Here is a 62,160-nt window from a genome sequence, read left to right on the forward strand (position 1 = left end):
CTATAATTGATAATGAAATTAGAATGTCATAATAAAACTGAAATGTAGCTTATAATTTCCCACAGAATATTGTGCAGCTTAATAAGCAACATAAATTAGTATGATAAACTTCAGTAATTAAAATAACCCCTAAGTATATGTTTATAAATCAAAAATAAGATAAATGAACGTTGCTTTAATGTGGCTCAAAATCATAAGTTTCTCATTAAAATAATGTTTTTGTGAAAGTGTTTTAAATTAAATTTCTGTTTTGCTTTTCTTTCATTCTTCAGTTCCTCCAAAACAAATGATTACTCATAATCACTCATGTAGTGTACAAAGACCTAACAAACAAATCTGGTTCCAACTGACACTGGTTATACTGGATGTATTATTCAACACTGGCTTGCTGCCTTTTTGTTGCTGCAGGCAAGATTGATTTTCCCAACGAGACACCAACGTGATATCGGGAGTAAAAGTCACCTGTGACAAAAGACAGAGAAAAAAAACCCTGAATCGCACCGTGGGAAAGCATCAATAATTGTCTGGGAGTCTGAATATCACCGCAAATAGTGAATCAGTGAATATACAGGTTTTACGGGTCCCATGGGAAAGATCGTGCTGTTTTTATGGCTCTTTATTTTTTACGCCCTTATGAAAGTGCAGGACTGGTTGTGTTAGGTTGAAAATATTTCATGCTTCAGGAACTGAATTTATCTGCTTCTACTGAAAGTTTTGAAAGGGTTTTAACTCATTTTGTTGGTTTACATGAACAGTTCAATTACGTTCTTGACGGCCTCTTGAAGTTTCCCCAACATACTGTCAGTTAAAATAGTGGTTTCTCTATAGGGAGGTTATGAACAATGTCAAGTTGCTGGGCAGTTTAGTGCATAGGCTGTAAATTATCACCTCTCAGACACTGCACCGGACACTGGTAGTTTTGACTCATCTGGATTTCCCCTGCATTAGTCACCAACTGGAATATACACACAGACGCACACAAGTATGCCCACATAACCCCCTCGCAGTGTGAGAGTGATTGGCCGCAGTGTGCTGGTGTGTGTGTGTATGTGTGTGACTGACACTGATAATACTTCTCTCCATAGTGTGGTGAACGTCGGGGCTACTTCATCAGCTGCTCCGCCAACTGCTCTTTGGCATCCCGTATGTAAACTCTTGACATTATTAAGGCTGTGTGAACGGGGCCTCACAATGCCTCCAGGACAATGAACACACCAAAATGAATAGAGGAGACACTGGGCTGTACAGCAACACAGGCTGGTTGCCATCTATGGTTTTGACTGCAGATACAACTGCAGATTAAAGCGGGCTTAGCGCTCTCAAATCAGGATAATAACCACATTAGACATATGTGCACTCCTACTGATGACAGTACCGGAGATGTCACTGACGTAGCTGCCAACTCATAAACACACACATACATGTCAAATGAAGTAATAGGGGTTTGGTGACTGGTTCCCAACGCCTGAGCCTCAGAGTAATTAATGATGTAAGGGTTTCAGATGGCATTGTAAATATCAGATTTAATGACATCTTGAGGTCAGTTTGTCCTTGTTATCTTGAGAGCGGAACATGGTCACAGCTACAGTGCGCTTTTAAAATGTTTATTAGCAAGATTTTTTGTATTAATAACATAATAATCACCTTGAACTTTTACAAGTAAGTTTTTACTGTTGTAGTTGGGATTATGTGAGCAGGGATTGAACTTTATTTCCCGACCGTAGGACGTTATTGAGAGCAAACTGATTAACAACAACTGATATTTGCTGCAGTGACATTGGGGAATAGTTGCTCAGACAGTCAGTCACAGTTCAGTGGCACTCGTTGCGATTCAGTGCACATGATAACAGCCAGTGTAACTTTTTCACCGTCTGGCATCCACCTATTTTATATATTTTTTTCCATGTACTAACTTTCTATGTCAGAAAAAAAGTAACAGAAGATTTTTTTTTTCACTAATTAACAAAACAAGTGTGTTTCATGTACTCTTATCGCATCTCTGTGTACACTGCCTGGCCAAAAGAAAAGTCACACACTCTAATATTTCATTGAGCTGCCTTTAGCTTTGATTATGGCATGCATTCGCCAAGGCATCATGTCACAACATTTTTTTCTGTCCAGAGTTGCATTCATTTTTTTTGCCAAGATCTTATAGTGATGATGGGAGAGTCTGGCCGCTGTGTAAAGTCTTCTTCAGCACATCCCAAAGATTCTCAGTGTGGTTAAGGTCTGTGTGAAAATGATGTCTCATGCTCCCAGAAACACTCTTTCACAATTTGAGCCTGATAAATCCTAGCATTTCATCTTGGAATACACCTTTGCCATCAAGGAAGAAAAAATCCATTGATGTAAAAACCTGCTCATTCAGTATATTCAGGTAGTGAGCTGACTTCATTTTTTTGGGCACATAACGTTGCTGAACCTCGACCTGAGCAACTGAAGCAACCCCAGATCATAACACTGCCCCACAGGCTTGTATGGTAGGCACTAGGCATGATGGGAGCATCACTTCATCCGCCTCTCTTCTTACCCTGATGCCCCCATCATTCTGAAACAGGGTAAACCTGGACTTGTCAGATCAGAGTCCAACGTTTCCGCTCCCTGGCAAATTGAGGGCTTTTTTCCCCAATTAGCTTCAGTGATAAGTGGTTTTCTTGAGGGTAAACAGCTATTTAGTCCCAATCCCTTGAGTTCTCTTCATATTGTGTGTGTGGAAATGCTCTTACTTTCACTATTAAACATAGCTGTGAGTTCTACTGCTGAGTTTTTACGATATGATTTCACCAAACTGACCACGTTTCCTCCTCAAAGATGATGGTTCTCCACTATCCTTCCAGGTTTTAATAATGTGTTGGACAGTTCTTAACCCAGTTAGTAGTTTCATCAATCTCTTTAGTTGTTTTCTTTGCTTGATGCAAGAAACTGCTCTTGTTGTAACAATACAGGCTACTCTTTATCTATAATGTCTATAATGTTAAAAATTTAACTTTATACTTTGCATAAGTGATAATGTGATTATTGTTCTGACACAAAACATTTCACGTTATAATGTGATAACATCTTTTTTAGAATAGTAAACTTTTACAATCTGTTTTTTTTTGTAGCAATATGCTGCTGTATTATTGCAAGTTTGATATTTGTTAGTACTTTTCTCAGCACTTATCTTAGGTCTAAAGGTTGCAACAACAGTGTGGACAATAAAAAACAATAATAACTGCATAACTGTAGATTCTTAGTCTTGTGTAAATCAAACCAGCAATACGTTATTCTGCCTGCATCAGCATGGCCACACCCCTTTCCAGAGAAAAACTCATGGTTTCATATAATGGTAGAGATAGGAAAATGCTGAAAACTTCTGTGTAGCAGGTTGCAAAACAAATAAACATGTGAAACCATGACAGTCTGGTTCCACATCCTTACTGGAAAGGAAAGGGACTAAAGGAGAGCAGTAAGGGGCTGTGCACCTGCAGAGAGCAGTTAATGTTACTACTGATGGAGATCTAACGTTAGCCTGAGTGTGAGTCATAATGTTGAAGATCAGTCATATTGTTTCAGGACAGCGGCGTCAGACTGTCATCTCTGACTAAATCTCCAACTAGCTTAGATCAACAGTTGTCTACTGACAAGTTTTTATTAAGCCTGGTACTTCAATATCAGCAGTGTCTGGCTACTGTGTCGTCTCATTGATCCACTCAGAAGAGGAACGACTGAAGAAGCATGACAGTGGAGTGATCAACATTAATTTAGTAAGCTATCGCGGACGCTCAAGGTCAAGGAAGGTCACATGAAGGTTTGTTTGACGCAACATGAATTCATACAAACTTAAACTGAAATTGCAATTCAAAAAACGTGTAAAACTCCATTATTGTCTATGTGATCCCTGGTTTTGTATCCCCCCAAAAGGAGGCGTGGCCTGATGTTTTGGTTATAAACAGTATGGATTCATATAGTCGTATGGGTTTACTTGACAGTTAAGGTCAACATATTTTATTCGTGGTGAAAAAAAAATTGAAGACAGTGGTTAGACATCTGTGTGTGGTCATTTTAGCCCTGTTTATTGAGTCACTGGCTGAGTGCAACAATTTTCATATTTAAATCCTGTTCAATAGCAAACACTTGTGCTTCAGTAGATCTGAAATAACAGCTGTGTGACCGCAGAGTCACGTCACCAGGTCGGCCCACTGTATATCTGCTGTCTGTCACAGGTGCACAGCAGGCAGTCAGAGGGGAGAGAGAGAGAGAGAGAGAGAGAGAGAGAGAGAGAGAGAGAGAGAGAGAGAGAGAGAGAGAGAGAGAGAGAGACTGTATGTCTTTATTAAAAGTACAAGAGAGCAGCTTAGAGGTTTGTGTTCCCTGGATACACCACATCTATTTATTATCATTCCCCCCGCTGTGACCCTTCCTTTTATTTTAGCCTGCTGATTCATCTGCAGTTCATCTCTGAAAACCACACAAGACCTCTAGGTTTACAGTGTCATACTGCTTGGGCAAGAGGGAGAGTCTGATGTTGAATTGGAGGAATGTGCCAAGATGTGGCACGATACGTGTGCGCTTAAATAGGAGTTTATGGAGGCTACTGTCAAGGAGGCTCAAACCACAATATTTTTATCTGGTGTCTCTTTATCTCCGCTCAAACTTAAAGAAGATATAGGAGGCCATTTTTAACTCATTTTCTGTTTATGACCAAATTTTCACCAATTACCTTCCACTAACATCTCATTAGACACCTGAGATCTTGGCCAAAGAATGTTTCACTTCCTTAAAATCAAATATTTGGGGATTTTTGTTGTGAGTCTTTTGCTGAATCGGCACAGAATCAACCATCTCTGGCGTTCAGGTTGTATTTATGGAAATATTCAGCATGCTCCAAGCTCCCTGGGCCCTGGTGAGAAGCGTGACGCAACAGACGTGCCCTCGACCCACAAAACCACTCGGGAATCTGGTTGGAAATGTCAGAAGTGGCCAGAGAAACACATGGAGGAGTGGGGAAGGGGTTAGCTTTTCAGGATAGTGGCTGGCTGTGTTTGTTGGGTGGGGAGGCGCAGGGTCAAATGTAGTTGCTTGATATGTATATCCTAGCAACTGAGAGTGAGTGATATCTTGTACAACTGTAGCTAGGGATTGGTCAGAGAGCTGGCACAAGCTCCTCCTATTTGTAGGGTAGCCGAAGAAAAAATACCTAAATTCAAAACATCTCTCAAACTTTCTCCACTCTGCACTGTACCCTCCGGCACTTTAATCCAGGCCTCTTTGTTTATTTATTTGTATTTATATATTTTTTTTCATTATTAATTGTATTTATTCTTGTAGCTCATGCACAGCCGTTGATCCATGTGCATTTATGACAAGCTGATAATTTTGAAGTTCGCAGCAAAGTGAAGTTTGGCATGACAACATGAATTCACCTTACACAGCTGTGCAGTATTACCCAGAGTTTCCCTTCCATCGGTAAGTACATACATATTGTATAAATGGATAATTTACAGATGATAGTTTTCCTTGATATAACAGTGTTGAAGCCATGTGATGTTTTTTTTAAATAGATTAAATCCTGAAGCAGCACACTTAGCTAAACTGACATTTTGCATAAGATGTGGTACATATTTGGGAGATGTGTTTTCAGATATAATCTTTCACATGTATTTAAATTCTGAATTGAGCAAATAGAGAATATTAGACTTATTGAAGAGGCTGGGAACTTCCCCGCTCTGTGTTTGACCCAGACCGCCAGTCAGACTGAAACCGTCTGGAGGTCCAAAGTGACCTGAGAGCAGTTGTGTCTGCCTGGATCCTCAGCTGCTGCTCTGTCCTGATATATTTATAAGTGTGGCATGCTTATGGCAACAATGCATGTGTAAAGGGCCATCAGGGCCATCAGTGGCAGACAGATTACATGACATCGTGGGTGCTTGGTCTTCTTTACTGTTGCCATTTTAATGCTAATGCATGTTGTGATTTAAAAGATGTCAGATGTTTTGCAGATGCTTTAATCCAGAATGACAGACAACAGAAATGCATTTCATTTGGTTGCAGCGTACTGTAATACTGTGTCTCGTATATCTTGGCGCGTAAATGTTTTCTACCAAAGTCATGATGATAATGTTAGAACATTATGTTGCTCATTTGTCATCTGAGAACATATATTTAATTAAGACTTACTGTTTTTATTAGCAAGTAATACAACATAAACACGGGATACATTAAAACAGGATTGTGCTGCTCAGATAAAAAAAAAATCCAATTGGATTGATAGAGGCAGCTCACCAAAAAAGAAATGACAAATAAAATTATATAAGAAAAAATACCAATAAAGTAATTATGACACATTGGTTCAGTAAATAGAAGATAATAGAAAAAAAAACACAATAATTATACGTACCAACAATCAATAGTTGGTAACACGCACAAGTACACATAACAATACTGTGATTTTTAAAACAGCATATCCAAATGATCCAATCAAAAAGATTAATTTATCAAAATAATGTAGGTATTTTGTTACTTAAAGCAGTGTTTCCCAAACAGTTTTTTTTCTGGGGACCCACTTTTTTCAAAATGAAAAAACAAACAAACAAACAACAAAAACACAATAGGTTTTATCAATAAATCTTGGGAAGAGTACATACAGTACATACTGTATGCACATGTTAAATACCTTATAAATGAGCGATCACTGATTTAGGCTGAGTTAACAAGACATGTTATTGTTTTTATTTCCTCTCATCAAGGAAACAGTAGAGGATAGTTTAGCCCACTTAACAAATAAAAAAAGTGCATTACGTACTGCAGACATAAATCTTAAATTTGATTCCTATCTGTCTGTCTGTCTGTCTGTCTGTCTATGTATGTATCTGTCTATCTGAGATGTCACTGATTCTATGCAGTTGTATAGTATATATAGATATACTCTATATATCAGTATGTAACTCATCCATGTTAGGTTACTAACTTTAAACACAGATATACTGTTAAATTAACACAGCAGATCAGGTCACTTCACTACATCATCACTGAATGTCTAAATTATCATTAATAAGTATTTTGTTCACTCATGCTTTGACATACATTCATATAGTCTTAATATTTTTCAAATGTGTATAATAATGTAATAGAATTTTTTTTAATCTGCCTGCTTATTTGTCCTGTATTGTACTAATTGCTGTCCAGTTGATATGGGCTCATTAAATATTTTCATGTGTTTGAGGTTACAGTATGTCATTTTATATGTTCACTTTAACAAAAATTTATATTATTCAGTATTTGATGCATTTTCTTGCACCTTGTACATGTATTTTAATTTCTGTGCAGAGCCACAACTACTGAATTCTCTATTTTCCCAGAGACTTCTCTTTCTTTTTGGATTTGGCATTTTCGCAATTTAGAGGAAAAGGTGCTGAGCCGTAGACATAAGCTATGATACACATTTTAGTTGCCAAAATATTAAAACTTCACTGTATAGGCTACAATTTTTACAGTTGGAGAAAGAGTCACTTTAGGCCTACAGCAATGATAAATACAAATTCAGGTGTTAAGAAAAGAACAGTTATTTATTTCCAGTCAAGTTTTTGTCAAAACCAGAGGGAGTCACTGGTGAGGGGTATGCAGCTCCAGAGCCACAGGTTACAGACCCCTGATTTAGTCTCTGTGGCTTCAAATAATTCACTTGCAGTTTTTCTTATTCGCTTTGGCTCAGTTCTCCAATGGAAAGTTTTCAAAACATTAAGTTAAAATCTCTGAACAATCTGTTGTTCTCAGCAGACTGAAATGTCTCATTCATGCAAACAAATTGCAAGTGTAAGTATAATTGTCTACTTGTTAGTTGATTCTCAATAAAATTGTCAAACTCTTCACAGCTTCTAAACATCTGTTCATTGTTGAGCCATCACATGCAAAATGATCCATTCAACTATCAAAATCTGGCAGATATACATGTATAGTCCATAAATCTATGACATATAACATGTTTGAGATGTATGATAACTTGGCAAATCACCTGCCAGATGACAGTAACAAACTACCAATCACATGTGTGACAATCTGTGTCAAATGTTCTGCATATGACTTCACATGAAAGATCAAAGGTGAATTTTCTGTTTACAGTACATGCATATGGACAAAAATGACACTGCTGTATATTTCAGTAAACAGTCCATGTCAACAGAGAGGTAGAATAAAACAGAGATTTGTATGAAGAACATTTCCATGGTTGACTGCCATGGTGAAAAAACATTTTGACCAGTACAACTTACCTGATGACAAAAGCACTGGCCAATTTACTGGCACAATAACTGGGTTTTGAAGTATGAATAAAACGTTTTGGGTGAGTTATACCTTTAGCAAACATGCAATAAATTTTTGATGTTCCATCAAACAGTTGTGACATTTTCATTTAAAGTTTAGAGAATGTTAAGACTATTTCAAAAAATGATTTTGACAATCAATTGAGAAAAACTATACTGGACGTTGATAACTACACTTCTACAGGGTTAAAATAAATAAATAAATAAATAAAATCGTGTTTTTGAGTAAGGAAAATGAGGTGGCATTCATTACCTGGAATGTTGCTTTTAAGATCTTATTCATCTTCCAAGAATCAAGGTATCCTTTTGGTCCACTAATTTTCTCTTCCTGTCTTTTATTATTATTATTTTTTTGCATTCCAAACTTTCAAAGAATTTGTGTCCTTTCACCCCAAAGGATATGACCTCAGACTGTTTCACTTCTATAAAAGTAATCGGATAAGAGGAGGAGAAACTTTGGGCCTTTCTATTGTTTTGCAGTCATGTCCCTCTTCCAGCAGGGGCTGACAGATGAGGGGGAGAGGGTCTTAGGCCTTTGAACAAGTGATTAATAAAGACACTGGAGAAGGGCCCCAATTGGCTGGGCTGTTTGTTTTGATTGCATTTTCATCGGTCGGTGTGCCCAACCTGCCAAGAGACAATGGCCATCCCTGTTTAGTGCTGACCTCTGCCCCAGTCTCGTCTGGAGGCGCTGCACCGTCTTTAAGTGGATGCTGAACAGCCTTTGCCTCAGGCTCACTGAAAAACTCAGAGTAACTTGACACCCAAAAGCAGACAAACAACAGCCAGAACGGGGATAAACCCATCTATCCGAACAGTCTCTTAAAATAACACTGCTAAATATAATAATAAAAAAAAAGAGTTTAATCAAAAAGAAGATTGTCAAAATTGATTTGTAAAAATGTGACCAAAATTAACTATATGGTGTCAATGTGTGCAATAAATTATACATATATATATACACATTATTATAAAGATTTATAAATTAAGATTTTCTTTCTCACCAAGTAAAATAGTCCATAGAAAAATACCTGCAGGTGCAAGTGGACATATTTCCCTTATAGTGAAACACTGTGATCTCCTTCTTGGTTTGAGGACAATCTATCTTACTGTCCAATAAGTTTTAATAAAAAGTTTTACAGTTTCAGGGTCTTATATAGGACTATGCACATGCTGTATGTAATTGCACGTAATTTGTGCTAAAACTGGATTAAGCACAAATGTTTAAGAGTGCAGTAGGTGTATGCTTATTATGATAATACTGAAATTAATTTATGGGCTTACATGGCTATACATGTTGAACCTGATACACAACTTTTGTGATTCTGATTGGTCAATGGACAATGCGGACAAGTAAAGCTCCTAATGAGGTGACTGTTGAATGAGCTCTGCCAAACACCCTGTTTCAAAGGGAAATTAAAGGCAAAATCAAATGGTGATTAACTGAGGCAAAGGTCAGTAGTGAAGGACTACACCCAAATACACCCTGTCCATGAACAGTGATGACACCACACCTGCAACCTACTCTTTTTTTTTTTTGTCCAGCTTGTTTTGTTGATTTTTTTTCCAGTGACTGCAATCCATTCTTATAAACCCATGATGGACGTACTGCTAGGAAACCCATACTCTCTTTTATTTGATGAGGATGTCTTTCTCTTGCAATTGTCCTCTCTTATGTTAGGGAAAAACTTGAATTAGTGAAGTTAAAATGATCTTAAAAAGTCTAATATACAGTTATGTCAGTTATATATTATATTATATTATATTATATTATATTATATTATATTATATTATAGATTATAGATTTTATTACAGAAATTATAGGCCTTCATTCTAAACATTTGGGTTTGTTGGCAATTTCATTTTAAGGGCAAGCTGCTGAAACAAGACTATCTAAATGGGTCTAATAATTCCAATAAATTCTAATTATTCTTAAGTACATCACTAATATACAGCCAAAATACATTGCCTCTGAGTGGTGAATAGCACATTTTAATAACCAACATTTGCTTTTGAAACTTAAGAAACATAAAAACAGTCGCCTTTTTTTCTGCCATGTGCTACCGCGAGACTCTGGTTGCCATGACAATTAACAAGGGCCGGGAAGGTAACCGCAGCCAAATCAGAGAGGTGAGATTCGTCAAACACAGAAGGTAATAATGTTTTCACCGCTTGAATTTCTTAGATTATTTATTGGTTAAATAAACACCAGCAGGCACAGCTGTCTAGGAGAGACTCATGGTCGAGCCAGAAATGAATTTAAATGACTAAAAGCTAAAGGGAAGGCAGCTAGGTTAAATTACCAGTAGTTTAGCTAGTTAGCTCGTAGCGTAATGATATTAGGCTACCCCTTGCTAAATAGGCTAACAAGAGTTAACTAACGTACTGGATAAAATATATTAGGGCTGCGCAATGCAGTTTACTTTGGCTCAGAAATTCATTCACAGTGAAAATATAAAAGCAGTTTGCCTGAAATATTATTTGTTTTTAATAGCTCACAAAACAGTTTTGGCTGCAGGGATAATTTGTTGTCGAATTAAAATCAGGGTTTTGTTTGTCTGTCATGGTTTAATTTTGTAATCAGAGAGGCGTATTGGCTACAAATATTATAATTATTAGTTAAAATTGTAGGCTTACTCAGTGCTTAAATATGATATTAAAAGTTACTAAATAGATAACATAGTGCAATTCCAATATTGCAGAAGCTTCTTAACTGACTATTAATTGGTCCAAACTGAACCAGATCCACATCTTGCTGGCATCATGTATTTTGAGCTTTCCAAACTCATTTAATCTTTATTCTTAACACAACACTCCCTCATATGTAAAGTTACCTCCTGCACAAGTGAAATTATTTGCTTCATTAGATATGCCTGTTATTCTAAGTCAGGTATTAATATCATTCATCACGCAGTGTTGGGGAATTCCAAAACCTAAAATAGTGCCAGCTTCAGATTATGCCCCCCCCATCTCCTCCCTCCTTTCCCCCACCCAAGCCCGTCCAGCTGTACACATACCAGAAGTTGCAGCAGTGCTATCATATAGACTGTGGGGGGAATTCCGCCTGTCTCAGACTGCAGCGTGCGCCACTTCAGCAGGAACAATGGCAGGCTGAGCTCTGAAGCAGGTGTAATGTTTCAGGGGAGCAGGTCAAAGTGCCTCTGTCTGAATGGTGCATAATCACCATTATGTGTAGTACAAATATTCAGTATTATGCAGGCTGACTTCTGCACAATGGAAGTGCCCTTCATGAATGGCTGCCAGCAGGACTCCTCCTCCTCCTTCTTTCCTCCACTGGCTGGGTGGCCAAATCTCAGCCCGGCACATCAACATTTATGTAGAATGTTTGCTGACATTGCAACTTTGAAAACTACTAATTAACATTTTGCCTTTTTCCCAAAATGTCAATAGCAATCTAAGGATTGTTTATTGAGTTATAAAATGAATACGATCATGGTTTCTCCTGTCTCCTTGCAGACTCAGGGACCCTTCGTCTCGTTTGTCCTGGAGAGAGAGCTCATTCCTCACCACCATGTCCCAGAATCAGTCAGCACAAACAACTGACTCCTTCAGCCAAGATGTATTCAACCAACTGTTTGATATGCTGGACCAGTAAGTGAATACTGTAAAAATAGACATTTAGCTGTAAAGGCAAAAACAAACTTCAGTGACTTAGCAAAACAAAAAAAAAGCGTCAATCAGTGCTGTCTCTTGTGTTTCAGATCTGCCATTCATTCAGTCCAGCCCATCGAGTTGAACTTCACAGACAGTCCAACTGATGGGTCTGCAGGAAACACCATTCAGATCAGTATGGACTGCATAACCATGCATGAGCCAGATGAGACGCTTGCTGTAAGTACGTAGGTTTGCTGTTTAAAGAAAACAGTTTCGCTTTTTATAATTTTCACTAGCAGTTCCTGCTGCCTCACGACCACCACAACCACAGATGAAAAAATGTCAAATTAATCACTGTTGTAAAGCACACCTAAAAATCAAGGAGTAAAAGTAAAGATATCGCGCTTAATATTAATTGAGTAAAACTGAAAGTCACTCATATGAATTGCACATAAGTAAAAGAGTAAAAGTTTCTGATCTTAAATGTACACAAGTATTTTTTTAATCACAACTTACAAATGCTGCCACCAAGCCACACAGAGTGGTGTTACTGCCCTCTGAGCGATTTTATACCCCAGCCACCCACCCCCCCAAAAAACATGGTCTCTTTATAACACCTAGTAGCTTGACATTGTACAGAATTTTGATATCCTGTGCAATAAGTCGTGGTTTATAAATACAAATACCATCTGAGATTACTTTCATTCTGAGTTCATGGGAATTCCAGTATGGTAAATCCCATAGGTTGTACAATACAGACTGTACTTTCAATTTTCATATTAACAATGGAATTTCCCCTGGACAGATGTGACAGTTTGGTGAATGTGGTGCACAGTAGTTCAGTGGTGAAGCAAGCTGGGTTATCTGTTTTTGTCTTGAGATGTTGTCTGTAAGTTGGTGGTATCATCTCATCTAACCAGAGTTGTGCTTGACCTGGATAGACCACCTGAGACAAGTAACTCTCAGAGTCTGTTGATGGTGGTTTGTGCATTTAAACACTCACATGCCTGATGATATGCTTCAGGTACTAAAAAATATTATTATTATTTATTTATTTTTGGTGGCAAAAATGAGTTGAAGCATAAAGTAAGATTGTGAGCTTAATTTTTGTGCTAACACACATTCATGTGCTGTGCTGTCAAGTAAAGCAGTGTGATAAAAACATTTTGCTATGAGTTGTGTATAAATGCACTGTATGAACCCCTCTGTGTGACCTGTGGTGAGACGCGAACATATCTTTGCCAGTCCTGCTGCTGACAGATGATGTGCATGTTCCCCTCCCAGTTTAGGAATGCTGTTGTCCAGCCAGGGTGGAAAGAAATAGCAAATAAAAATTTTGTTCAAGGAGCTGAGTAATGTTACCCTGCGCATCCCCCAAGGGGGCCTGTGCTCTCTTGAACTGGTGATTAATGGCCCCACCCCCACCACCCACTTTCCTCTACACCAAAGAGGGGCGTGGTGCAGTGATTGGCACGCCAGCAACTTGGGCAGCATCCGTGTCATTCACCAAGCCCCGATCATTCTTACCCAGTCACGTGTCTGTTTTGATGAAAAGAGATGGTGGGCAACACCACCACCACCCCCCACCACCCTCCCACTCATGTGGAGGTGTGTCTCTTTCATGAGTCATTAGAATGCAGCTCAGTGTTTAGTGCCCTGGGGGACTTAATTGTATTGTGTAGGGTTTATGTTTAATCTGAAATTCCTTTTTCTTCTGGATTTTTTTTCTGTGGCTGCAGGGCAACAATTTAGCGCAGCACCTGCCTCTCTTGCAGAGGTCCCAGCTCTCATCTATCAGTTTGTGTCTTCTCTATGTTAAGGTGGGGGGTGGCAACAAGGGGGGAGGAGGGAAGCAAGCAGAGGGTAGAATAACATGAAGGAATGTAGCAGAAATAGTGGCAGGAGAAACGCTATATCCTACCCTAAACAGCTGATTTTACACCCAGATAAAGCTCTGATCAGCTGTGCGTGGAAGACGCACTATTGAGCAAAGGGACAGAGGTCCTTTTCAGAGACAGGATAGAGAGCAGAGTAACTCAGTCAACACGCGGCTTCTCTGAGTATCTAATTACATGTTTGTGTTTGGATTTTTTCACTGCACCTTGTGTGTGTGTGAGTGCTGTTTCCCCCGAGTTCAATGTCTAAGCAGGTGATTAGTTTTCTCTACTGTTTCCAAAGTTTTGCAGTACTTAAATCTCATGTTTAAGGATGAGATTTAAATTTAGTTGAAAGCAAAAGCGGTCATCTTGCAAATTGCAAACACTTCATATCACTTGCCTGTTCTAAGCATATAGAAGAACCTACAGTGGCTGCAAAATTCACAGAAAACATTCCAGGCTGTTTCTAGTTGTCTAGTTTTCTTGGTTTGTCTACTCTGAGCTACTGTAGAAACATGGCAGCCTCTGTGGAGAAGGACATGTGCCTTCTGTAGATATAAACAACTCATTCTGTGGTAATGACAACATAACAATTCTTATTTTCAGGTCATTATACACTAATGAAAGCATAATTATAAACATCAAATGCCATTTCTGCAGTTAATTGAAATGTTACCAACGTCACAATATGGTCAAGAGAAATATCTTGTTTGCAGAAGCTTTTCGTTAGAGGAAATATGTGAGACAAAGCAGCTTTATAAGGAAGTACTGTATTGCTGTGGAGATGCCCTGGCTTACAAATCTTGTTCTCCAGTTGAAAGAAAACATTGCTTGGTACAGACCCCAACAAATATCAATGATTTTTTTTCCAGCAAAAGTGAAAATTGGAATGCATAAATGGTTATTCCCACTAATCACTGATCATAAATAATCGCAATATGTTTTTTTTTTTTTGTTTTTTTTTTACCATATCATACAGTCACAATTCTGCCATATTGTGCCAATAAATCTTAGTTACTGGACCGTTAATGCTGTCATCTGTAAAGAATTTGGTAGATGTGGTGCAATCATTTCCGTTATCATGTCCTCACTGGATGTTTCTTCACTGTCAATTTCAAAGCAGTCTTAATGAGTCATTACATCCACCTTACCTGACAGTAGTATAGTAAAAGCTAGTCCATCTTGCCCTTTATTTGTCTGAATGTGCAGTGGGTTGTTGTAGCTCCCAAACTACAACACTAGTTTTACTATTTTTTTAAAGTTGTGTAACAAGAAGCACAGCTTAAAGCCTAACTTGGATTATTCATTAGGGACTTTTATTGTATTAAATCCAAAGTAAGCCTGCACACTGAATACCCAACCATAATAAGCTCTCCTTTTATTTTTTCATGCTCCACCAGTTTGCCTCCAGCATATTAAGAAGTGTTTTTTAAGGCGTAGCACCAAGGAACAAATGCTTGCCACGGTCCACTTGAATGACTGTAGAGTCTGCGAGTCAGTATGAAACCTCGCCTGACTGAGAATGTGCCCCTATTGTCCTTATCTCAAGAAATTTTACATTTTCTCACATTTCCTCTTACAGCTTAGACCAAACTTAATTCTGTTTTCATACAGCAGTATTCATGCCAGGTTCAACTGCAAAAAAAAAACAAAAAAAACTTGGAGGTCACAGCATTTAAGAGAGAGCGTGCATAAATAAATCTGTCAGCAGTAATCCCGTGAATTTCTTCTATAAAACTCCAGTTATCCATATGGATTATTTTTAAATATCAAATTTTAATTCCATACTGTTCACCATGCATGAGAGTTAAACTAAGGTTAAACTGTTACATAATGGTATAGCTTTTCATTTATATTTAGTATTATTTCAAGTGAACAGGACACGGGGCATCATTAGATCAATATTAGAGATAAATGGTTTTGTCTGATATCAGAAATAATGTTAAAGTAAAAAAATAATTCCATGCTTGGACATGCTTTGGTTAGAATATTCATTATGGTTTATTTGTTTCTGAGCCCTTTTTGACAAAAATAAATAAATAAGAGGAACAAACCCCGGTAACTAAATGCATTAAGTAAATGAGGAACTAAAAGAACCTTTTGTATGTCACTTTTTGCATTTTCACTGTCCCTAACGATCCATGGTGATTATGAAAATTAGACCAGGCTTTGTGTGAGATGGAATTTTTGCATGCAGCAAGACAAAAACACAGACATCTATGAAATGTACTGTTGTGCATCTGATGTTTGGAAAGCAGAAATGCAGAGGGATTGAAAACATCAGAGGCAAGGCAAGACACCTGTTTCCAAAGAAGTGGTGCTCTGCATTTAAATTTACTTAAATATGTAAATACAGAAAAGCAAAACAGCAAATGCATTTATTTTATTCCTTCTTTTAGATTCATAGGGATAACATCTTTATAGCTGTCTTTATAGTATAAATGTTATCATCCCATCACTAGTCCTAATTATTGATTGTTGTTTTTTTTTTTGGCATCATGTAGTGAAAATCTGGTATTTTAACAGCTCTAGTTTGTAAATGAAACTGAACGCATGGCATTGTTATCACATTAGAATAATCAAAATACAGTATGTATCTGTATTCTTCTGATCCTCACTGGATATAGTGACTAGGTTGAATTATATAATTTTCCTTTAATACGGTTGAACAGCTTCTTGCCCTCAGCTGCAAAGAAGTAAAAGCATATTGGATATTTTTTGTCAAGTTGAAGGTTAAAATAAAAATCCAGTGAATTGTTGTAGAGCACTTCAAGTTGACACACTAATATTTCACTGTGCTGTTGCGCTGTATATATTTTTTTATATTAAAAGCTTCTATTGATGTTGAAGCGTTGAATTTCTGTCATCTGTTATATTTTATGACATCACACTAAAAAATGCTCAAACAAAATTCTCAATTTGAATAAAGTGATTTGTCAGATTAAATTACCTTTTTAAATTAAATCAGCTTTCTTTAATGAGTCTAACTCATCAGTTTTGTCAACATAATTATAGTCTGTGGTGCTGTTAGATTGCTGCTAGACTGCCTTGTTAATACAGGTGTGTGCCTCCCTTTGTGCACAGCAAGCAAGAGAAAAAAAGGTGTTTTTGACAGGCAAAAAACACCAAATATGACAAGTCTATAACATGATATTGAGAATGAGACAAGTGACGTGTCAACTCACTGTCCGAGAGTAGAGAGCAAGAAAGTGAAACTACACACTGCAGGTATGTTCTTGTCACGCACATATAATTAAAGTGTCATCTCATCAGCCTGTCATATTGGCAGATATGTTCATTTATCCTCCTCCCCCTTCAAATGACAGATTTTTTTTGGCTTTTGCCTTTATTTATGATAATGACAGCTGAAAGTATGACAGGAAAGGGGGGAGAGCGAGAGAGGGGAGGACACTCAGCAAATGGGCCCCAGGTGGGAATCGAACCAGCAGCCGCTGCAGAGGACTAACAGCTTCAGTACGTGGGTCACACACTCTACCAACTGAATTATAGGGGTGCCCCCAAATGTCTGGGGAAAAAAAACAACAACAAAAAAAGAGTGTTGTGAATTTTGGAAATGATTGCATTTATCTTTTTCAGACAAATTTGAATTTTGGACTTTACAATACACTGAAGTAATTGGAAATCACATGAATCACAAAGACCAGGCAAGATAAAAGCTTTAAAATGAAATATCTTATATTTGACTATATATGACTGGCCGATGAGATGATGCCGTAATTATACGCATAATTATATGCGACCAGAGTATATCTGGGGTGTGGAGTTTTTCTGAGGTGTCTGAAATTGACAGCAAAGTTGCTATTTGCGATGATTGCGCAGCGTCTGTCATGTTAGGAGGAGCCAAATCATACTCCTTCAACACAGCAAATTTAATTGCACATCTTAAGAGCTGCCATCTTGATCCTTTCAACAAATTTATGAAGAACAAAGAATTAAAAAGTATTGTATTTTATGTCCGCATCTGTCATTGGGCCATCACAATAAGAGTAGCCATAATAATCTGTTAATTCCACTACAGGACAGATTTAATCCAATATTGCAAAAATCCAATATTGCATCCTTGAATATTACTGTAGCCTAATCTTTATTTGCAACTGTGCAGATACCAGCAATTCCCAGGTTTAAACAGAATGAACAAATATACTAAAAGTTCAAATGCAGTAGCATATCGTGGGGTTTCAGTCAGGGCCTTCAGTAATGAACTGAACAGCCGACCCCTGCACACACACTCATGTGCACATGAACGCACAAAGTTGTCGTATGGGTGCTGATACAGCCAAATCAGCCACTACTGCATGAACACCATCAAGACAGTCAATCTTTAAAAACCACAGCACAGACACACACCACAGTGCATTATAGCAGTTACTGCAGCATCACCATCAGATCTTCATTTATGTCGCTCTGCATCCAGGTGGCACACGCACACTACATGGCACAAAAACATGCTTCCAACTTCAACTGATGAAGTGTAGGTGCATCATCATCAGTTCACTTCAGTAACAAAAATGAAACGTGAGTTAGGCCTATATGCCAAATATTTTACCACAGCTTTTCCTGCCAGAAAATTAAGCCAGGTGTATTTGAGAGAGTTCGCTTAATATGCTTAATATACATTAAGTGGCATCAGACACTGTCAACGTGCATCATCAACACTGAAACACAGCATCACCATCTACTGCCCAAACTCCAGCAGTAAACAATACTGAATAAACTAAAACACCAAAACTGTAATTGAATTCAGACACATTCAGACACACATTAATGAAAATATATGATTTTGATTTTAACAGGGCCAGCAGAGACGCCCTGACAGCCCTGACAGCCCACCACTGTTCACATATTGATTTAGAATTCAAATGTTAACATTATGAATGAAGCTTCAAACTATTTGGTGCAGCTCTTTATGTTTATTTAGTAAATACAGTTCACTGTGTCGATCAGTCATCAAAGTAAACCTGGTACTGAATAATGACTCTCTGGCCGGTCTAAGTAGAGCTTGAATTTAGAACAACCTAATGTACATAACCAAATACTGGTCAAATTATGGCTGATAAATCAATCAGTTCTGTGTATCAGCCTTTTCCCTTTAAAATGTTTCTGACATCTTTTGAAATCAGTTTGTCCAGTGTGTAAATTAATTTAACCAAAAGCAGCTTAAGTTTATTTCTGTTAAACAGAAGCATTTTAGGATTTGGTGGCAGTTGATTGTGAGGGTTTTAGGAAATGCCACCCAAGTGATGCTTTCTCTGTCTTTCTCTTGCGTCTGTCAGTGTGGATGGGGGCTTATACTGTTTTCAGGGCAGGTGTCTGTGCCTTCGCAGCCACTGCAGCCTGACACTTGATACTAAACTAATCTAGCTGACTTAAGGAACAGACAATTTAAAGGGCAAATCTTAAGTAAAGCCTCTTTTCTCTGAGCCCCTGGATCTGCAGATCTTTAGCTACTGCCTGGTCCCACTCTTTTCTCATTTCTCACCATTGTAGCATCTGAGGTGATGCAACTCATAGAGATGTGGCTGCACTTACTCTTTGGATGGGCAGGCAATATGTTTCCAGTGAACTGGTTCTAAAGGTTTTAAATTATAGTCTGCAGTGTAGAATGCATTTGTGTCACTAACAGGCATCATGTTAGGATTGGATTCATTACTGTTTCCTGTCTTCTCTGTTAAATTACGTGAAGAGGTGTGTACTTTGTGTGAACTCAGCTGCATTATACAGCCAATATACAATCACAGCTACTGGTCTATATTTTACTGCAGCTTCACCCTAACACTCGGTACTCTAACTTCTTTTCAGATGCCAATGTTGTTTTAACATAATTAGAAGTTTGTTTAGCTAAACTAATTATCACACTCAGAAGGTTTGACCAGGTCTTCATTGACGCTCGCGTCCCATGGGAGGCTATTGAATTGGGCCCTTTAAAGTGTTGATTTGCATTTGTGACAGGCTGACCTGTGGGCTCATAGCCCCGGGGGCCTGACCAGGGTGTGGCAGCTGATTTGAGACACTGGCTGCAGGTCATAGTTGTGGTTAGGTTTTCAGACAGCTTTCAAATCATTGTGACCACAGGGCAAGAGTTTTAGCTCCCTGGCTCTGTAGTGACCAGTCTCCTGCCTTGTCATTTACTAGTGCAGCATTATACACTCATGTTTACATGTCCATATTTGTCATACAGTAAATCAGGCCTATTCAATTATCCTTGTTAGAAGGGTCAGATTTATAAAAAAAGTAAAATGGCAAGGGGTCAGACATTCACATTTCCTATGTCTGACTTGTAGTCAGAAACAGTCCACCTTGTTATTTTTTCGTGACTTAATTAGTTTTTTAAATTGGAAAAGAAATTATGCACAAAAGTACAGGGAAAAAACAATGCACCTTTGTAATCCTAGATTAGAAGTAGCTTGTTTTAATGAGCACATGTTGCATCTAACATATTTTTTTCATTCAGTTTGACATAAAATTCCCTCTCCTTTAAACAGCATTAGTTTTTAAAATAAGTGTCTAGGTGTCTCAGTACATAACAACACATGTAACCAATGAATTAGCTAATTAGCCTACCAATAAAATGATAATCTTATAATAAACAATGTAAACAGACAAACGAAAGCAGGTATTTATTATTAGAGCTTTTATGCAAAATCCACTCAAATCTAAATGCAGCAATTTCAGCTTGCTAGTTGAAATATATGTTTCAACTCAAGTGGTGTAGTTTTATTGAAACTGTCACATTTCTCGGGAATCAGCTGGTCAGTGCTTGTGACCATTACAGTATCTGAGCCACAATGCATGTTTCCAAAACAGATCTACATCAGTCATCTCTGATAAATACAAGCAATCTACAGGAGTCACATTGTTTTTTCTGGGGGGCTCTGCATTGGAATAGCTTAAGGGATGCAAAGCGGAACAGTTCTTATGCTAACTAGCTACAGTAGGTATAGTGTACTCTCAACCACTTCTGCACCTCTCACTCTGTGACTTGCTGGCCTAATGGATTTTTCTCTGTATGTATTCATTTGTTAGTTTTTCTTATTATCTACATTGATATAATTTGTATATTTGGAGTTTTTGTACGATCTAACCATGTGAATGAAATCAAAAGTACACGTGATTTCTTTTGAATGGCATGTTTTAAATAAGTGCACAGATAGAAAGTCAGAACTATTAAGATAAAACTGTTCCTAAGTGAAAATTGATGAAGTCTTAATTTTCTGTATTTTTATCTGGATTGCCATATTTGATTATTTTTAGGATAAATAAGGGAAATTTAAAAAAAAAAAGTAAAATGCAAGCATAATATGGAGGCATTTATAATTTTTGTTGCGGTTGATATGAACCACTTCTAAAATGACCAAATAGTAATTCGCTACTCAGCTTTTAGCTGTGAGGAGGCCTGCAGAGTCTCAAAGGAAGGGTAAGGAGACGCTGCTTCTCCTGAAGATGGGTGTGGACTAGAGATTGGGACAGGTAGCTCCTTAGACCCCTCCCCTCTGTTCCTTCGTATATATCACCTTCCCATAGATTCCTATAGAGCTTCTGCTTGTCCACTTGCATCTGTAGTCCACATCACTCCTTCAGAGTGAGGAAAAGAGATTTGTGGAATCCTGGAGCCAGTGGAGCAAACAGCAGCAGCTCTGCTCAATCTCAGCGCCAACATGTTGTACCTGGAGACGGGGACCACCACATCTTACAACGAGGTAAGACCAAACGGAGGAACTGGTGAACAGTGGGCATCAGCCATCGCAACCATTCCTTTAGATGGTTCCCCAGAGCTCCAAGGGGGCTAATGAAATATCACGTAGGAGTAAAAGGCCTTGTACTGCAGAATTTCACTTTTATGTCAGTGTTATAATCTAATAAGCTCAAATCTTGGAATTATGTGTCATATTTTGCTGGATACGTTTTGTGTAACTTTGACATTTAATGCACATTAAGTAGAAGAAAATTCAGGCTAAATGGCCTGTTTTAGTCAAGTAACAATTTCCGTAGAAAGACTTAACGCGGGGAAGATGTTTTTTCATTTGGTTGTGTGTTTGCGTGCACATCTTTGTGCGTGTGGCTGAGAGCAGGGGAATGTAAACACCTGGAGAATCTCTTTGAATACTGTATGTTTGTCTTGTAAAATGGCTGCTGTCTAGCAGGGTATGAATTTAGTCACTTGGTGTGATTTACTTCAAGTCTGATGGTGGTTGTTGAATTATTGTTTTTCATGTTAGAAAATCTGACTTCCTAAAGACTTTGGAGGGTTTTGACTTTTCTGCTGTGAGACGGTCCTATTTCTTTCATGGAAAAGCTCAAGAACAGATAAAGAATGAAAAAGACAATATGAAAACACAATATTGTAGATTATTTTAATGATTAGAAACAATTCTGGTGTTTTTTTGTTTTTTTGCTTTACTTAATTAGAATTTAAGAGGATACTCATGGGACCAAGAGTTTTCATTTTCTTTTTGTGAAGCGAGTGTCTTTCTCCAAGATGTCTGCTGTTAAATGTTCCTCTGTTCTGTCACAGACGAAACAAAACCATGAATGGCAAGCAAAATTTTGAATCCATAAATGTACATTCAATTTCTTAGTTTGGAAACAAGGAAACACAAAAAACAAAACAATCAGATTCTATTCCCATTTGTCACTTTAAAAGTACAAGCATCATGATTTAATGGATCTGTGTTTGAAAGGATGTTTTTTAAAGTGAATTAATTATGTTTGTATTAGGTATCTATCAGCTTCTTTTTTGAATCAGACAACATGGCATTCTGATTATGGAAACTCTATGGTGTTGCATCAGTTCAGTTGAATCATAATGGCAACAATAGAAAGATGGAAAAATTGGCCCTGCCAGACATACAGTATTTTAAAATAGAGTTGTTTGTTAAAAAACAAAAACTAAACTGTTTTTGTTAGCAAGCCTTATCGGTGAAAAATCCATTCTTTAGTTTCAGACTTTTCACTATGCCTAAGCTCCCATTTTTCTTTGTCACTAGCTGCTTTTATTATGTATTGCTTCTCTTGCTGACCATTTACCAGCCAAATCATGCATCCAAACTAAATGCCGAGCAAGTGAGCGGTGATAGATTCTCAGATTGCAGGTTGCAGATAGCAGGTGTGTCAGGTCACTGTCTTTTAAGTTGTCGAGCAGGGGGTCTTTAAGTGGTGTCCGGCTCAATCCCTCCAGTGTGTGAGGTATCAGGTTCCCCCGTCCCCAGCCTCCTGGGAGCCGCTGCAGCCATTAGAATGTGGCTGGCCAGGCGCTGCTGTTTAGTCCGGGATCGTAATTGCTTTAATGGTGTGTTGATGTAGATACAATCACCTGCTCTGCCCACCCCAGCAGGTATAAAGTGTAGATAGAACCCCACCCAACCCTACCTCGACCCCCAACCTTGTTTGAGCCTTTAATGCCTCCTTCCCCTGTGGTCACTCATCACAGTCCCTTAAATGCTCTTATATGCTGGCCCAAGGTACATGGAGCAGGTCAGCAGAGAGCCTGGAATGGCAGCTATTCCCGCCTCAGGCCAGGTCTGCTCTGGTTCCTGTCATCTACTGGTCATCCAAGCTCCGGCTTTATCAGTGCTTACATTTTGTGACCACTAGCAGCAACAGGAGAATTTGACTGTGTTTAACTATGGAGTTGTATGTGTCACAGTCTTTTAAAGTTTGTGCAACAGTGTGGCATTTATGGTGTGCATGAAGTGACAGTGGGGCTGAATTGTACTAGTAGATGTACATCTTGTACAATTTTTAAAGAAATCTCAAACTGTTTGGTACATTGTGACACTGTTGCTAATAACTCTCAAAAGTAACACATTAATCAAAAATCATAACCTCTGCACTGACAGAGACCTCGCAGACATTCAGACATTGACAGGAGTGTAGGGAATCTTCTCAAAACACACTGTGCATGATTGTCACAATAATGTATGAATATACTCAGATTTGTTGAACCTCAGAGTAAGACATGTGTAGGATTGCAACCAAAGATTATTTTCATTGTACTATCTTGATTAATCAATCAGCTGTTTGGTCTATAAGATGTCAGAAAATCGTAAAAAATGTTGATCAGTGTTTCCCAAAGCCCAAGATGACATCCTCAAATGTTTTGGTTTTTTGCCACAACCCCAAAGATATTCAGTTTACTGCGATAGAGGTTTTGACTTTTATTCTTAAACTATTTTCTTAAATTACTTAAACCAATTAATTCATTATCAAAATAGTTGCAAATTAATCTAATAGTTGACAACTAATTGATTAATTGTTGCATCTTTAGATGTGTTCAAAATAAGATATTCATTTGTCTTTTGGCCTCACAATAACTACAACGCCAGAAGTAATTTAAATGTGTCAATATGTCATACCAAATGCCACTGTGTTGGCATTGGCTACAACTTCTGAATTATTGCTGCCATGTGTATTTGAAAACTCTTTGATATGTGTTCTGGATAATTCAGATTCCTACATTGTAATCAACAGGCCATTACTCTGAAGGTCAACAGTCTCGTTTTCCTGTTGGCCTGAAATGCTTACTCCAGCATTTATCTCAGACAAAGAAATGAGCTTGAAGGCCTCAGACAGAGAGCAAAAACCTTTCGGAAACTTTATTAGAGGCTGTTGAGGATGTCAAAGCTGCTGATTTACCGTGTTCCTGCTTAGCAGCCTGACATCCCAAAGGCCTAAACACAGCTTCGGCTATAAACAGAAGGAATTTTTAAGAGCAGCTAAAGTGGTTATTAAGTGGTTGGTGTATTATAGTGGAATAAGATCTGATGAAAGGAAATGAAGAGAAGGCCTGAAAGTCCCTTGCACAACCTTTTTTAAAGGCTGATATCTCACTTCCAGTCAATTAAACATTAAAACATGATGAGTTCAGGTGAGACTATACTGCTGGGTCTCACTATCTGGTCAATTATGGCTTCATCCTCATCTTTGATCCTTAAATTCATTTGGAGCACGAGAAGCATTATCCTGGGCCCTGTATTTAATGTTCAGTATTCGATGTCAGGCACTCTGCTTTATGTTCCTGCTCTTATCTGAGGCCATCTTGGTCTGTGGCCAGCATCAAGCTTTTCTTTAGAATAATAATTTGACATTGATAATTGGTGCCTGTCACGTCCACCTTTGCAGCTGCCTGCATCAGGTACTGGGGGAGGCTGTGTCATCTCTTAATGGCTGAGCGCCTCGCTGCCATTGCACTGAATTACGCCACAGTTCAAAAGAAATCCTTCTGATATCATTATCACTGACTCCTCACATACGGGAAAACACTGTCCAAACAAGGAATTGTGGCACACTGTTTGTTCCCATGAAAACAAAGACTGTTTCCTTCTTTTCATTCACAAAGGCTAAAATAGTTTTAGTTCTTGAGTAACTGATAAGTAGAGCTGACTCGATTAGTTGACAGAAAGAAAATAAGTTACCAACTATTGTGAGAATTGATTGTTTCAGTCAGTTTACAAGCAACAAATGTCAAACTTTGCTGGATCCAGCTTCTTCATTGTAAGAATTTGCTGCCTTTTTTAAGGTGATTTAATAGGCATGTCATGATTTAAATTCTAAATTGAAAATTAATCAAAATTAGCTAAATCAATAATTGACCGAAATCAAAACCATTTTTTTCTCTCAGTTTGGACTGTTGGTTGGACAAAAGAAGCTATTTGAAGACATCACTTTGGTCTCTAAGAAACTGTGATGTGGACTTTTCCAAATTTTTCAACATTTTATAGACAAAGCAATTGATCAATTAATCGTGAAAATAATCAGCAAATTAATCGATAATGAAAATAATCGTGAGTTTCAGCCTTACTGATAAGCTTTTATTTTAGACACACTAGTTTGAAACTTTGAGATCAGATGCACAGCTTTTTAGCCAGTTGACTTTAAACCTTTATAATACATGTGTAATTAGCCCATTGTCAGGGAGTGTGTGTTTGGGGAAGCCTCTCACTGCTAAAGGGTGATGGGTCTGCACTAAAGTGGAGTTTTCTTTCTTTCTGATTGTGTGTGCGTGTGTTCCATTCACAAAACACTTGTCTCCTAACACCTGCATGCCCAGTGTGATTGTTCTCCAGACAAGCTCTTATAAGCCGTGGTGTCATTGTTTCCGGGGGGTTAAGCAGCCTTGTGCTGCACACACAGTGACCCTCATCCTAACTGCTAGCTACCCTGTGGCACTATTGCACAAGTATGCTGAGGTTGACTCAGATGACCTCTCTCAGGTGTGTCTGTCTGACTGTGTGAGTGTGTCTGTTCCTCTCTGTGTATGTGTGTGTGTATGTGTGAATCTGTATGTAATAAAGCAGCAGCATTGCTTAATAAGTTTCTACTGTTGATTAATAGTCATATAGCCTACCTAGTCTGTGTTTTGTCGGTCATCTGGCACAACACTAACACCTGGCAGTGCAATGGGTGTGAGCTGGACAGCTGTGGTCAGCCGTGCTTGAAATAAACAAGAGGCCCTGGCGAGATTAATGGCTGTCTAAAGAGCGAGAGCCATGGCACCTCGTCCAGGAATGTGCCATTTATAAATGGAAAGGAATGGGGTGAATGGCAAGCGGAGCAAGCAGGAAGGGGCTGGCTGCGACCCAGGTGTATTCTCCATACTGTTTAAAGGCAGACATTTCAATTCCATTCCTCCTGTCTGAATACTTGTGGCAGTGGAAAAGGGGATCAGAAGCATTAAACTTTTATGTGAGGCTAGGCTGGTAAATTGAATGATTGAATTATAAAATCCGATTTTGTATTTCTATTTTATAGACATTTCATAGGCAAGTGGTCTCAGGTTGGTCCAGAAAGGAGAATAAAACACAAGGGAAGATGGTTTATATTACTCTACTACACCATAGATGTGTTTTTTTAATGGAAACAAGATCTCCACTTCTGTAGAATGCTTTCTTTTAGAGTTGTGAGCCTTTACCACCTTTGGTCCTCATTTGGCATTCAATAATCTATTATTAGTTTAATGTGGTCCTATGGTAAATTTATTTTAAACACACTTTCAAGGCTCAGTGGAGTGATTTTTAACTATAAACCTTGAACATACATGTTTTTTTTAAGGCCAGTCATCATTTTAGCTGAAACTTAGCAATATTATGAACTGTATCTTGGTGTAATTTAAATATTTAATCACATTCTCTATTTAATCAGACAGATAACAGACAACCCCTCTTGTTCTTTTATAATTTGTCTCTTTTCATGGTCAAGAGTCTTCTTTCCTCTCTGTCTGATTGAAGCTTGTGAAGTTCTCCTACAATGACTGAAGACATTCCTCTGTTCTTCCTCCCCTCTCCCCCACCCCCTCCATTGTGTCTCCAGTCGCAGTACACAAACCTGGGGCTCCTGAACAGCATGGATCAGAACATTCAGAATGGCGGCTCGACCTCCACCAGCCCCTATAACAACGACCATGCACAGAACAACGTGACAGCCCCGTCACCCTATGCTCAGCCCAGCTCCACCTTTGATGCCCTTTCTCCCTCACCGGCCATCCCATCCAACACAGATTATGCAGGGCCCCACACCTTTGATGTGTCTTTCCAGCAGTCTAGTACAGCCAAGTCTGCCACCTGGACGGTAAGACATTTTCTCATCAGAGGAGTTTGTGCTGTCTGCTTCAAGTGTGTATTTGGAAAAAAAAATACTAGTTTGCCTTTGTAACACCAGCACCTTCAATCCATTGGATTTTTTAAATCGAGGATCTTGTGTTCCTGAAAAACTGAAACATGTTCTAGGAGTTTTCTGCACATACACATAAATGGCTACCCTTTACTGACCTGGATATTAAAGACACAGTTTAAAGAGATAGATCAACATTTTGGGAAATACATTAATTCGCTTATTTAAATCAACGACCATCCCCATTCTGTCCATTAAATATAAGGCTACAGCCAGTAGCCAGTCAGCTAAGCATAATGACTGTAATCTAATCTGTAATCTATATCCGTCCAAAGTAGAGTGACATTGATTAATCGATTAGTTGATAGAAAAAAAAGTACTATTTTGATTATTGATTTGTCTTTTCAGTCATTTTTCAAGCAAAGATATCAAACATTAGCTGGTTCCAGATTATTAAATTGAAGGATTTGCTGTTTTTTTAAAAAGTTAATTTATGATAGTAAATGAAGAGACATCGGATTTTGTTCTGTTGGTTGGACAAAAGAAACAATTTAAAGAGGAGTCTTTGGGCTCTGGAAAATTGTGATGAGCATATTTCATAATTTTTGGACATTTCATAGACTAAATGATTAATCAGATAATGTTGACAATAATCATCAGGTTAATCAGTAATGAAAATAATTGTTAGTTTCAGCCATAAACTCTTAGCAATATGGCAAGTAATTGTATAAAAGAGTAAAATGTTGCACTGTTCCTTTAACAAAAATTTTAAAAGTTAACATCTTATCCATTGGCACACTGTCATGCTCCTATAGGACAATTTCAGACAGAGCCAGGTAAGTTGTCACTCACAATACGCAGTGAGTGGACCTTCTGTTTTCTTTACAGTTTTATTTGTGTCATATGAGCAGGTGTATGCTTGCCATCATGATAAATATCGACCCACAGAGAGTGACATTTATACTGTAACTGTCATCATAACAGGTCATCATATGAGGCAGTGATTTGTCATTATAGAGGTTAGGGAGATGCTTGTAACTATGAACTTCTTATCTGATGATCTGTGCTCCGGGCAGATTTAGTTGCACATCATTTGAAAGTCCTGCGTTGCACAATCACATCTGGCAAGGAAGAATTTCACTGGAGATCTATAGCTTGAAATCATGACTAATCCCCAGGCATTTTCTTGCTAATACTGAGACATTACACTTCACTGCACTTCATGAGAAAAGAAAAGCATGATCTTATACAATGACTGTCATTATAAGAGACATTCTCATGTGCTAAAGTCTCATGTATCTTTCAAATATAATCCTAGATCTATAATTCATATCTGTATTCCTCAAATATACCTTCACTTAATCATGTTGTAGTCATGTTCAAGCTAGAGTTGTTACAAAACAAAAAATAAAAATATTGATGCAATAGTAGTTTTGATAACATGGCAAAAAGAAAAAGTCATAGGCACACAAAATAAGAATTTTTGTCTTTCAACCTGCACAGAGTGCTGGTACAGAAAGTCAGGGTGTACAGTAAAGACTGAACTCAACTGTGGTCCTGAATAAACTCTAAATATTTTTTCTTTCAACACTATAATTAATAAGTATTGTATCATTTTAAACAAGTGGAATTGAAAAAGTATTGAGTCATCGATGCATGTGACAACTTCAAACTCCACTCCAGTCGAAACTTGGGCAAAGTTCACTAGTATTTTGTTGATGATAGAGGTAAACAGACTCAACAGTTGGTTCAGGTGTGGTGATGTCCTGTGCAGCTAGATGTCACCATGTTACGCTTCGTAAACCTACACAACCAGCTCCTCCTGCTCTGTCATTATGCATGACAGTGCTAAAGGGACAGCTGTTCTATCAGAGCCCCACCTGCTCTGTTGTTTATGTGTCTGATCTGCACTGCTGTGTGCTGACATTGTGACAGTCACACAAGTTCAGTGTATTAATGCACCCTAGCGGACATTTTAGGTGACAGAGGTGTCACCCTCAGACAAGGTATTGTCCCTGTATGCAGCGATCAAAATTGGCGCCAGCCAAGTGCTTGTAAAATATGTGGCTGATAGGTTTGCTTCACCCACCAGCAAAAAGATTCAACGTTAGTTTATTGAGTGGCAAGTAAAAATTGAACATTCACTAGACATTTGGCCAATAGACAAATAGGGTTAATTTGGCATGCTGCTTGTGTGTAAATTTTGGAGGGTCCCTGAGTGACACTCAGATATCACAGTTATCTGGCTTCCTCCTTAGACTATGTGTGACATGTTGCCGATTTACATAATGGAGCTTGGTGACAATTAAATGTTTAGAGATGGTAAATTTGAATGATATTTGAAATGGAAATGGTTGTTAAAATGATAGTAAAAGTTTGATCAATTACAGTCATCCCTGTCAAATTTGTTCAAAGGGACTGTTGTTAAACCTGCTGAGCTCAATGCAGTGATTTTAATGTACTGTGCCTTCCAAGTAAACAGGCTGAACTCAGGGAGTGCTGGGCCATTCTCACCTTATTCCTTGGCCACGCCAAGTGTGGGACTGTGACATTTACCCAATTCCCACAGTGCCTCACTCATCCCTCTCATTTTCACAGTCCAAAAACAAAAGTGTTTGTCTGCTGTGCAACTGTGAGGAGGTTAGGAGTGTGGTTTGTGAGCGGCACGCCCCATAGCCTGAGCCACACTGGTTTAGGACACATCCTCATCGTAGACATATGTAGTGCAACAGACTGTGTGTGTGTCCCACAGTCATAACATATGATGCAAGACTGGTTTGATTGGTCTGGCTTAACGTGGAAAAGTAGTGGCTTGTGACTTAATATCATTGTACTGAGTAAAGTGTATGTCCTTGACACCTTAACTTTATATTTACTTAAGTAATAAAAACCTAAAAATTAAGAAAAAAGATGAGATTTTCCTTTTTAGATTTTTCTTTTTTGAAATTCTCTTTTAATTAGATTATGTAAAAGTCCATATAAACAATGTAAACTTTCTCATAGGACTTACAATAAAAGCTGTATAATAACAGAAGGCAGTACAAAATTAATTAATTAAAATAAAGAACACCAAGCAAGTAAGGACCAACAAAGTAAACAAAACACAGAAATAAAAATAAAAAATAAAATGCAAAATATAGTAGAAAACAAATTCTACTAAATCTTTACAAAAACAAAGGGTGTCAGAAAAAAAGATGAAAAAACAAATGATGGTCATACATGTGTCAAAACATTCCACAACTGTAGGTACTTTTGATTTTTATTGTAAACCCAGCAGGGTCAAACATAATTAATAGTTCATAATTATTTCTTATTTATTACCAGTGGAATACACAGTTAAATATATCTTTGAAGATGGAAAAAACAAAAAATGAGAGCTAAAAATGTAGTAATATAATAAAATTGAATAAAAATATCTGTTAAAGATGATGAATGAAGTGACACTTTTCTGACCTTTGTTCAACATTTCTGACACAGTTGACTCATCTAGGAGGAGTTAATTGTTTTTGCACATAAAGCTAAAACGATTAGTCAATTAATTGATTAGTCTCTTGAAAAACGTGGTAACTGTTTTGATTGATTTTTTATTAACCATTTCAGTCATTTTTAAACTAAAAATGTCAAACATTTGCTGGTTCCAGCTTCTTAAATGTAACGGTTTGCTTAAATGTGTAAATGAAGGGTTTTTGGGTTTTGGATTGTTGGTTGGACAAAAAAAAGCAATCTGAAGAAGTCGCTCTGGGCTGTGGGAAATTGTGATGAGCATTTCTTACAATTTTTTAACATTTTATTGACTAAACGATTAATTGTAAAAAATAATGGACAGATGAACTGATAAAATGAAAATAATCACTGACACTACTTGAATGATTATGAAATTCATTCAGGTCTGAAGAATAGAGCATTTACAACAAAGGTGTGTTAATGGATGAGCTACAGAGAGGATTTCTTAGTGATTTTACACCTCAGACCCTTTGTTTACTATTTTCTATCTTTCAGGTGAACAAAAGTTCATCTTGAGTGAAAACAATCTATCGGTAGTGTAAAAGTTGTTGATTTTTCTTTTTTTTTTTTTCCATTTAATGCCCAGCTTTAACAAAGTTGTGCATCATTCACTAAAGATGTCTTGCGTAACTACAAAATGCAGTCATCTAATCCTGGAGTCGAGTATTTGTTACAGCTCTGCCTGACTGAACATTGTTTTGATTGTCCATAATGGCTCATAGAGAGGGTCATTTTCTCCTCTCGTGGTCCCCAGTAGCAGTCAACCCATTTCTAAAGAATTGTGATTATAGTGTTGGTTCCCATCCCGACGGAGGCTCCCTCACCTGATCTCAGGAGATCTTTCGCAAAGCTCCCATAATCTCAACCCAATAGCTCAACTGCTGGACTGATGGACTGATGGCAGAGAGCCACTGAAGATGTCACCGCTGCAGCTTTGCTCTGTGCATAGATCTGCTAATGCCCCCCTTTTTGAAGGCCTGCGGGATCTTCCACGGGACTTAGTGGACTGTGTACTGTGCTTTTTGATGACTGTTCTTATGGAGACACGCCTAATCCCTAACCCACACCTTAACCTCTTCCTGTCTAGAATGACTGTGACACACACATACGCAGAGAGGTGCAACACGTCAACATTTCCCAGAACTGCTCCCACACAGTTTCCTTGTTGGCAGTATCCATGGAGGCCCCTCTTTTATCGTTTAGTCAAAAAAAAACACACCTTAGAGATATTTTATATTCTTTGCTTTACTAAACTAATGGAGTGTCACAAATGAGGCAGCCATTGTTGGCTCTTGATGCAACCAGTGTGAGGCTGAAGATTGGTTGTGTTTGCTGTGTGTATTAACTGCCACCACACAGCAGTCAAAGAAGAAGAATGTCATGGTTTGGGCTGTCACTGGGACGCTGTAGAGCTCGGGGGATTACAGTAATGGATTGAGGGCCCGTAGATAATACTTGTGTAAATACTGCGTGCCTCTTTCCTGAACCCTGTGCTCTTGGAGTGGGCTCTGTCTTTTTGAGAGAGTTAAGCTTGATGGTTGCATCTCACATTGCGCCGGAGGAGGAGGAGGAGGAGGAGGAGAGAGCCCTTGAATGCTCAAAGAGAAGAGTGTTCTAGCGAAAGGCAGCAAGACACAGCTTGCCCCTGGAACATCTGCGGGCCCGTCCCACGCCTCACGAGATGGGGCTGAGACTTGTTTGTGTCAAAAAGCTTGTCACGACTCGCCCATCACAGGGAGACAAGCCCTAAAAGCTACAGATGGGAAAAGGTAGAGGGGAAATTTTTAAACAGGCAACGTTGAAAAGGTTTTTATGATATGGGCTATGAGATTTCTCCATAATCGGTGTGGAAAAGCCCATTCTCTTGCAGTTTAGATTACAAGGTTCTTTTTTACGCCTAACAAACAAACCCGTACAGATACCTGTAGCAATGATTTACCTCAACAGAAAACAGGATGATGCTGTAGTTGTATAAATACAAAAAAAGATATTAGTCTGTCATCAGGAGAATATAATATAAGGTTGTGGGATTTCTTAACACAAAACCCACTGTTGTGTGAACTTTAGAACGATACAAACATGATTGCAGTTTTAATACTTCCTTGAGAAGAAACAGGTTTTAGAAATAATTTGAGGGATATAAAAGAAAGTTTAAGCAATGAAAAGAATAGAGGGACAAATCTAGATTCTCCTCTTTCCTCTTTCTCCTCATGTGTCCCCACTTGTTGGCTTTCGTTTTCAAATGCAATGAACTCAGTTGTAGTTTTAGTCCTTTTCTGGTGAGGACAAGGATTCGATTGGCTAATCTCAAGAGTGATAGATGCGTATTGGACTCTTTCAGCAGTGGCTACATAAACGTGATGCTACATGTCAGTGTACAGGTTTGCCTCAGGACAGGTGTCATCACTGAGATTGTGTGCTCAAGATTAGTGCTGATGACTACAACATAACATTCATTTTTCAAAGAATAAAGAGAGCTAATTATCCTACATTTTACCCCATATTAATTTTTCCATGAAGCAGGTGTTTTACTTCTGTTCCAGAGAAAAGAGGAGAGTAGAAAAAAACTCCTTTGCATTATTGTTGAATTAAACAGGTTTGGGAGAAGCTTTAGGCATGACATGACATGTCAGGTATGAAGAAGACAAGACCAGAGGCGCCAAACAGTGCTTGTTTAAGGCCTGATGTTTGTCAGGACTTGACTTCTGCATGCGCCCGCAGCGCCTGTCAGGGAGAAAAGAACGCTACAGCTGTGGGCCTGCCTAAACCTGCACTGAACGGGAAGTGTGTGTGTGTGTGTGTGTGTGTGTGTGTGTGTGTGTGTGTGTGTGTGTGTGTGTGTGTGCGCTTGCGTGCATGGGCGTGTGTGTGTGTGTTTTCATGTGTTAGAAAGTAATTGCACAAATGCAGCACTGTACAAGCATCAGAGCAAATTGTACGTTGCATGCAGTCAGATTATCTTAAGAACATATTTTCATTATTCCACCCGATTACAAGCTGCAGAAGGCTGGGTGAGCGTCATCTGATTTGTGCAGCAGCATTGCACAGCAGCAATCAGAGCAGGTTGTGTTTGTACATACAGCCACTTCAGGTCATTCATTCTTTTCCTCCACCTCGCTGCCACATGTGCCAGCTGAAAGCAAATGTGTCACGTGTAGCTCCTGCAAACACTCACAGAAGTTTTCTTTCAAATGATTGTGATTAAGCAGCTCCATATTGTGTGCTGTGTTCCTTGGCTGCGCAATTCACATTGTGACCAATGAAAGGCTCATAATTACATGTTAACACCTGAGCACCGCACCCTGTGTGAGCCACTGAATCCCATCAGTCAACCAGCTGTCCTCCACCCTGAACAGTGTTAGCTTTAGCTAGGTGCTGCTTTCAGCCATCAGCAGCAGCTCCTGCTCTCACTGCTGAGCAAACACACAGCACCAGCAGCACATAGTTGTGTGCTTAAAATTTGTAGCTGCAGGGCTGGGATGGTTCTCTGGTTTGTGTGTTTGTGTGTGTGTGTGTGTGTGTGTGTGTGTGTGTGTGTGTGTGTGTGTGTGTGTGTGTGTGTGTGTGTGTGTGAGACAGTAGGATATGATCTAAACAAACTTTGGTTTTCTGCCTCCAACATCTTTGATTAGATCTCTGCTCTGAGTTGTTGCTGTTTGCGCCTTCAGCAACACAAAACCAGCACCCTGTAGTTATTCAAAACACTACGCACTGACCCTTTGCATATCTCTCTTTCTCTTAAACTCATAATCTCCCGCTCCTTCTCTTTTGCTCTTTCTGCTGTCTCTCTGCTCTGCTTCTCCACCTCATTTAGCTGATTGACAGAGGCGTACGGGGAGTATCAGGTTAGGAGCGAGGGGACAACTACAACCATTCATCTTTGACCTTTTTTTGGAGAGCTGCTGCTTTGATTTTAAGGAAGCATCAGTTCAGTCATTGTCTTGACATATATGTCCCAGATCTTGAAATGTGCTCAACAGTCATTAGATCATGTTAGCTGATGTATTTATGGCAACAGTGATTTTATTTTTATAACCTTAACATTTAGCATTTTAATTTTCTAGCAGTGTATATTAGCAGTACTGTCTGTAATGCTGTGACAGTTGATCCTGTTCATGTACAGTGTGCAATGAGGTCACTTGAGGAAAGGAGCATAGCTGAGAATTTGGGTTATTATTAACTTGCCTTTATTAAAGGATCCCATCTCTGGGTGAAATGCACAGCAGTATGTGTGAGCAGTTTGCGAGCAGGTTTATGGGAACGAGGGGTGCTGTTTTGGGTTTGTCTTGATGAAAGGAAAGGTTGTGCCTGGGGAGCAGAGAAGAAAATGTCCGTGCCAAGCTTGTGTAATATTTAAAGTCAGCACAGACGGGTACTGGGATGAGCTCCTTTTCTTCGGAGCCGCGCTTAATAGAGGTGGAATTTTATGTTGCATTGTTCTCCAACGCAGCCCCAAGCGGTTTTCACAATGTTCACTTTTCTTCACTCAGAAATGAACCTGACGGAAAATTTCCCCTTCCACCCGCCACCCGGTGTCTCCTGCACAGAGAGGATTTAAAGCTGTGCTTACACAGTGATTTGAATGGTTTGTTTACACAGTTAGGTTATGCCTATTAGTAACAATTCAGTGTTTCTGATAGCTTACTGGTTATCAATTCTACCAGTGCCAGGGATCAAGCTACATCCATTACTCATGACTCCTGACTTACAGAACCTAAATGTGAGCAAGTTAGTGTGAGCAGCCATTACATTTTGGCACCAGTCATCCATGGATCTTCTACAACTCTTAAAAACCGAGTCATTTTCATCCAAGCCCCACAAGGAAAACTGCACTCCACCTTGTGTAGCGTTGGCTTGCCAGTCTCTTCAGAAGCATCAGTCCGTATGATGAGTGGCCATCAGACGCTTTAGCAGAATACTCCTCCCTTGAAGATGAAAGCCAGGCCCAGTTTAATTGCTGCTGGAGGGGTTCATTTTATGGCGCTCCTCGGAAGTCCCAGAGGCTCTCTGTGAGACATCTTTGAGGTTGCCCAATACACACCCGTAGCACCAAAACTAGTGTGTGTGTGTTTATTTAAGTAGGTCATAATCACAGTCTTGTCTTGAACCCTTTTTGCTTCAGGGGAAACCAGAAGTGCAGAGTCCACGCAACAGGTGTTACAGAGATCGATCTGTGCTTTTAAAATTTAGGCAAAAATGTTTTGAAGCCTCAAAACAGTTTGTTTATGAACTTTTCTCAGCAAATATTGTTACCTTTAGAGTTATCACAATACCAGAATTTTAACTTTGATACAGTACTATTCTAAAGAAATAATACTCCAGGTCTTCGTCTTGTGCACACAGAGTGAATTGATTAATTAACAATCTGCACACAGTGCTGGCACAGAAAAAGACACTGAACACTGTCTGCTTTTGCTGCAAACCAAATTTCAGGCAGGACAATAAAGACCGAACTGAACTGAGGTCTTAAATGAGCACCTCTCTTGATCTCTTTTTATAGCTTCAGTACTTTCAATACCATAATTAACAGATATTGTGTCATTATAAACACTTGGTATTGAAAAAAGTATTGAAGTATCAAAACTCTTGACAACCTCATTACTTCTCTGATTTATGTGCAGAGTTTTATTTAATCTTTTTGTCTTGTATTTTCTCTTTTGCAGTACTCAACAGACCTTAAGAAGTTATACTGCCAAATTGCCAAGACGTGTCCCATCCAGATCAAAGTCCTGACCACCCCACCTCAGGGTGCTGTTATTAGAGCCATGCCTGTTTACAAGAAAGCCGAACATGTGACTGAGGTGGTGAAACGCTGCCCGAATCATGAGCTCAGCCGCGAGTTCAATGACGGTCAGTTCTTTTGATTTATTAAAAAACAACCTGTCTCCCATGTTTTCACCTCAGTGATCGCTATTTGCTGTCGACATTTAAAGACATGACTCGTGTTGCTTCCAGGCCAGATAGCTCCTCCGAGCCACCTGATCCGTGTGGAGGGAAACAACCACGCCCAGTACGTGGAGGACACCATCACTGGAAGACAGAGCGTACTAGTGCCTTACGAACCTCCACAGGTGAGCTGTCTGTCATCGTTGAGCGAGGCCATCTGAATGCCCTGTCAGTGACGCCTCACCACCTCAGCCTGCACTGACAGATAGAGCAATGACAGAATCCAAGCCTTCTGAGAACAAGTCAGTCATGACACCCCTAAAGCCCCTCAGTATGAGCACTATTTCATTTTAATGCAGGCCTCAGAAGAACCCACATGGGTTGACATGAGGTCATATTGCAAGTTATCATAACAGTACACTAAACAAGACAAATTTCTTCTCCTTTGAGAAAAACTTTTTAGTTGAATTAATGGAGCAATATGGCCAAATATAGAAGATAAAAACTGTGACAGCACAGTAAGGAAAAATGAAAGAAGGAAGAGAGGCATCATAAAATTCAGTGGAGTGATTTTTTTTCCCCATAACAGTCTTTGAAGAGCTATTTTTCTCAAGCCAGCACACAAAAGGCAGCCATTTAAACAAAAAAGTTATACCTCCTCAAGTTTAAGTTTAAAGTTAAGATGGACAGAACAGAAGTTTTAGAGAGTCTGGTTTCTCACTGTGCTAAATGCTCAAAGATTAAATAAATAAAATAAAGCAGAGTTGTTTCATAAATATTGAAGTGAAGTAGGTGGAGAGAATTGTGAGTGGCTGCTTTTAAATGCAGGTTTGATGGTAACCAGGTTATGGCTGTGTGTGCAACGTGATTTCAAGAAGACACCAGTGGTGCTGTTTCTGTTTTTCTTTTGTGTCACCCAGTGATGTCACTCACTGTCAGTGTCATTTTCCTTCCTCAGGTGGGGACAGAATTTACCACAATCTTGTACAACTTCATGTGCAACTCGAGCTGCGTGGGTGGAATGAACAGACGCCCAATTCTCATCATCGTCACTCTGGAAACTAGAGAGTAAGAGACACGCTCACTCCCAGTGATTGCCTGTCGTGCCTACAGTTCAGCATCGGATTGTTTCTGACCAACTCTGTGCGTTCGCTGTTGTCTCCTAGTGGTCAGGTATTAGGCCGCCGGTGCTTTGAGGCCAGGATCTGCGCCTGCCCGGGCCGAGACCGAAAGGCAGACGAGGACAGCATCCGGAAGCAGCACGTAACGGACCCAAAGAGCAGTGAGGGTACGAAGCGCCGTAAGTAGGGCTGGGGCTGGTGGTGGGCTGACGAGCTTTGGTCTTACGTGACCTGCTGCCAGTGTGGAGGACTCGCTAACATTCGGTGCTCAGTGAATGCTTCCAAAGTTTCTGCTGTGCTCTCACTCTTTCCCTCGCTTGTTTCCACTCCTGCTCAGCTTAGGCTAACTATTTAACAGACATTACTCCCCTCTGTGGTGCTCACACTTTCCTCGTCTAATTTCAGCCTTCCGCCAAGTGTCCCATGGCATACAGATGTCCACCATCAAGAAGAGAAGATCTACAGATGAGGAGGTTTTTTGTTTGCCTGTAAGTGTTACTTTGCTGTTTCAGGGAATTACTTTAGAGTTGGTCTGAGTGGGGATGTAACAATATATTGAATATCGCGATATTGCAATTAAGATGTCTTGATAACATACCAGACTGTGAAGATATTCACTGTGATATGATATGAATACACTTGATTTACAGAGTGCTTTTTAGGATACTCAGGATAATTTATTTTATAACGAAGGAAAGAAGAAGAGCTTTAAAGCTGTAATATGCAACATTTCATCATTCAGATGTCTAAAAACGCTGTTACCCCAGATAACTCAGATATGACGGAAGAAAGTGAACATGACTAAACATGACTAAAAAAATTAAAGACATTATCTTGTCCAAGAACATGATTTCTGCCTGAGTCACGTCATAGATTTTTATCAGCAATGATGGTTGTTTAACAGTGAAGATAACAACTCCCATGATACTACGCTGCTTTACGTTGTTATCAAACATGTTTTTAATATGAGCTTGACACCTAGTGGCAGAACTGACATATTGTACATTTACGTTAAAAGGAAAAAATATATACAAACAAAAATGCTGTACACATCAGATTTGCTATTTAACAAAGGACATTTTTGTAAGTTATTTCTTTGTTTTTAAATATCATAATAGATATTGTGTCGTGAACTTTTTGTCGTGGTGTTATTGTACCTTAAGTTTTTTGTATCGTTCATTTTATCCCCAGTCCTGAATCTTAGGTGCTTACTGACCACCATCTTTCTTTCTTTTTCTTTCTTACAGATCAAAGGCCGTGAAATTTATGAGATTTTGGTAAAAATCAAAGAGTCTCTGGAACTGATGCAGTTCCTCCCGCAGCACACTATAGAGTCATACAGGCAGCAGCAGCAGAATCTCCTTCAGAAACAGTGAGTACCTGTTCACATACATTATAAAGTAATGCTCATTTGTTCTACGACTCATTTAAAAAGACAGACCTACATTAATGCAACGTTCACCCTCAGGTTCAAGTTTCATTTTGCTGTTGTTGTTTTTTTAAGCTATGCACTCTTGATCTCATTCTGCTCTTTTGCTTTTGATGGAATGGTTTTTGTTTTGAATAGACTGCAGTGATTTAACTGACCTAACATGACTGACTTGTTGCTTGAACAGTGGATTGCACTGATAAAGGCTATGCATGAGATTTCTTGATTCTCTTTATTGCCACCACTGAAGCATCGCAGCTATCAAGAAAAAACTGAAAATAATTGCTTTAAAATGGCTGTTATACACTGAGTGTTTACCTAGAATTTTACTCAATGCTTCCAGTTTGGAGGGTGAGCCTTGCATCAAGTAGAGCTGTTTTTTTTTTGTTTTTTTTTTAACCTCTCATGGGACATGAGCCAAAGCTGATGAATCGTGACAAATGTACCTGGCTGTGCTTTGTTAAAGAGAAGCTTCCAGAGATTGGTGGTAACGCCTTTGGGTGCTTTGCCAGGTTTTTTGCACAACAGCACCCAACAAAATCCGTGCCTCAGCCTCATCTATTCGCTTGAGCATAATTAAAAGTGTCTCAGGCGCACATGTTCACACACACTTTTTCTCGTCCACGCCCATTTCACTATGAGCTATGGAAAAGAGGAGATGGGTGTAAATGATAGTTTGACAGCACTCTGATGATAATTATTGCTTATGTTATAGTTTCCCATTAAGAGACTGGCAGACAGCCTCACAGTGAGATAATGCTTGCATTTGCTGGTTTTTACTTTGTTTCTGTTTGTTGCCGCCTACCTGTTGTTGTCAGGCCGGAACATATCAATAAGTGCTGAGGGACAGTCTGGATTATTTGTTTGTTAGTTTAAGTCTGCGCCATATTAAGAATATTCACACTGCTTTACTTAGCCATCAAACAGCCTTTACCAGTGGAACACCACAGGTATATGGGACAAGTATTGTTCTCTCCAAACCAAGCAAATCCCTTGGGTGAAATCAGTAATCTTACCTCTCAGAACACGGGAGTTGCTGGTCTACTGCTGCCTTGATCAGTTAGTTTGTTTATTTTAGTTTGTGACTTTGGTGAATCCAAACTATCTTTTTAAAACACTAAAGTCACACAATAACACAAACTAATATACCAAGGCAGCGGTAGACCAGCAACTCCTGTGTTGGTTTGGAGAGAGCGACATTTAGTTCACATAATGGCAGTTTCTTGTCAGAAAGGGCCATCTGACAGCAAGGTAAAGTAATGAAAACATACCAAATGTAGCGTACACTTAAGTGGGCCTTTTTTTAAGTGGCTAAAATACATTTCGCTGCTGACCGTGTCCGCAGGAGTACATTACTGAGCTTCCATGCTGGCACTCCTCTCTGCTGCTCCAAACTGAGGGCATGTCAACTGCAATCTACAGTAGATAATACACTGACTATAGATAAATACCCCATGCAATCCCACATGAAATAATCCAAATTATCCCTTTAACAATAATTTAATAAAGTCAAGGTTTCAGGTTTTGATCGATTTGTTGAACGTTTTAGATTTTAAAATCAAACTTTTTTGAAGTCTGAATGTTAGAAGTGAAGTCTTTAGTATTTGGTGTGTTCCCCTCTTCATCTGGCTATCATGCATGCTTTTTTGTTTTGTATATTTTTAAAATCCTCATAGCTTTTTGCTCTCTTTTGTAATTTGCAGCTCCTACAATGTTTCCATCAGCTGTTGAAATAAAAAGTTTTGTTAGCTGCAAATGTTTCAGGTCTTTTTTTTCACTCCACTGTGTAACTACAGCTCAATAACACCAGTCTACACTCACCAGTACTGAGATGATCTGTGTTTGTAGAGTGCCATCTTCTGGACATAGTCAGTAGTGCAGAACATCAAGTTCTAGCTGTCTGTCAACTTTGCACACTCCTCCTGTGTCTGTGTTCTCTTTTTTAACTTTCTGAAGCTCCGGGCCTCTGTGGGGTCACTCCTCTCTCCTCCTCTGTCTGCGAGCCCTTATTTCTGCTCTCTCTCTCTTCTTTCTGGTTCCTCCCTGCAGTCTGATAAAAACCCGTCTTGGTAGCCAGATCATGGAACCTGCAGGAGAGCAGAGGCGGCGCTGCAGCTCCTCCTGAAACTCTGCTGCCCCACATTCCTCCTCCTTCTTCAAGTTACACGGACCTCCTCTCTATCTCCTTTTCATCAACTTTCTGCCTTTTCCTGGGACTCTGCACTGAGGACTTGACACTCATACTTTGTTTGTTTTTAACATCTGTTGCTGCAGCAACATCATGGATTTTTCACTTGTTCATTTTATTCAGTTATAGACAGTGTGACGTGTAGGTTGTAGCCCTACATGCTGGACAAAGCCTTTGTTTATCCACTCTCTTTTGGAGTGGTCATCAGAATTATAGATTATAATGTGTAGACTGATTTGCATGCATTATTTTTTATCCATAGATGGATATTTTGCTATAGAGGACATCTCCCTGGTTTTGTTTTCTGGCGGTGTCATTTATGTGTTGCATAGAATCTGTTTGTGAATTGTTTGTCCCATTCAGCCTTTTACAATGGCTGACAGGAACCAAGCTTAACTGTCTGTTTTTCTATCTTTACTTGACCTACTGAGCTTATTTGAATGTGTTTTGCCTTTTGTGTTGTCATGAGAGCTGGACTCAGAAAATCTATCTTGTGGGGGTTTTAGGGGGGATAGACTTTTATTATTGAGAGAACTTTTTGCTAATGCTGGTCATGTTTTGTAAAGTCACTGCAGGACAGTTTGTGTGTTTGTTTTTAACTGCAGATGTGCACTCTGGGACGTATGGAGCAGATTTGAACATTTGACCATTCTGTTTGAAACAGAAAACTGTTATTTTTGTGGCTGCTGCACCTTTGTCTGTCAGACCGTAATAAATGGCTTCTTTTTTTCTGCTTGAACTCTGTCCTTTTCTATTTCATTATTGGTCAGTATGAGGAGGAAAGCCTCCCTCTGGGACCAAAGATTAAATTTAATCATTTTCAATTATGTTTACTTAGACTAGTCAGAGTCCTGCTGAACGCCGATGGTAACAGCCTGTAACCTCCTCCTTCTGTCCCACCTCAGGACTTCAGTGCCATCTCAGCCCTCCTACGGCTCCTGCTCCCCGACTCACGGAAAAGTCAACAAACTGCCCTCTGTCAGCCAGCTCATGAACCCCCAGCAGCGTAACACACTCACCCCGTCCAGCATGTCAGGAGGCCTGACTGACAGTAAGTGTGCCCCTTTGTTTCTCTTCCTGTCTATCTCAGGCCGTGCCGTTCCCCCTGTCCCTCCTGGGCTTATTGTTATAAAGACAGCATGTCAGGACAGACAGGACAGGAGGGGACCCGAAAACCTCTCAGCCACCCCCTCCTCCCTGACAGAAAGCTTCCTCCTCAAAAAAGAATGTGATCCCTGTGAGACTCTCCCGCAGGACCTGTAATGATGCATTATGTGTCATGTTGAGAGTAACCTCTGCATGCCATCCCTCCTCCCTCCCTCAGTGCTTTGCAGTTGATGTTACATAATCTCTGAATATCAGAGCGGTCACATGAAGCTCACAGTAGCTCCTTTTGTCTCTGCAGTGTCTCCTATGATGGGCACTCACATTCCCATGAACGCTGACATGAGTTCACTGAGCCCCACACACGCACTGCAGCCACAACTCCCCTTGGTGCCTTCCTCCCACTGTACCCCCCCTCCTCCATACCCCATGGACAGCAGCATCTCCAGGTACCTCAGCAATCCACAGTGGGACACATAGACATCTTTTTCTCTACCGGGTTCATTCTGAAACTTCAAAAACAGCTTACCACGATTCAACAGGCATAGATCCAAGACATGTATAGTGCAATAAAATATAAATAAGATTTACATGAAGTACAAGCACAAAACAAAAAAAAAGATGTAAGAAAATCATATTCAGACTTCGTGTTTTAGGAGGGATTGAATTAAACATACACAGTTAGCTTGTACGATCTTCTCTAAGAGGTTTTTCCAGAGTCCAGGAGCTCTTTGTTGTAAGGCCCCAAATCCATCTGAGTGTATTTACCTTGAAATGTCACAGGGATAAAGTATGTGCCTCTAAAAACAAATCCAGTCAGAAGGACTTGGAGAAGCATGAAGCATGAACTTCAAATCCACACGCCACTCTTTTTTCCCAAAATGTTTTTTTATTTACTGTTATTGTGAAATGTTTCCGTCAAGTCAGATTTTTGATTAAGCGCAAAATAGCACTAACATCAGATTCTATATACCTAAATTAATATATATTATATGATGGCAATCAGCAACAGGTGACTGTGTCTTTAGAAGATGAAGTAATGATCCACCCATTCCATTATCCATCCATTAAAAGGAAAAAAAGGAAGGAAATACTAAGGAAAGTAGAATGAAGGCAGAACATAATAACATACATAAAAGTTGATACATAAAGTATGATCAAAATAAAAGTTAATAAATTGGCATAATTTAGTTTTCAGATTCTACATTAAGAGCTTTTCTCCGCAAAGCCTGATGAGGATATAATTACTCAAAATGTTGCACAGCATTAGTAAATAAAAAAAAAACTTATTGAGAGCATAACACTGTTAAAATTCTACTTTTTTATCTTGATGTTCATAAATTTACATCCTATTTTCAGGACATGAATATACCAGAAAAATAAATTAATTTAGTAACCCTGTAGGCCTTAAATCATACTTAAATCAGAACTTTAGTTTTACATGTGTTATGATTTTATTTGCTTCAGATATTTCTTGCCTCCTGCAAGACACTTTGAATACGTGTTTTGACTCAGAATGAGGTTGCTGCCAGCACCTGTTCTGTGCTAACATGTCAGTTTATCGGTTTATAAATATCTTTTGGTTAACTTTCTTCTCACCACAGTCATCACGAGCCAACAACCAGCCCTGTTCCCCTTAACATTTTCTTTTAATAAATGACATTTTGCTTAATATGACAAACAGTTCCAGCCTGAGGCTTTGATAAATTTAATATTAAAGCAGCTCTTGAGTCTTGAGCAGACTGTGTTGATACATACAGACATTTAGAGCCAATATGTTTTGTAAAATGAAGTATCTGAACATTAGTTTGAACCTTCTCTCCTGTGTTCCCTCCTCAGCTTCCTTATTCGGCTGGGCTGCGCAGGCTGCTTGGACTACTTCACAGCACAGGGCCTAACCAACATCTACCAGATTGAGAACTATAACATGGAGGTGAGCCCTTGCCTATCCAACACGAGTCATTTGATGGGTTAGAGAGAAGAGTGGCTCCCCCCTGCCCCCGAATACTAACGCTCCCTCCTGTGTAATGACCATTAGGACCTGTCCAGGCTGAAGATCCCTGCAGAGTTCCAGCACATCATCTGGAAGGGCATCATGGAGCACCGACAGGCCATGGATTTTTCCCCACCTCCCCACATAGTGCGCACCACCAGCGGGGCCTCCACCGTCAGCGTGGGCTCCTCCGAGGCCCGAGGCGAGCGCGTCATTGACGCCGTACGCTTCACCCTGCGCCAGACCATCTCCTTCCCGCCTCGCGACGAGTGGTCCGACTTCTCCTTTGACCTGGATTCTCGCCGCAACAAACAGCAGCGCATTAAGGAGGAGGGAGAGTAAGACGACCACTGTCCTCTTCTCATTAGTCATTTCATGCCTGCTGTTGGAACATTTCATTTGAAAACGTGGTATTAGTGCAAATACTGCTGAGAAAAATACATATTCAAATAGAAATGCACTTATTTTCAATATTGTCCTGGTTGTCGTTAACACAGAGGAGGAATAAACAGCGTGGAGCAAAGGTGCATTTTATTATGTTCTAATTTCTTGAGAGCACTTAAGAAATGCTGAGGATTTCAAGTTTGCTTTGAGTTTTTAAGTGTTCATGATTCATTCCCATGTTAAAGCATGACTGGAAACAAAACTTACATTAGAGGGCTTAGGAGGGCTTATTTCTGCTATGGGCCGTAGCAAAAACGTGTTTTCATTTGTAATAGACTTCTAAGTTTTCACCACTATGGTTGTACGAGTTAGTCGAGTACACTGGTTTTCATTGTGGCAGAAGTAAGCGTTGATTGTAAACATTTCAAACATTTCCTGTCAGAAGTATTATGTCAGTTTGATGGGCAAGTTGTTTTTCTGCTGTACTTTCTATATTTTGCTTTTTTATGTCTGTTGTGAGACCAATGCATCACCTTTTTTTGTCAGGTTGTGAAGTATTTGTGTTAAAGTGACAGATGGTCATTCATTTGATGTAGCCATATATAGGCCTAATGTTGTTGACCCAGTGTTTTACAGTAAAATACTATGACTGATGTCGTTCTGTGTTTATTGCTCTTGTTGTTTCACTGTTGTGCAAAAGTGGTTGATTGCATTTTAAGAGCAGCCTTTTGCTCTTGCTGGATGCTTAGCACAAATATTTTTTTTTTATTCATGAACCATGTTTTGGTAGAGGTTTATTTCATTTGATAACTGGCCAGAACCGATGATATAAATGTATATAAATTTGTATAGTTCTTCTTTTTTAAAGTCTCCCTAAAGAAAATGCATTATTTTCAGAGTGGAACAAGGTAAACTGATGTGAATATTACCTGGTAGCTTTACCAGTAAGAACAATGTTTGTATTAAATCAAAGGAGCGCACACAGTATGTGTGCACCTACAGTAGCCCGGAGCCCATGTTCAACTTTGTTTCAAGTAGCCAGCATTGTTAGAAAGCAGAAACCATCTGCATTTTCATATTTTTGTACAATGTATTGTAAATATGTTGCAATATACCAAGGGTATTTTGATATAAATCTTAAATAAATATCCATACTTGCTGTATTGCATGTTAATACTCCTTTGTCTCACATTATTTTAACTGACTTCACTGAAATATGAATTCCTTTTTTTTTTTTTTTTTTACAGTTAAACCATGACGTGATGTGTATGAAATGACTAGATTAAATTTAGATTCTGAGGGTCAGACTCAAAATCAAATTTTGTTACGACATCCCAGATGGAAGTTATACAGCACTGGTTTCCAAGCTGGGTGTCAAACCCCCACTAGGGGTCGCCAAAGCTTCAGGGGTAAGGAGCATAAGAAAACTCAAAGAAAACTAAATGATTGGTATTTTTAAAGTTTAGATTATTATTTCAGATATAAACTTCTCGCAGAACAGAGCATGGACAATACAGGCTCTGCTTGCAGAGTCTTCACTCCGCTGAAGAGCTTCTTTATGCTTTAGAGGAGGACCCGGTCAAAACAAAGAGTTAATGGAACAATAGAGAAGAAAACACTTAATTTGTCCAAGCCTATTAAAAATGTATGATAGTTAAAAATTAATGAAGTAAATGATACAGACTTGTATAAAAAGTTCCTCAAATATCAGCAGAACTCATCTGATACAATTCACAGGAAATAATCTGCTCAAAAGTCAGACAAATCACTTGTTTTACACACTTATTGAACACACTTATTATTCTACAGTTATCGTGTTCACTGTTTGGGTAAATTGTTCTGTACTGAATATAATAAGAATTTTCCATGAAGTGTCACTTAGTCAGGAGTCGCCAGTTTTCTCATTGACAGAAACAGGTTGAGAACCACGGATCAAAAAGTTGACTTTGAGCTGATGATTTAAACCAGTTGACATGTCAACTTCTAAAGTACCTTTGACTGGAGAAGAATATAATCTTATAAACAGAAGAGCATGTAACAGACAATGATGCTGAAATGACCAATAAATGTAAGCAGTTTTTATTTGCTCATCCTTCAAGCTGACACCAGGGGGAGTAAAGAGCTCAAACACAGTGAAGTGACAAGATGAAATATATTTTGCAAAAGCCAGTGTGAGTCTTAATTCCTACCTTTATTTCTCCTGAGTGCCATATGTTACATCTGTAACTCAATTAATCCTGTTACTGTATATCTAAATATTTACATTGAACACAGAAATGTGATAGCGTGCACACACAACTCATCCAACAGTCCTGGACTGAACAGAGAGCGAACACTTTGCTCATGGTTCAGTTATTTACATTCTCAAAAAATAGTCCTTTTGTACATTTTATACAGACTATGGGAAATGATCATCAGTCTGTGCTACAATTATTCGACCTCTGCCACGTGAGCGACCTCCACCTCCATGGTCTGAATCACCTCTGGTGCTTCCTCCAGCTTGGACCCTGTGAGCGCCTGCTGGGCGAGGACATAGTTCACCACCTGCATGATGCCCTGATCCGAGAGCGTTGTCACGGAGCCCTCGCCCGCTGCCTCCACGGCTTGCACCGCCTCCACGGCCTCCACCGTTTCCTCCGTGATCAGCACCGTCTCGATCTCTTCCGAGGGCTGCTGCTGGGCCGGCCGGAGCTCAGGAGGCAGCTCCGATGCCAGGATGCTGACGGCGTGCTCCACCTGGGTGCCCTGGTTGTGGAACTGGAGGGTGTCCTTCTCCAGCATGATCTTCCCCGGCAGGTTGTCCCCGTGGTACTTGGCCATGTGTTTGCGCAGAGTGCGTGCATCGATGTGGGCCTCTTGGCATATGGGGCACACGTACGGTCGCTCTCCCGTGTGTGTGCGGACGTGACGCTTGAGGGAACGGGCGTCAGCCCAGGCAACGCCACAAGTGAGACACTCAAACGGCTTCACTCCTTGAAGAGGGGAGGGAAAGACACAAGACTTGGTCAGAACCTAGTGTCCACTTTATTACAGTGTCAGTCTGTGCTGTTGTCTATAATGTGACTTCCTGTGACTTCTAAAATTTTCTTTCTTCTACAAGAGCAGTCAACGTATAACAATCTTACACTGTACATAGTGTTTCTGTAGTGGTGACAAAATGTTAAAAATATACATATTAGCAGTTTAATTAGATGGGCAAAATATTACCCCAGACACTCTTTAAGAAAATATGACATTACTGATACCTTATGTGTCCATTATAACACAAAACCCTAGAAACAAATGATAAAAGGTGTCACATGCCAACAGATAAAGATAAACTGTACTTCTGTACAAACCTCACATTTTGTCATCTCAACTCATTGCCATCCTCCACTGGTTAGCTGCACTATTTTAGCGAGAGTAGATGTTGGGAATGAGAAGCAAACTGTTTGAAATTGTCTGACTCACTCAAATAAATACTGGTTGGTGGATCAGATACATGCTGAATTTAACACAGACTGACAATGCTGTTAATTCACTGTCTATCCTGTGTGTGTGATGGTATTCAAGGAGTTTTTTTGTCCCACTCAATTTGCTGCTTCCTGTCTGGTGCTGAGAGAGCGCACCAACTCCTGATATTATTAAACATGTTTGATTTTATGTAAATATGAAGAGGAGAAAAAGACTTAAGAGAGATCAGACTGACTTTTTATCTAACAGATGTAAGTGCAGTGCCATGATTGAAAACCGAGCAGCATTTCCCCTACATTTGTAGACCCCCATCAGGCCAAAAATTATAATCATATCCTGTGGTGAAATGTTTCTGCAAGCCAAGGAAGATAAAGTGCAGCAGTGAATCATGGGACTTGATATTTGCCCTCACACTGATGGGATTTTGAAAGAGTAATATCCAATGGGGAAACTGTGTTTGTCAGGCTGAACCAGAAATCATATAAATGAGCTTCTACAAGGACCAGGGTTCCTTCACCGCTTCCAAAGTCAAACTCAAGCACATTTCAAGCATTATCAAGGTGCATTTTCAAGCTTTTCCAGCACCCTACAGTTGTGGTAAACCAGATAACTGTGTCTATATGTGTAGTTGGTATGTATTGATCTCACATTAGCTACTTTTTCAGTTGCAGGAAGGGAACAGTACCATTAATGTTATTAGCAATCATTTTAAGGAAAACGCTGATATACTGGTGAATACTAGTATTACCATGTTGTATCACCCTCAACTAAACAATCTTATAACCAACTTTAACATAAAGTTAGCCTAAATGAAAATGTCTAACTGCAGCAACAATACATCTTTCATGACAGAGATGTTGGTCTGATGTCAGTTTATTATTTAATGCAATTATAATTTCACACAGCACTTCATCCAAAATCCAAGCACTTTTCAATCTGTGACAGTATAACACTGAAATTGAAGTGTTTTCAAGGATTTTCAGCACCTGTAATGAAAGCTGAAACACACGTTTAAGCCTCCTCCTGTCATGCTGGGAGACTCACCCTGGTGGTTGTTGACGTGGCGTCTGTACTCCCGGAGCTGAGTGAACTTCCTACCACACTGCTCACACTCCCTCTCCAGGTTCTGCTTCACTCGGCCCTTCTTCCCATGCGTGGCTTTCTTCACGTGCCTCCTGAACAAAGCCTTCTCGAAGAACTCCTTCCCACACACGTTACACCTGAAGAGACAGACAGACAGACATTCCAGTTCTCAAACAACAGAGGAGAACACTCAGAGAAGGCCAAAAATGTCAGCATTACAAATGTTTTAATTAAATATATTATATTTGATTTCTTTTATATTTTGATTTCTTCCTCTAATTCTAATTTTAACCTAATTTTCTATCAAGTTTGCTTCAGAAATGACAGGATTACTGTCCTGAAAACACTGAAACAAATATTATCCAATCAGATTGTTTGTTATTGTCTCTAGGCAGAGAAAGGTTGGAGCTGGATCTTGGTTAGTACTTCTTCAGTGGACAGAAGGCCACAGCCTGTGTTTGTTTAGAGAGTGACAGATAAATTAACTCATCACATTTGTGGTAACAGTGGAAACACACCAACACTGTTTCTAGGTGGCTAGATTGATAGTGCTGCCTTTTTAAAGGCGGGCTTTAGCAGCGTTGGCAGAGGATCTGCTGAGGACGGTATTATTTTGGAGACTGAAACTGCCTTTGTCACTGTGTCTGTCAGAAAACACCACTTCTTTATCAAAGCTACTTCCAATAGAGCAGCACACTAGACAGAGTTATGTTGGTACACAGAAATAATATTACTGGGGATATATGCTAAATGTAACTATAGGTTTGGTTTGGAAACAGAGTAGAACTTACTTAAACGGCTCAGCCACACTGTGAGACTTGACATGGGAGTACCAGTCCTTCTTCCAGCTGTAGCACTTCCCACACACCTGGCACTGGAACGGCTTCAGGCCCATGTGCTTGTTCATGTGCTGCTGAAGATCTTTTGATTCATAGAACCTCTTATCACAGCTGCAGGGAACAGGAGTAAATATATTAAAAGGTCACCTCTGAACGTCTTGAATCGTGTGTCATTAAAAAGAGATTAACAGTGACTCACTGAGCACAAGCAAAAGGACGGATGTCAGGTTTGGGCTGGTGCTTCTTCAGGTGTTTGCTCAAGGCTGAGGCTCGGTGGAAAGTTGCTCCACATGTGTTGCATAGGTACTTTGATTCACCTGTCAAAGGATTTCATGGTGAGAACAGCCACAAACATCTGGTCTTATTATCCATCTATCTAGAAGAAAAGGGTCAGCTTATCCAACGTACAAAAAACACTTTTTTTTACTCGTCTGTGTGTTCGTGTTTGTGTTTGTCCTGCCATCCAGGTAGTTTTGGATGTATACGTGTAGGTTTTGAGATATCAGTGTCTCACATTTCTACAGGGTTTCTACATGTTTTACCATTTCTTTTTTTTTTTTTTTTCAAATTTTCCATTTTGAATCTTTAACCAACATGATTTTAGATTTGGGATTGTCTTGCAAACTTGCATTTACCCACTGCAGCCTTTCAGTCCATACTTTCCCCTGAAAGTTGGACGATGTTTCATTGTCAAACATCTCCACCCAAAGAGGAAGTAAATTCAGCAGTGCTACCTGTGCCAGTATTATAATTGTAATCCTCATATATTTTAGTCTATTTTATAAATATATATGAATGAATATAAAATGAATTGAAAAAAGGTAAATTATTGGTGTCTGTGCAGCCTTGTTTATTCAGTGTCCATGGAAACAACAATCAACACAGCCATAAAAGTTTTCTTATGCAGAAAAGATGATCAGATTACTTTTCTGATAAACTACATCACTGAATAACTCATGCACCAAGAAAAAAATCCTACCCACATCCACTGCAAGTGGCAGAGACAAGAACCTCAAAACCTAGACAAACAAAACCAAAACTATCTGCAAGGCTAGGCGCCAAATAATAAGAGAATTGTTTTGGAATTTGTTTGAAAGGGCCCTTTAATGATCATGAACTGACCTGTGTGCAGGCTGGTGTGCTCCTCCAGACTCCGCTTGCTCACAAAAGTCTTCTTACAGTATTCACACTGGAACTGTTTGGTGACGTCGTGCAGCGCTCGGTGCATCTTCAGGCTGTGTTTGTGGGCGAACGTCTTACCGCACACCTTGCACGAGTGAGGCCGCACGCCCGTGTGGTTCAACATGTGGATCCGCAGGGAGTAGAGCTTCGGTAAGGTCTTCCCACAGATGTCACACACAAATTCTCTTTTGGTGTGCGGGGATAGATTTTTCTCGTCCAGATCGCCGTCTGCCTTGACTGCGGAGCTCTTTTCCACTGGGGGTTTGGGGGGCGGGGCTCGCTGGCTGCTCTGCTGCTTGTGTCGGGCCAGGTGGGCGCGGAGTGAAGCGGCGTACTGAAACTCTTTACTACACAGCTGCAAGGACACAGAAACATCACTGTCAGAACATTTTAAGAACATTAACACTTAAACATGGAATGCTGACCAAAACTAACACTTACGCTGCACTTGTATCCACGAGCCTTCTCGTGTTTTAATGTGTGCATGATGAGCGAGTAGCGTCTTTGGAAGGACATGCCGCACTCAGAGCACGTGTGCTCTCCGTCAACAGCGCTCTCTGCTGAAGCTGGTTCCTGCTTGGTGTCTGGCTCTGCCACCTTCATCCCCGCGTCGTCTGTGCTGAGCTCTCCTGTCGCCATGCCCTCCACTGCACCAGCCTCCGGATCTGCCCCCGATTCAGACTGTCCTTCACCTGCAGTCTCTGCTGGCTGCTTTGGTGGTCTTCCCCGCTTAGCTAGCCTCGGACCCACCTAAAAACACATTCATGATCAATACATCATTATTCACTCTTAAAGGGATAGTTCAGACCATTTCCATAGTCAGTGTCTTAATAACAGAAAGCAGTTGATACGCCAGTCTGGAGAAGCGTGCTGGCATGGAAGCCAGACAACACACTGCTGCAGACTGAGGCAGCAGCAAAAACTACTTTAAGTCTTTTTTGCTGCTTTGAGGTCACTATGCTTCACTTCTGCTGGTAACCGCCTGGCATTTGCCAATCAAATAGAAAGGGACGGCCTTCATGGAAATAGCAGACATTGCAAATCAGAAAGAAGCAAACATGTAGGAGCTGAAAACGCTGGTGTCAGACTTCCTGGAGTTGTACAACAAGGCTCAAACCCCATATTAGAACATATTATACAGCTGAACATCAAATTGTGGAACCAATGACAGATTTTCTCACCGACTTATTTACAGAAGGGAGACATGTTTTTTCCCCCATAACTTATTATTTTCTTATACTGTTTGTTTTTTTTAATATTCTGGGGGGATCTTATTATATAAATTTATAGGACAGCTCAAGTGAAGACAGGAAAGGGGGAGAGAGAGAGTAGGGGGATGACATGCAGCAACTGAGCTGCCAGGCCCCCACTGTAACTTTAATGTACACATGTTAATATACAGAGATTTTAAAGCTAGTATACATGCTGCAGACTTTTTGGTGGCCTGTTTTACCTTACTGTCAGATAGCCTCTTTGGAAGGGAAATCCAAAAGCCAGATAACACTGTCTCATGCTTAACCAGACTTGTTTGACAAAAACACTACTTTTACCTCGTAGATAATGGGAGCTGCTGGTCTATCAGCGCCTCCATCTGTTTGTGTTATTGTGTGACTTCCCTGAATCCTTACTGAAGACTGAAGCAGCGTTAGGCCAGCATCTCGTGTTCTGTGAGGCAGAATTACTGATTTTGCCAAATGAGTGTGGTTGAGTGACAGAGCAATATTTGACTTAGATAACTGCAGCTTTCCATCGGAAAACACTATCTGACCGTGATGTTAAGTGGTAAATATTCTAAACATAGTGTACACTTTACTGATATTGAATTTTTTTTAGGTGGGCCTTTTTTTAGGTTGCTAAAATACATTTTGCTGTTGACTCTGTCCACAGCAGTAAATTCTTTAGCTTCCAACACCCGTACTTCTGCTGCTTCTCCAAACTGGGGGCCTGGTCACCGCCATTTCCTGTAGGTAATACATTGACTATGAGTAGCCCATACAGCCCCACTTAAAAAAAAAGTCTGAACTATCCCTTTAACAAAATGCGATAGAAAAAAAATAATTTATATACAATCTTTTATTCATATCTGATGATGTACCTTTGGGGTGGCGGCACGTGGCGGGGTTGAACCTTTCTTCCCCTCCTCTTCCTCCTCCAGCCCCATATGTAAACGTGCATAACCGCCCTCGCCAATAGAGCGCTGCCTGAGTCGTCTTTTGTTGGGATCATCTGATGCCATGTCCAGTTTGTCTCCATGGCCTTCATCAGCGGACGGATCCTCCTCCTCCAGTGGCACGTACTCCTCCACCTCCATCTCCTTCTTCACCTTGGCTGGACGCCCTCGTTTACGTTTCTGGGGCGTCGGCACCAATTCAGCCTTCTCCTGAGGGGACGTCACCTCTTCAGAGGTCACTCTGACGACCTCTGAGGGGCTCCCTTTGTCTGGGTCCACATTTATAACAAATGTTCCTGCCTCTGCAACCTGTGGCTGCTCCATCGCCAGGCAGGCTGAGACCACAGCCAGAGACTCGCTGGCTCCGGCCTGTCCGCTGTGGGTGACCACAGTCATCGTTTCTGCTTCCACTCCCTCTGCACTGCTCGAGATAAGAGTGACAGTCTGTCCAGGCTCAGCCTGTCCACTATGAGTGATCAGAGTCACAGTCTCATTCGGTTCAGCATCCCCATGATGCTCTTTGTCTCCCTCTGTGGCTTCAGTGACAATCATTGGTTCCTGGACGTAGGCCTCCTCAGGAGGAGCAACAAAAGCTACAGGCTCGCCTGTCACAGCCACACCACTGTGTGTGACCACTGCCCTGCCGTCGCCCTGTATGGTGACCATGTAAGCACCAGACTCGTCCCTTAAACCCTCCTGAGAAGACGGTTGGCTCGACACCACTGTGTGCACGTCTCCTTTTTGATACACCGTCAGCTTCTGTGCCTCCACCTGCTTATGTACAGACTCACAGATGTGCAGCACTTCTGTCATCAGCAGATGCCGGGCGAGGTTGGCGATATCTGCCATGATGCAGAAATTAAATGTGAGCATGGAGGTGTACGCGAAATCCAACAGCGGGAGGAAGCTGGCTTTGGTGAAACCTGGAGAGAGAAGAACAAGGATGAAAAGTGAGCAGCGACACCAGGGTTCAAGTCTTCATGACGTCCTGGCACATATATGAAATAATGTTGACAACACAATTTCTAATGAAATCTGGTCATTTTGACCTGATGAGTAAAGATGAGGTAAAGCAGTTGGCTCTTCTCACAAAAACAACATAAGCTGGATCACAGTATTCCATCATCTTAAAATGCTAATAAATCCATCTGGTTTAAAAAAGCGCCTCATCCTCACCAGCAGCCTGTCAGGTGGGTAGAAAAGAAAGAAACGAAAAAGAAGAGAGTAGACCTGTGGGCGATTTTTAAATACTGAGACTAAAATACAAACTGAGTGTACGGTTCCCAATGAGGAAGGAGCGCCCTATGGATTAAAGAAGTGTGGAAAAAAAACAACAAATTGGAAAAAACATAAACACACAATCCCCTTGATGCCAACATCAGTTATGTCAGTTGACTGATTTTATAATATGTGTGTTAAATCCCTTTTAGCACTGCGGTGATATTAGTATAGAGTTAGCTCAAATTTCCGTATTTCTGGATTCAGGGGTCTTTGCCTGGCTCTGTTAACATTTTTTTAAATCCAATGTAACGAGGTCACAGTAAACTTCTACTCCTTATAAAAGATCATTTATGATTTCTTATGATTCCTAAACAGACAATAACTCATTCTGTGAACATTTAATATAATTCGTTAGTAATTTCAGCTCCACGTAGAGTGAATAAATGGGATGCTTTACAGGTAATGTTCATCTCAATTTTGCATTTTTATAGCTGAGTTCAGCAGAGTGAAACATGATGGTGAATTTAGCAGAAAACGTCAGTAATATATAAAGAGTTCTTTTTTATCAGGTAATAAACATTCTGTTTAGATGTCTGTTAACCAATAATGATGCATCAATAATGACTTAGACATTATTTTTTATAATATGAAAGAATATGTCAATAACACATTGTAAGCTTAGATGAATAAACACAGTACAAAACAGGTTTAGTTCTAGAGCTGCAACAATTAAACAAATATTAATCAACTATTAATCGCTAACTATTTTGATAGTTTCTAAATAAAAAAATGCCCAAATTCTCTGACATCAGCTTCTCAAATGAGAAACGTTCTGGGTTCTTTACTCCTCTCTGAAAGTACATTGAATATCTTTGGTTTGTGGACAAAAAATTTAGACGTTCGAGAACGTCATCTTAGACTTTGGGAAACAGTGATAATTTTCTGAGATTTTATCGCCCAAATAACCAATCGATTAATAGAGAAAATGACAGACAGATTAATCACCAATGAAAATAATCATTAAAGGAAAGAATAAAAAAAATATTCCACAGCTCTGACAGAACCAAAACTGACATCACTACTACAGCAAAAACAAAGAACAGTTCCGACTCTTAAAATGTTCATTTAGATTTTCTCGTAAAGTACATAAAAAAAAAACGTAAAGAGTTCCACTGACTAAATCTTGATGATAACAAAGCAAAACCAAAAGACTAAAATTTGACTTTAACTAGGTATAATTTTCAGTAAGCAACAACAACTAAAACTTAACTAAAAACTTGTGTCAAAATTAACGCTGCATTATGCAAAACACTCTGAAGACTCACCGGAGAGGTCGACCACAGCCTCATGTGTGGAGACAGCTCCCTTCTCAAAGAAGAGCTCATGGAAGTATTCGCTGCACGCTGCCAGGACAGCTTTGTGTGCTCGGTACTCCTCGCCTTCGATCAGCAGGGTGATGTCACAGAACTGATTACTGAGACGCTGGTGGTTCAGTTTGTCCAACATGGTCTGGCTGTGTTTAGGCAGAAACTGATTCACCTCACCCTTACTGTCCACCTGAAAAGAGCAAACACACACCAACAACACTCCATTAACAAAACACACTAACTGTAGGTCAAACAACATACATCACACCTGTGTAATTATTAAGACTGAAACAAAAAAACATGTGAAACCTACAAAGACCAGTTCGTGCTTGGCCATCGTCTTGGCCAACCTGGATCGCAGGAGAGACGAGTCAGTGAAGAATAAACTTTCATCTCCTTCGTCTTCGTCGTCGTCCTCATCATCCTCGTCATTCATGCCAGCTCTGCGTCTCCCCAACCGGGAGAGCAGTCGAGCATTGTCATCAGCATTCCTCTTGCTCTGACAGTGAGCACACTCTTTGATGTGGTCTTTGACATTCTTCAAGATACCTGAGGGTGTCAAACAAAAGGACATCATTTGAAACTGGTCCAATCAAAATTAAGGCTGCGGACCTGAAGATCATTTTCATTATCAATTAACATTCCAATTATTTGGTCATCATGAAAATCTCCATGCTAGTTTGTCTGACTGACAGTCCAAACACCAACGATATTAAAGTTATTGTCATTGAAGACTAAGAAAAAGGGGTGCCTTATGTCACATTTTTGTATTTTGAAAAAAAGTTCATATGACCTGATGCAGACCTGAGGGCTATAAAGGCACAGATATAGTGAGCAAAAATTCATAATTTAATATTCCACTGCTCTGACCGAACTAGATCTAACCGACGTCACTGTTACAACAAAAATGAAGAAAAATTCTGAGTGACAAATGTTCATTTAGTTTATCTAGTAAATTACATTAAAAAACTTCACAAATATACAGTATTTTTGTAGAGCATTAAGCCCAAGAATTAAAATTAAATCATTTGACATGGTCAAACTTGATATTATTATAGGAGATTTTATTGGCTACAATTTCATTAAATTTTATTCAAATAATATATTTCTCATTATTGGTCGATAATTTGTTTATTTAATTTATTGATATTTAATAAGCATCCCTATACGAAAATATGACAACATTAAGATTTATACTGGCAAAAGCTTAATTTCTAGTTTTCTTGAAATTTATTTTTTAAGAATGACAAGAAGAAAAACAAAACAAAGAAAATCCACTGCATTTTTAGTTTTTCTTCCAGTCAAACATTTGTGTTGTTATGTTGAGTGTTTGAAACATCTGAGTGGTGCATTCAAGTGCAATCAGACAGTTAGTAAACTCAATGTCACTTAGCAACTTCCTTTCGGTCACGCTTTCTCACGTTTGACTCAATACTGTGGTGATGACAAATAACGATAAACAATTACATTTTCCGAGGAAAACGTCGCACTTTATCTAACCACTAGATGGAGACAGAGAGTAACTGTAGCTGTGACGGGTGGCGTATTTATATTTGTGTTGAAGCTTATGTCTACGCGAGCTGCCCGGCTGATTTAATGACCTCACAGTGACTGTGTAAATTTAGAGACAGTGTCCCTGCAACAGTATCTCACCTCTCCACCAGTACTTGTGAGAGATGTTCTCCCAGGTGAGTTGCTGGTTGAGGTGCTCCCCTCCTTCGGTGATAATGTGCGCCTCGTTGATAAGTTCCTTCCTCCGGCCGTCCTGCAGCACCACCTCCAGCTCCGTGAAATCATTCTGGCCCTTCAGTCGACGCTGATAAAACAAAGTCCCGTTTCGCACAACGTAGCAAGTAGCTGCTTTGCGTATTTTTCTCTTGGTGTTGCCGGGCGTCCCCGGCGCGTACGGCTCCCGTTCATCAGTCAGATACCGTATGATGGCCAAGTAGCTCTCTTCACTCGACATGTCTCAGCTGAGCCGCGCTTTACACGCTCAATTGTGGATTTATCTCGAAGAGGGGGGCCCTCTTCGGCTTCTAAAATTGTGATACAAATTTTATATGACCTTCAAATGCCAGATAACATGAAATAAAAACGCCACAACAACATTTCAAATTGTTTCCTAAGGTGGAACTGCAGTTCGTAACCGTCAGGGTAGACTTGCCCGAACAGACAAAATGGCTGCTGCACAACCGGAAACTGCGTCAACAACGGCGGAAGCGCGCCGTGAAAGTAATCCACCACGAGAGGGCGCCATTTGCAAATTTATAATGCCATAGAAAGGCACCACCCTAATCACCCTAGTCTAATCTGGTCTAGTCTCTTTTTTTTTCGCGTATTTCGTAATTTCAGTATCATTATTTTAATTTTGTCTTTATTTCTAAAAGTCCGTTTTATTGTCATAAACTAAGGTAATGACATTTTGTGGCCAGTAGAGTAAGTACATTTACTTAAGTACTGTAGTTAATTATAATTTTTACATTCTTGACTACTTTAATATTTTCTTTTGATGCTAGACTACTCTACACTTAGACTCAACTACACTTCAGACGACACTGATAGTTACTAATTATCTTTCAAGTAAAAAACAACAACAACAACAACAACACATGATATGATTATATGATATGACCCAGAACGAAACTAATAATCTACCCAGTAGTATACAAAACATCTTAAATTTCCTCCACATTGATAACATTGACATTCTAGACCTTTTTCACGGCAGCCATTTTTACATGAAATAGTGGAGTAAACACAGGTGTTTCCAATGATACTAATTAAGTTTGTGTGTTTATCCTACCATTCATATCAATATGGCTGCTGTGAAAAAGGCCTTTAATATAACACTGAAAGGAGCCATTCTGCATAATCAATACTTTAACTTTTGATGCTAAAGTACATTTTGCTGATATTGTGTACTTGTACTTAAGTGACCATTTTAATTCAGAACTTTTACTTGTAGCAGAGTATTTTTAGACTGTAATATTTCTACTTTTACTCAAGTAAAAGATCTTAGTACATCTCCACCACTGTTTGTGGTGCCTGTTGCCTTGTTTAAAAAATGTCTCAAAATGCATACAGTTTATCAGGGTGTATTGCTGCAGTAGTCCTTTATTTCACTCTGCAACTGTTGGTCTAAAAAGTTAAACTTAACCAGATTTTCTGTCGCTGCCGCCCCATTTATAAGTTAAATAAAGAAATGTTGCAGTATCTAAAGGTAAATAAATTTGAAAGCAGGTGTAGCACTAAATTATACTACAGACAATAGCTGTGAAAAAGTGTGTAACTCATTTTCTAGTAACATTAAATTAGTATAGTTATGTTACATTTCACTTGAATAATTGTGCAGGAAGTTTACTCCAGAAATGCGTCACTTCAGCCCCAATTTACAGCAGCTTTGATTACTGCTGGTGCAACAGAGTGAGCATTTCATACTGACTGCATGTCTATATTTAGTTTGGTTTCACTTAGGCTTGTTTCAAATAATTTTTATTGTTTGAAAATGTTAATTTTTTATTAGTTTCAGTGTTGGTTTTAGTTTTTTATTATAATATGGGGGCATTTTTTCAAGGGAAGATTCAAGAAGTTAGGAATAGGCTTTATAACACAGACACAACACGTCAAAGCGCCTGACTCACAGTCATGTTGACGTCTCAGTTTCAATAATCATATGCACTAATGTCTCCTCAAGCATACTGTGTTGACAAATTTGACCAAATCGACAAAGACTAAAATTAAGACATTTCCTGTATATTTATATAAAATGTTTTTCAGACCTATTTTTTAGGTTTTAAGTGTAGTTTTAGGTAACTGTGATAATATAATAATAAGAGAGTGGGGGCAAAGTTTTTGACATAAAGGTGCATCACTCAGGACCGTTCTACAACAATTGTTGTTGGAGAAACAAAATAAAAACAGATACCCAAACCTTAAATCATCGTTTCTCAAACTTTTTACACTGCGTTCCACCTCAGAAATTGTTGAGCTGTGCAAATACGATCTGACTGTATTGTGCTGTTTGATTCTAGCAGGTGTTGTGAACATTTTACTGGCGCTTCTTAAGTATCCGCTTCATTTTTAACAGGATCGCTTCAAATAATCTCTCTCTTTGTAATAATTTGTGATTGCAGTGTTTTTGAATCATTCTTTTTTTTATTGCCTTCATTTTACTTCTACTTGCTATCTTGTCATCACAGTTTTGCTCATAACTAATCATGGATGACGTCTGCACACGACACACGTGATCATGGTGAAGTGGTTGGCTGATATTTTAAATTACATTTCAGGGGTCTCATATTTGATGTATTTTCATTTGACATTTTGTACTATTTTGATATTATATATTTTAAACTTAATTTATTTCCTTTTAAAAACATATTTCTGACATTCCACTGCATACCACAAGGGGCAGCTTGTGTACCACCAGTGGTGCTCAAACCACAGTTTGAGAACCTAGGCCTGAAATAAAACACTTAAAACATCCTGTGTGATTGCTCGTAGAGTCAGCTCTGGGGCCGACACTGAGCTCCTGTGTGAGTCCTGTGAGTCAAAGGCAGGTTCGCGTGAGGTGAAACTTTTAATTTTACAGTTCCGACCTCCTCAGCCTTCACTCCACCACCTGGACCCTCAAGTCCTTTACTCAGACTCTCCTCTTAACTGTCCAAGTTCAAATCCAAGGATGATTCAACATTTTCCATTATTGCCCCCAGCTGTGGAACAGTTTACCTCTCACTGTCAGGTTTTCCCTCTCTGTCAGCATTCTGGAGAGCTGTTTTTTTTTTTTTACATTGGCTTTTCAGTCTACACAAACATTTGCTGTTTCAAAATGTTCATTATTAAATAAAGTTGTCTTCACTTGATTGACAGTACTTAATCTCTGTTTCAGGTGATCAAACTTGAAAATAAAGTGACATTAGGGTTTGATTAATTTCCTGTTTGAAAGGAGGCTGCTGTGATATTTGTCACTGCAAAACTAGGTTACTTGAGAAAAACAGTAGTATAGATACAACATATTATGGGCATGTAGGTAATGTTAAAGACACATAAAAACAGCTTTCATATTTGGCATTGAGGAGAACAGGCCTAGTTTTACTTCATCAGCTTGACAGAAGTGTGGATAAGCTAACCCTCTGGGTGGTGGAGATAAGTCAGATATCTGTGTCTACTGTACACAACACTTTCTGCATTAGCTTCAGTTATGGGACAACAAGCATCCTGAGTGTCACTTATCACCTCCTCTCTTTAGATAAAAGTCTTTCCAACAGGGCGGCTAACTGAGATGTGTAAAAAGAAATGACATATCAGAGATGTTATGGTTTCAGAAACAAATCATAGCTCACATTTTTCATGCATACAGGGTCTGATGCAGCACTGATGGTACTTTATTAATATCTGAGAGGAAATTCTCTGTCTGTGTTCATCCTCAGAGAGCAGAGTCATGAAGAGAGTGATACCCTCGTGGGTGGTGGGGATTTTCCAGCGCAGAGGCATGAAACCACCACCTTTTATAAGATGATCATCCTCACCAACATCTCTTAACATCAAGGTGAGCGCTTGTCTTGACTGTTGTCCCAACATTTGGGAACCATACAGAAGCTGAGAACAGCCGTGCTTACAGTGAATTTTTTTAATGTCTTTATGTAATTATTTTGGTATCTCCAAAGTTTGTTTTCTTCTGACATCAAAATAATTTATCACAAGAATATGACTTGTTTTCTCAAGGTCATGGGATAAATATGGAGAATTCACATATGAGTGGCTGGACTGTTTGATCACATCTGATTTCAGCCTTCATTTTCAAGGTTGCTGAGGATGA

General features: G+C 39.5%; 2 protein-coding genes across 5 annotated transcripts; one reads left to right on the forward strand and one right to left on the reverse strand.

Moving 5' to 3' along the window:
- The first annotated feature begins 5,224 nt into the window (after positions 1-5,224).
- Positions 5,225-46,201, forward strand: tp63 (tumor protein p63). Of its 4 annotated transcripts, none has more exons than XM_084722647.1 (14): positions 5,225-5,448; positions 11,778-11,912; positions 12,023-12,152; positions 27,119-27,376; positions 36,586-36,772; positions 36,878-36,993; positions 37,767-37,876; positions 37,975-38,108; positions 38,335-38,417; positions 39,177-39,301; positions 42,452-42,597; positions 42,952-43,099; positions 44,490-44,583; positions 44,689-46,201. In XM_084722647.1, exons 1-14 carry the CDS (start codon positions 5,396-5,398, stop codon positions 44,983-44,985), a joined length of 2,016 nt encoding a protein of 671 aa, XP_084578773.1. In that variant the 5' UTR covers positions 5,225-5,395; the 3' UTR covers positions 44,986-46,201. The 4 variants fall into 4 exon arrangements, with proteins under 4 accessions (XP_084578773.1, XP_084578775.1, XP_084578776.1 ...); XM_084722649.1 differs by having other exon boundaries at positions 5,226-5,448; positions 37,975-38,096; XM_084722650.1 differs by lacking the exons at positions 5,225-5,448; positions 11,778-11,912; positions 12,023-12,152 and adding an exon at positions 21,339-21,510.
- An 889-nt stretch (positions 46,202-47,090) lies between these two features.
- On the reverse strand, positions 47,091-58,532 carry zbtb11 (zinc finger and BTB domain containing 11). Its single transcript, XM_084722652.1, has 10 exons — positions 57,996-58,532; positions 56,656-56,891; positions 56,301-56,532; positions 53,680-54,677; positions 52,026-52,334; positions 51,525-51,939; positions 50,602-50,719; positions 50,355-50,513; positions 49,525-49,700; positions 47,091-47,999 (listed from the first exon to the last, which is right to left on the reverse strand). Exons 1-10 carry the CDS (start codon positions 58,306-58,308, stop codon positions 47,458-47,460), a joined length of 3,498 nt encoding a protein of 1,165 aa, XP_084578778.1. The 5' UTR covers positions 58,309-58,532; the 3' UTR covers positions 47,091-47,457.
- Positions 58,533-62,160: the final 3,628 nt, after the last annotated feature.

Source organism: Lutjanus erythropterus, chromosome 7 (assembly GCF_056507025.1).
Source record: "Lutjanus erythropterus isolate fLutEry1 chromosome 7, fLutEry1.hap2, whole genome shotgun sequence".
Lineage (NCBI taxonomy): Eukaryota > Metazoa > Chordata > Actinopteri > Lutjaniformes > Lutjanidae > Lutjanus > Lutjanus erythropterus.

Coding starts and splice junctions, on each gene's coding strand:
- tp63 (XM_084722647.1), top strand. CDS start 5,396: ATGAATTCACCTTACACAGCTGTGCAGTATTACCCAGAGTTTCCCTTC. Junction 37,877..37,974: donor GTCACTCTGGAAACTAGAGA/GTAAGAGACACG, acceptor GTTGTCTCCTAG/TGGTCAGGTATTAGGCCGCC. Junction 38,418..39,176: donor AGGAGGTTTTTTGTTTGCCT/GTAAGTGTTACT, acceptor TCTTTCTTACAG/ATCAAAGGCCGTGAAATTTA.
- zbtb11 (XM_084722652.1), bottom strand. CDS start 58,308: ATGTCGAGTGAAGAGAGCTACTTGGCCATCATACGGTATCTGACTGAT. Junction 56,533..56,655: donor CCAAGCACGAACTGGTCTTT/GTAGGTTTCACA, acceptor TGCTCTTTTCAG/GTGGACAGTAAGGGTGAGGT. Junction 50,514..50,601: donor CGTCCTTTTGCTTGTGCTCA/GTGAGTCACTGT, acceptor TGTTCCCTGCAG/CTGTGATAAGAGGTTCTATG.